The sequence below is a fragment of the Macaca mulatta genome, chromosome 15, assembly GCF_049350105.2.
Source record: "Macaca mulatta isolate MMU2019108-1 chromosome 15, T2T-MMU8v2.0, whole genome shotgun sequence".
NCBI lineage: Eukaryota > Metazoa > Chordata > Mammalia > Primates > Cercopithecidae > Macaca > Macaca mulatta.
Window position 1 is genome coordinate 73,682,756 of NC_133420.1, and position 72,089 is coordinate 73,754,844.

The following is a 72,089-nucleotide window of genomic DNA, read 5'->3' on the forward strand; positions in this document are numbered from 1 at the left end:
TCAAGTTTATGTGGAATATTGATAAAGATAAGAAAGTTACTTAAATGATTAGTTAAGTTTTCTTTTCTCATAATATGTTAGAACAACTTTTATTATTGTGTTTATTATATGTAGAGATGTTAATTGTTGACACATTATTAATTACTGATACATTTAAGAAGGCTGCTGTGGTACAGTCATGTGTCACTTAATGACAGGCAGACATTTGGAGAAATGTGTCCTCAGGCAATTTTATTTTGTGCAAACATCATAGAGTGTACTTACCCAAACGTAGATGGTACAGCCTTCTATCTACCTAGGCTATTTGGTGTATCCTCGTGCCCTTAGGCTAAAAACCTGTCCCCAGCATACAGTACTATAATCTTGTGGGACCACCGTCATATTATGTGGTCCATTGTTGACCAAAATGTCTTTATGTGGTGAATGACTATTTATACAAAGATCTTGAGTTCTGAAAATGGATAGGCCATGGTTTGACTATTGATAAGTAAATAAACCTTTCTGAGCCTGTGCTTTTCCATCTGTAAAAACGATACCTAATACTTCTCACATGCAAGAGTTTTACTGAAGACACACATTAAATGCTACTTGCCCCCCCACCCCATTGTCAAATAAAAGAAAAAGGTGCCCAAAGTTTCAGCCTTTTGACCTGCTAACATTGTCCTGTAACCTTGTAGAAATCACTTACTAGTTTTTATGGCTACTAATTCTTCTCTAAAGAGGGGGAAATAACTGTTTCACCTAACTTAAATTGAAAAAGTGAATCTTTTAAGGGCTTTCAATCTGTGAATTCACCTTACTACTTAGTGGATGGTGTGTATTCTTTTGTCAAAGTTTAATGTAAAGAACTGAGGTGGTGGTGTTTGGCTTTCAAGGTCACTCACATTAACAATAGTGTATTTTTTCCCAAAGTGTGTTTATCTTCCATATAATAAAATTTTACAACTTTCAGTACATTAGCCCGTTTCATGCTTTTGTTTGGTAGGAAATACAGTAGCCAAGGAAAATTAAAGTCCAAACCTGAGACTGCAAAAACCCCGAGGTAATGCATAGACCCTGGGGTCATGTTCTGGTAGTATTTTAAGAGTAAAAAGCAAGAGAAATTCTGAAAGAGAGGTTAGAGTCAAAGGAACCTCGTAGCAAGTAGTTGGGGGTGGTACTTCATGTTAGAATATTACAACTAAAATTGTCTGGTTAAATTATAAGTTTTTTTTGAGAGCTAAATTTGATACAATAAACTATGTAAAATTCCTGCAGAAACTCCAGAACCGAACAATAGATGCTCTGGCAAACGTGTTTGATGCTGAAGGGGTTGGAAGACTCTCAGTTGTGCTCTTAATTTGAAGGAAGATGAGTTTAGCTGAAATACCATAAAACTTCTTACAGTTTTTTTTTTTGATACTAATATTTTATCTTTTTCTCCCCAGTTCTGTTTTAAACAGTGTAATAATCTTATGTGTGTGTTTTCCAAGAGGAGAGACAGTTACCTTGTGAAAGATTTAACTTCCTCATCTATAAAATGGGATAATAATAGTTCACATTGTATAGAATGAGGATTAAACATGGTAATAGGTGTAAAGGGCTTTAACTCTGTAAAAGCTAACTAGAATGAGGATGATTCTGTATGGTGCATGTTGAGGGTTCTTTTGAGGATGAAAATATGCAGCAAAGAAAGAGTAAGAAGATGAAGAAAAGAATTAGGTAACCAGCAGGAGGTGTGGCAGTAGAAATAAAATGAGAACAGGTATGGAACACAGCCCCAGTTCTTTCCTAAGTTCAAAGTATTTTTCTCTCATAAGACCATGTTCTATAGAGATATAAATGTCAGTTTTATCAAACCCCCATATATAGCCACACAGCTGTATAAAGCAATATGATTTACAAGTTATGAGCATGTGGTTTGTAATTGCAAAAGCATTAGTTTAAATCCTCATTTCAAAACGTATCTGTTTTATGACCTGGAGAAATTACTTAAGTACTTTGAATTTTAGTTACATTTGATAAAAGGAGACTATAAATAGCTCCTACTTTGTCAATTGTTGAAAACATTGAACAAGATAAAGACTGGGAACAGGATTAGCATAATTCTTGAGATACAGTACGTGTTGTATAAATAGGGGGTTTGCATTTATATTTATTGTATTGCATTATACTCTCTTAAAAATGTTACTTATACAGAAGCTTTAAAAACTCTTGCATAAATTAATATGCCTTATGTATGTGTGTGTGAATGTGTATATGTAAGAGAGAGAAATAATGAGAGAGAAATAGTAAAGGACGGGGTGAAAGAGCTGGATGTGCAAACACTGAACACACTCCATAAGGCTGTCTTGTTTGTTAACTGATGAATGGGAAATTTGCTACTTTGTCTCCCTGTGATCTTGTTGTGTTTTTGTGTGTACCTGATTGGTGAAAACCATCTGATGGAGAAGTTTCAACTCTTTTATTAGTATGTTGCCTTGACTTGAACTTTTAGCTATGAAATTATTTCTTCTTCTTGAATGTGAATGTGCAATGATTCCTGAATAAAACAGAAACTTTCAGAAAGTAATCAGAGTGGCTCAATTCTTGCAGTAAGTAGAATGAAAGTGATCTGCTAACAGTGATATTTGAGGAACAGCAGGAAACTTTAATTTGTGAATATTTTCGCAAACTTATAACTAGAACAGAAAACTTTCAGCAAATTTGTAGGTAAAATGAGCTAACCTGTGCACTGAACTATTGTGCTGATTTCTACCAATTTATTTCTAATTTATGGGCATTTTAAAATTATATCCAGGGCCTCTTTTTTTATACTGTCTAGCATGAAAAATATTGTTAAGATTAAATGAGCAGCATTTTTCTCAGTTCTGTTCAAACCACAGATGCTACGTTTGATTTTATTTCTAACAGTGAGATTGAAATTCTATTTTAATATGCAGAACTGCAGCCCAGGGAGTAATAAAATACAGAGTGTTTTCATTAGATGATGGCCCTGCACCTCTAGTTAACAGGAAAGCTGATTCATCAAACAGCAACCATCAAGACAGCATTAACTAAGACCTGGAATGAAAACGCGCGATTGGGGTGAAAATTACCTGCTTTGCATCATGTAATTGTAACTTTGGAGAAATTCCTGGTTTGTGGCATAAAACTGTTTCCAGGGATGCAGAAGTGTTTGCTGTGAATTTGCTGCAGATGGTCTAGAGATTGAATGTTTTCTGCATTTAAAAGAGATCTTAAATTTTATACCAGTCACCCCTAATTTAAAGGAATGAACATTCACCTTTATGCTTTCTACTCCCCACCAGAAAAAGAAATAATCAGAACTAATTCTGCTTTTCAATTTACCTCTCAAATATTTACATATGCAAAATAAAGAGTTGGATTTTTAGGCCATTTTATTCTAGTGGAATTCACAGGTGAGGGATTCTATCTCCAGTCAAAATGTCCCCTGTGGACTCTAGGCAATAAATTGACATGATTCTTCTGATCATACAATTGCCGATAGAAAAAGGGATAGCTTTTCTTCTCCTAATGAATTCTAACGCACTTTAAAAGCAAAACAAGTAACAACAATAAAAATAACAAAATGCTCAAGCTTTGTGACAGATGTAGCTATTGCAGTTTGATATAAAATGTTAAAGCTAGAAGAAATTTTAAAGATCATCTAGTTTCACTGGTTTTAAACCGTTCCATGAAGTTGCCATGGGGGTAGCTTTAAGTGGACAGCCAGGGAACTGAGACAAGAGGAGATTTACATGCTTCTTTGGAGGCCCTCACATTTCCTTTCAAGTTTCAGCCAGATCACCTTCACTTTACCTGTTTAATCTGATGGGTTCTATTGAAGGATTTCTTTGGAAAATGTATTCAACTGTTTAGAAGTATTTGAAAACTACATCAACCTAGTCATATTACCAATGATGTAAAACTTTGTCACCAAGTAGAAAAACCAAGACTAGAATCCTGATTCTTAATGTAGGGTTTGCTGTTTTTTAAAGCACATTTTGAAATTTAGTTATTACAGTTAAGTCAGTGTTTGTATCCCCATGATGCACATCCCCTTTGTACATTAATCAGTTGATGTTACATTTAAAGGTCAATACCTAGAGAACATTTATATAATATCTATGACAGGTTTCCTGAACACAATGCCCTATTTAAAATACTCTGATCTTTTTATGGGAAAAACAGCATTAACAAAAATACAAACCAAATTTTATACTGTGGGTAGAACTGAAAATAACACTCTAAATATATAATTGGATGATGAAAAATCAAATGTAAGTACTTAAGGTAACACAGAAGAAAAGGTAAAAGAAACAAAGTAATTATGTTTATTTGTTGTCTAGTCATTTAAATTGAATACTATTTACCAAAATACTATTAAGACCAAGTTATTTGACTAAATGATGGACTTGGCACAGAGAAATCATATTTGTGCATATGTGACACATATACAATTTTAATAATCAGCAAATAAATGAAGGAGACAAAATAATTAATTATTAGAACAACCATTGCCTTAGTCTGTTTTCTGTTGCTATAACAGAATACCTGAGACTAGGTAATTCATACATAACATAATGTACTTCGCACAGTTCTAGAGGCAGGAAAGTCCCAGGTCAGGAGCCTCATCTAAGGGCCTTCTTGCTGTGTCATAACATGTCAGATGCCATCACATGGCCAGAGTGCAGGAGTACATCAGCTCAGGTCTTTTTCTTCTTATAAAGCCACCAGTCCCATGATGGAAGTCCCATTCGGATTACTTTACATAATCCTAATTACCTCTTAAAGACCCCACCTCCAAATACTATGAACACATGAATTGGGTGATGAAGTTTCCAACACATGAAATTTGGGGGACACATTAAGATCGTAACAACTAGTACTACTCTATGTACTAGATTCAGTATGAAACAAGGTTTAGATATATTAATTCCTTTAGGAGTAGGAAAAATGTTCAAGACCAGCACTAAAAAAGGAATGGGAAGGGAATTAGTGATGTGCAAAGGTGTGGAATATAATAAATATATTTCAAAAACTTACTACATATCTATAACTTTTTGGAATCTGGAATAGATAAATAAATTGATATAGATTGTAGTTTAAGGTGTCAACATAATAGGTAAATAAGCAAGCCAATAGGAATATAGAACTGCAAATAGTGATAAATAACATGCACAGGCTGGGCACCGTGTCTCATGCCTGTAATTCCAGCACTTTGGGAAGCCAAGGCGGGCGAATTGCCTGAGCTCAGGAGTTCATGACCATCCTGGGCAACATGGTGACATCTCCTTTCTACTAAAATACAAAAAAATTAGCTCGGTGTGGCGGCATGTGCCTGTGGTCCCAACTGCTCAGGAGACTGAGGCAGGATAATTGCTTGAACGTGGGAGACGGAGGTTGCAGTGAGCCGAGATTGTGCCACTGAACTCCAGCCTGGGAAACAGAGTGAGACTCTGTTTCAAAAAAAAAAAAAAAAAAAAAATACCATGCACAATGTAAGTTAGTTTCAATAAAAATTTGGGGGTGAAGGCAGGTAGTCCATGTGAAAGAAGAACATAGTCTGAAGTTAGAAGATATGATAAAATTCAGCAAACTGAGGAATTGAGCCGTGGTGGAACTATTTATTTTGTTTATACTCAGGATACAAGAATGCATTAATCTTATCTACTCAATTTCATGATTGATACCACTACTTTATTTTTTCTCATTGAAACTGTAGCTTAGTTTTAGTAAAGAGGAAAAACAAATACTCCATTCAATAATATGGAAATATTGCATTCATTTTCACTAAAAATACTACTTACTAATGGTGTTTGTTAAAATATAACTGTGATATTGTGAAATACATATTTGGTCTTTCCTGACATATAGCTCCTAAAATACTTGGAGTAACTGGAATTGAAAGTATCTGTTATATGTTATGAAAGTATCTGTTATATGTTAATGAGATGACTAGTGGCTAGCAGCCCCTAGGTAGCTTCAGGATGGAGGCTGGTTACCAGAAAGACCAAGGCTTGGTTAGAGGGTTGGGATTTTAACCCCTCCCCTCCTACCTCTGGAGAAAGGTAAGGGCTAAAGGTTAAGTTGGTCACCAATGGCCAATGACTTAATCAATCATGGCTACATAATAAGGCTTCCATGAAAACCCAAAAGAATTGGGGTCAGTAGCTTTCAGATAGCTAAACAAGTGGAGGTTCCTGGAGGGTGGTGTGTGCTGAGAGGGTATGGATTCTTGGTGCTCCCTTCTCCCTTGCTTTGCCTTATGTATCTCTTCCATCTGGCTGTTCATCTATATCCTTTGTAATATCCTTTATACTAAATTGGTAAATGTAAGTGAGTGTTCCCCTGAGTTTCTTGAGCTTCTCTAGCAATTAATGCAACACAGGAAGGAGGTCACGGGAACCCAAATTCTTAGCCAGTTGGTCAGAAACACAGGTAAAACAACCTGGTACTTGTGATTGGCATTGGAAGTGTGGAGCAGTCCTGTGGGCCTGAGCCCTCAGTCTGTGGGATCTGATACTGTCTTCTGGTGGATAATGTCAAAACTGAATTGAAATAGAGAACATCTAGCTGGTATTCACTACAGGATCTCCTGCAGAATTGTCTGCAGAATTGCTTGCTTACTTGGTATGTGGGGAAACCCCCCACATACATTTGGTCTCAGAAGTGTTTTTGTTGTGAAAGTATAGTAGGAAAAACTGAGTTTGCTTTTTGTTATATCTACAATACCCATTCTGGCATTAAAAACTGCTGAACGTGGTAAAGATATGATTGAATCTGATGACATTTATGTAGTGTCTTATTTTTAGCCAGCATTATCTTTCCATCAGTGCAAAAAGAAAAAGATACAACTTTTCTCCAGATATCAATTTTGAATCAAATGTGTATATATGTCTTTACTCAGATAAATTAGTATTTATTTGTTCCATATATTCTCATATATTCTACAGAAATAAACAGCTGTCTTAACCACTGTCATATTTGCAATTATTTTCGTTAGCAGTGCTAGACTTACAGAGTCCAGCTTCAGCATTTCCCTGCAGCCATTTATAAGTGATTGTTGCATAATTATTCCCAGAGGATAAGCCAATTTCAGAGAGTAACAGCTACACGACATCATTTCAAGAGCTTTTGCAGTGAAGAAGCAAGGGCTCCTGTCCTTTATTTCTTGGTGAATTTGCTTAGAATGCTGAATAACTAGAATGTTGAATAACTATTATGGTTATTTTCAATTTCAAAACAGCAGTCACTGCAGTCAGACAAACCTTGGTTCATTTCTCCATAGTAGACATGTGACTTCGAACAAATTATTTCTCCTCTATTATTCTCCCTTTCCACTTGTACAAAATAAATATAATTATAGGACCTATTTCAGAGTGTTGCTTTGAAGACCAAGGATAAATTCTTTGGAACATAGTTATAGCATAATAAGTGGAATTATTAATTTATCTTCAAAATCAAAGTCTATCAGTTCAATGAAAGAGTAAAGGATCCCAATAAAAGATATATTGGATTGTGCTCTGGGGAAAAATAAGCTGAAACCATCAGGGGCTTAATGGAATATTTTCTGGTTTTATGTACGCTGGTGGGTATGGCTTAACAAAGATTAAAGAGTTGAGATAGAGAAAGAGAAAAAGTCAGACCTGTCTAAGAGAACTTCTCTTAGTTTCGTAAGTGAGATTATTGCAGCACGGGGCTAATTTCCCAAAAGGTCTTATTCACTTTCTACCTCCATAACCTACATATCCTTCCTGAATTTGCTTTTTTTAAGGTCTACCTTTATGTGTGGCTGAAAAAAAGATGAGGAAACAACTACTATTTATTAAACAATTTCCAGGTTGTAGTATTTTGTATACATGGTCATTTAATCCTCGTAACAAGCCTGTGAAGAAGAAATTTGTGATCTCATGCTACCAGTTCGGGTCTGGGATTTACAGAAATCACATCATTTTCAAGGTCATACAGCTTACATATAGTAGACCAAAGATTCAAATTTAAGTCACAGCTGCTCAAGGAATCACTTTCATTTTATGACTTCAAAAGTCAACTATTTATCTGCTCCTCTCTACTACCATGTCCAATTCAAGATTGAGTATCTTGGTCCTAGCCCATACCTAGTACATAAGAGAAAATACTATATACTTGCTGATTGGATGAATAGATATTCATCAAGCTCTCAAAACCGTTGCAACATGGGCAAATAGGGGAGTAAGGGAGTATCGGATGGTCCCTCTAGGAAGGAGATAAGCCACAAATTTCTTGGCACATTTCACAGTTCCTAAGACACTGGAGAATGTATTAAGTTGGTGCAAAAGTAATCGTGGTTTTTGCCATTAAATGTGTTGGCAAGGCTGGGCGTGGTGGCTCACACCGGTAATCCCAACACTTTGTGAGGCTGAGGTGGGCGGATCACGAGGTCAGGTGATCGAGACCATCCTGGTTAACATGGTGAAACTGTCTCTACTAGAAATACAAAAAGTTAGTCAGACATGGTGGCGGGCACCTGTAGTCCCAGCTACTTGGGAGGCTGAGGCAGAAGAATGGCGTGAACCTGGGAGGTGGAGCTTGCAGTGAGCTGATATGGCTCCACTGCACTCCAGCCTGGGAGCCAGAGAGAGACTCCATCTCAAACAAAACAAAGCAATTACTTTTGCACCAATCTAATATAAAGTCCAATGACTGTTGGCTGAATATACTGAGTACTCAGAATCCAGATCTATTTTTACTTCTATTTCTCTTTGAAATAAAATTTTAGCCAATAGGTTTTGTTTGTTACAACTTAGGCTGAAGAAATTCGTGGTAGGAGAACAACAAACCAAATTCTGGATTCAAAACAATCTGTAACCAAACATCATGTGGTAAAGCAATATGCCTACCAAAAGAAATTAATGAAAGCAAGGCTAAATATTTGAAGGTAATAGTACTTTGAGATTAAATTTTAGGGGTGGGGAAATGGCTGATGAGTGTATATTTATTTATGCCAGCCTTCTTGGAAAGACAGAAAGGAAAAACATTACCTATTAACTTCTTCCTTAGTGGATTAACAGCTCCTTCCCCACCTGCAAATGAATGCTTCAAAATATGAGCACTCTGATTCCTTTTTCTCTTTCTTTCTTTCTTTTTTTTTTTTTTGACAGTCTGGCTTGCCACCCAAGCTGGACTGCAGTGGTGTGATCTCAGCTCATTGTAACTTCCACTTCCAAGGCTCCAGTGATCCTTCTACCTCAGCCTCCTGATTAGCTGGGACAGGCACAAGCCACGACGCCTGGCTAATTTTTGCACTTTTGTAGAGATGGGTTTTCGCCATGTTGCTTAAGCTGGTCTGGAACTCCTGGGCTCAAGCAACCTCTCACCTTGGCCTCGCAAAGTGCTGAGAATACATCTGTGAGCCACTGTGCCTGGCTAGGTGCTGATTTTTATCAGCTGGGAAAAGACCAGTGACATACTGGCCCCTACACACAGAGCCTGGTTACAACATACTGCAAAATCTTGGTAGTCTTGCCCTCACCAGCTTCTTCCCCATGCTGCATCTTGTTCCACAGATGATTATCATCTGCTCATGTGCATGCAAAGGTGACTTCCTTGCAATGTATGAGAGAAAAGAGCTCATTACCCTCTGAATTAGAAATTCCTGCAAAGATTGCATGGCAGAAGGGACAATATTTTGAAATCAGTTATATTTGCTTATATATCCTAAATGCTGTTTTTTTCTAACAGATAATAACAAACATCATACTAATTTCATATAGTAAATTTTTATATTTTGTCAGTAAAAATTCATAAAATAATATGGTTGAATTCTGCATCCTGACTGTTTTCACCCTTGAGCAGACTCTTTAACATCTGTTTTTTTAAGTTTTTTATATCTGTTACATAGGTATAATTTGTTCTCAGACATTGCTGTGAAGATTAAATAAAATACCATATGTGGAGGTCATAATGTAATACCTAACACCAGGTAACCACCTGATAGTTAGATATTTTTATTGGTCTCCTAGATGCTACCTTCCAAATCTAGATGTTCTTGTCCTTCTGAAAAACTATCAATTAATTATTTTTACTCTGCATCCTGGAGCAAATAGAATTGAGAACTAGTCTTTTTGCTATTGGTTCTTTCGAAAGGGAGAGCACTTCTCTAGCTTTCTCCATGTTCCTGCCTCAACTCTTTAAAAGCAGATGCCATTAGTGCAAGATCCCTTTTCTCACTGAGGGCAGTTTTGGAGAAAATGCTGTGGGTGTATTTGTATTCACCTGGTCACATTTCCTAGTGGATAGGGTAAACATATTTTAAAAATGTGAATCTGTACCCGTATGTCCTTTCTAGTTGTGTTGCTCAGGGATTGTAGTCACTCATGCACTTCCTGCTTCCCTATACTAACCACATCTGAGACCTTCTATTCTCAGTGAGGTTCACCGTTCTCTCCCAGTTTTTTCACTTACTTCTGATGGATGCTTCACCGTGAGCCCAAGTGTTTTTGATTAGGGATAAATAGGAAGCAGGAGGGAGTAGAAGGGTCTGTGGTGACACCATGTCTAAGATTACATGTTACTATAAATCTTGGGTCTTGGCGTTTGTAAAGTGCTGGCTCATCTATTATAGTAGTAAAGGCATGCTTTCCCTGTTGGCTTGTGAGCCTTGTTAGCCAAAAGTTGATAAGACTGGGAAATGATAAGGCTGGGATGGGAAACCAGGGGTGAATTGCATCTAAAAAATATTTTAACATGAAGATTACAAAAAAATAGTTAAGTTTGGCCATTCTGCAAAAAGACTTACTCTGTATTATTATTGCTAGTGGCACATAAATGAAGCGAGACCTGGATGTGACTTTTGCATATGTATCTCAATATTTGAATAGGATGTTAAGTGATTCCTACAAACCTCTTGTGAGCCCTCATTTATTTTAGAATTCTTTTGTGCTTGCAAAACATCCATCTGTTCTTAATCACTTCCTCAATATTCTTGCCACATTTTTTTTCCATATAGATTTTTCCCTCATTTACCATGTGCTAAGTATTTTGAGGATGGCATTATGATGAGAAAGAATATACTAAAAAGAATGGGAAAATAGCATATTTCCTAGCATCAACTTGCTAGACTTTCCAGATAATTTGAAGAAGACGCTTGTCTTTTAAAAGAATTTAAGGTTTCCTGCATAACAAATATGTTAAAATGGTAGAACTATAGAAGAATTATAATTTATTTCTTGCTTTGTTTGTTTGTTACCAGGTCCTGGGTCCATTATGCCAGCTCAAATTACCTATGAATCATACACCTACTGGTCTTGGATACCAGCAAGGATTGGGGACAATTAATCACTGAAGACAGTGTAATAGAATGGTTCAGAGCTTCCAGTTGTAGATTTAGACATTCCTGAGTTCAAATACAGAGTCTTCCAACTATTTTCCAGTTGAGTGTCCTTGGGGAAATTATTTTGCTATTACTTATTTTTCCTCCTCTAGAAAATAATTTTAAATATTGTTGAACACACATACAAATTGTTATAAGAATTAACTAAGATAGTTTAGGTAAAAACCTTAGAATACCAGCACAATGTAAGTGCTCAAAAATATTAACTAATTTTTATTATTACTCAAAATCACCATACCCTTTAAAGCCTAATTCCTTATTTGTATCAATCCATTTCTAAGCTCTTGCATTTATTACTCAGTCTTTGATTCCTTCCTCTATCTTGCTTGGTCTTCACATACTTTCTCATAATATAAGAAGATTCTCCCTAACACACACATTCTCTCTCTCAATCTCTGACTTTAACTGCCTCTCAAGCCTAGAATTTCCTTTTATTTCATGTGGTAGCTCAATGTTCAAGTATCAAGCAGTCTAAAACCAATTTTAAGTTAGTCCTTCACCAAAGTCTACTGTGGCAATTAAAAATTTTATTTATGTATTTTTATTACTTAGACACAATAAGGCACTCAGACCATTAATGAAAAACAAATAAAAACAAAAACAAAAAAATTGTCTTCCCTCCACTGACCACACAAGGAAAATGTGGATTTATAGTTCTTATCCATATATCTACACCCAATCTTCATGTTGGTTAAACAGTTTGATCATTAGCTATCAGCAAACTGAAGACATTGCGGCAGCCATCCTCTCACTACAACAGAGGATAGTTATAAATAAAGCTTCTCCTTCCTTTACTTTCTTTCATCAATCATGGGAATTCAAGATATAAATATTCTTTTGAAATGTGAAATAAAATTTGAGCATACATAAACTTGAATAGAATCCTAAAATCGCTTCACTTTTAACACATTTCCAATTCTTCAGCCCATAAATTATAGGCTACATTTCCTATGAATTTTAACAGAGAAAATATGGAAGATAAATAAAATTAAAACCAAAGATATCTTTATCCTGATTTCCAAGATAATGCCTATATGGAATTGTACATTTAAGGAAAGGCTGCTAAATAAAGGGTCAAGGATTTAGATTTCAGCCCCAGCCCAGTCCCCAAGTTGCTAATTCAACTTGGGTTCATCACTTAGCCTTTGTGGACTGCTGCATCTTCCTCTGTACAACAGAGTTATATAAATTATTTATTGAAGGATTTACAACTTGTCTATTCAAGGAACCAAAATACCTAGTAATATTCATACACTTGTGAGTCTTGTGCACTATCATTTGTATAAATAAGCTACAGCTAAATGTATATATAGATACACACACATATATGGTCTTGATTTGGCAAGTCTAAGTGGAAATGATGTTACTGTTTCCTTTCTTTCACATTTCTGCATAAAACAACGGTGGCACGCCCAGCACCATATCCTTTACCACCATGAGGTTAATTTTCCTAAAATAATTTTCAGCACTTCTTTGATTTGTGGTCACAGTTTTTTAAAAAACAACATAGTTCCTTAATTTTTTTTCACTCATTTTTGGTTTCCTTCAGAAAAGGAAAGAATGAAGGAATTAATTTTTAAATCCTCATTAAAAACTTAAAAAATGTAGTCTTGCACAGCAGGAGATATTCTAAGTTACATTATGGCTATTATTTATTGATCTTTCATTATTAATTAACATCTGCAATAGATTATGACAGTAAATTTTTTATAAAACTTCAAAAATATATTAACAGTATAAGATCATCTATTTATTAAATAACTATTGTTACTAAACACTGGACATTTATTTTGAGAATATCTGGAATAGTTTTTTCAAGTGACACTAAATTCTCTTGCATACAGATTTTTTAAATGCCATTTAAAAAGAATAATCCATATTTTCTTGCTTATTAGAGAGCAAATGAAGGAAATTACGAACAAAGTCAAACCAATATAAGCCTTCAATGGGCTTTGTTCAAGGCTTAAACATTAGCTACAATAGTTACTCTTTATTACAAAGATTAGAGGGAGACAGTGGCTTCAAACAATTTGGATGGAAAAAGAACAATCAGAGGAATGGTTGTGTGCCTTGGATCCATATAATCCCAAACTTACAAAGCACCCATAAAAATGCACCCATCAGTAATTTAAAATTTTTAAAAAGTCATCTAAATATAAAGTTGTTGCCTCAAGGGAAAACAACAAGAACCACAGGATGGGAGAGGGGGTAGGGAAGGAGCTAATGAAAAAGAGAAAAAGAAAGTACAACTATTACTGTTCAAACCATGTAAGACTTGGAAGGAGCAAGAGAAGCAGCTATATCAAACACTTAGCTGGAAAGGAGAAACTGAAAGCAAACAAAAAAGAATCCAATTACTTTATGTTTGTTTTTGTAAATGGTTTTCTGTAAGAGGAACAAAAACTATTTTGACTTGTTTTCCTCTGTACTATACTGCTGAGAGCAGCCCGTACCTTATGAGTAAGTCCAAGCAACTGCTGCTACTTCTGCTAATGCTAATTAACCTCCTGCTACAAATATCAACAAACCCACATCTGAGCTTTGTCTGCACATCATTCCACCCTCCCTTTTATAATTCTAATTGCAGTAGTCACCATTGGTTGCTACTTATTGAGCAGAATCACATCAGCAGTTGAAAAACAAGATGACAGCCAGTCTGTTATTTCCCAGACAGAAAAAGAACAAAGGCTTAAAATGGTTTCAAGAAGTCAAAATATAATTTCTATAAGGAAAGATAGATGAGGGATTCATGATTGAGGTGTGAGGGTTGAGAGTTTTTCTGGAGATATTTGGACATGCTTAGAATCCCATTCTGTATCTGGAATATCAAGGTCATTGGAAATCCTTACATCTGGATTATTTCAAGTGCAATGTATATGCAATTTTCAAAAGCATGGTGAGGGCTCTTTCAACGTGTAGTGTCTTTGCATAAATGCACTTTAATTCTTTGTTCAGTTCAGATCCATATGATTGTATAGGCCAAAAGTAAAAGGAGAAATTTTCATTCCTTCCTCCTTTTAACTACTCTCCAAAGTTGAAACAAAATTAGCATCTACAATAGTTGCTTAAAACCAAGGATAATTGGCAGAAATGATCCTGACATTAAACTCTGTTACCTGACCTTGATTTTCTCTCAGATATGCTTCCTCTATTTTGTTTCCTCTATTTTCCTTTAAAGTTTCAATATATTTTTAGGCATATAAATTTTAGTCTAGGATCTAGAAATCATTGCAGTGAGCCAACAAAAAATACACTTTCTATTGGGGAAAATGCTTCAGAGCTCCTGAGCTTGAATTCACATTTGCCTGCCCTCAGTGTCCTATAATATTTTCATCATCACCCTGACTTTAATGTTTTTTTCAAATGATTGAGATTTACCTGTAGAACATGAAGTTTATTTTTAAAGATAGCTGTGTGACATACACCATGTACAACATGTTCTTCTGGCAAATGCTCATTTGAGATTTCAATATTCTCTCTTTTTATACACCCTTCTTTCAGATCATTGAGTTTCTAGTCATAAACATGTGCTGTTACCATTTACAACATCGTAATATGATAGCATGTTTGATGATAATTTAGAAGTTCTTGGTTAAACAGTATAGCTTAAAACACGTATTACAGATAACACCACTCCTAGGAAGATCAAGCCTTGGTCTCAGACTGATAGTTTCCCATTGCCGATATGACATAAATTATTACAGTATCAACAGCATTGATTTTCCAAGGTAAGAGGTGGTTTTCTCTGTTTAATCACCTGCTGTCTCTGCAACCTTGAGAATTTGTGAACCCAGTTTCCTCATCTAACGAATAGGGATAACGATGTCCACTCTGCCTAACATGTAAGGTGCATATGAGGACTCAATAAAAGAAACTCATCAATGGCTTTGCACATTTTAAAGACCACAAAAAACACTTAGATAGCTGCTATTATTTTTAATCTTATAAAGGAATCACAAATCCCAGACTCAGTCCAGATTGGATCCAGCATCAAGTTAATGTAGAAAAAACTTAGAACTGTTTTCCCACTACTCTGTGTCAAAACTCCACTCACTCTTTAAGACATGTCTTTAAAGTTTTTTTTTTCTTTTCTGGAAAGTTTTCTGGTTCCTTCAAATGTACACATGGTCTTCCTCCATTTAACTTCTATTACGGTCTCCCTCTTTGTTAAGCATTTTTGTTTGTTTGTTTTTCATTTCTATTCACTTGGTTAGACTATAAGTCCCTGGAGGGCAGATGAGTTCTTTGTCCCATCTCTGCATCCCAACAACATCTAAAACCATAGTAAAAATGTAATAACACTCACTGAAACTTTGTTTATCTAAATTACCCTGATTCAAGAGAAATCTAATAAAACAGTATTATTAGATGAAAACAAAATTAGAAAATTTATTAATGATAGTGATACAGGGATGAGCTCAAAAAACAGGTAGTTTAGGGCCTAATATGAATTCAAAATACAAAATGAACTCATATTATTATTTCATTTATTCATTCACTTGTTCAACAAATATTCACTAAGCCCTTCAGATGTGAAGGGAATGTTTTAAGAACTGTTACAGAAAATAAAATTTTCAAAAGTGCCTTTATAAAGTCAGGAAACTATACCATATTCTAATTCACAAAATGAAAAGCTGAGATGGAGTTTAACACTAGTTATGTTTGGAAGTTTCCTTTTATTCTAGCTCTGTGGATAATTGCACAAAAACCAGTGCTTCAGCAGACATGAGGTCAAATGAAATGTCAGACTTGATAGGAACCCACAAAAAAGCTGGTTCAGGCCCCTCCTTTTATCCAAGAGGAAAGGATTTCAGTTAAATGCCCAACATGGTCAGTCTTGTTGGTCTCCCCCTTACCCAGAACTTCTCTAATTATAGGCAGCAATTATTATACATATGTAGACCATAAAACTATGTATTGTACAGAATATAGCAATTATCTAATATTTGCCCATGTGTTTGATAAACTTACAACTTTTTCTAAAGGAACTTGATGCAGCAAATAAACATGTGGTTCATCAGAAAGCAGAATCAAGTCAAATGGGATTTTATGCAACAACATTGGACATACTTCATTTAAATGCTTTGATTTAAAAAGGTATTTCTAATATCTATGCCCAAGTAAGAAAGCAGTAACCTGAGCTACAAAGAAAGAGCTACATTAAAAAAAAGCCTGTCATTTCAAAATTCTTTATTATTTTCTTGCATATCCACCATCATTAAAACAATGTGTTTGTGTGTTTGTTTTAGTTTTTTTTTTTTTTTTTTCAGGATCTAATCAGATCTAATTTCATTCTAGCCCAGTGTCCACAAAAAAAAAAAAAAAAGATCATGTCATAAATAAGAATCTATTTCAAGGTTTTAGTGGTCAAAGTTAAAAAACCTGGCCTATATTTTCTGCAATTTCATAGGATTTGTTCTTCTCATGCATGTTGAGAAACTTAAAAATATAGCAAAATTGAAATAAAAATTCGTGCAATTCTTTCAGGAGCTTTGATAACTTGTATTGTTACAATTCTTAACATGAAGAACTGAAAGAAGTGAGACTTACTTTCCCCTCCTACTGTTCCTCTTTCCCAGATTCCCTGTGGTCTGATGCTAATTATTTTGGGGTTGTTTGTATTCTTGTGCCTATAAATGGCAGATCTTTACAGGGAGTAGATTTGCAGCAATTAAGAGCTAGACTTTTGAAAGCTCACTCATTCCATGTCTGTTCGCGTTTCCACTCCCCTCAGTGGGATGAAAATCAGAGGGGTGTAATTAGGGACTTCAGCTCTAACATCAGCCAGTAGTCTGCTTGGGAGTAAGTTTCTCCCTGAGATAAACTTCAGTTTCCTTATCTGTAAAATCAACGTGTTCATACTTACTTTCAAAATTTGGCATGAAGACTAAATGCAATAGTAAACGTAAAAGAGGAACTCAGTGTTTAACAAACGGTAGGCACATAACTGATGGTGAAGTCCTTTTGTTATCTCTATCATACCAGTTTTCAGAGAATGAAGATAAGATTCTGTTAGCAGATAGAGCCAAGCCAGAGGAAGGGAGTGCAGATCTACTCTGAGGTAATAATGTATGCAGTTCAGAACTCTTCCCCAAAATCTGGCAGATGCTGCATTAAGAATGCTGTCTTTGGAGTCATGTTAAAAGGCTCCATAACAGCCATTGAGGAAATCATACCACACCACACTAAGTTCTTGAAGCACTTTTGTATCATCAGGACAATGCTATTTAAGGAATAGAGGGATGTATTAGTCTGTTCTCACACTGCTAATAAAGACATACCTGAGACTGGTATGGTAATTTATAAAGGAAAGAGGTTTAATTGACTCACAGTTCCACATGGCTGGGGAGACCTCACAATCATGGCTGAAGATGAATGAGGAGCAAAGTCACGTCTTGTATGGCAGCAGGCAAGAGATGCTTGTGCAGCGGAACTCCCATTTATAAAACCATCAGATTTCATGAGGCTTGTTCATTACCACGAGAACAGTATGGGGGAAAACAGCCCCATGATTCAATTATCTCCACCTGGTCCTGCCCTTTACACGTGGGGTTTATTACAATTCAAAGTAAGACTTGGGTGGGGACACAGCCAGAGCATATCAAGAGATATACAGATGAATAACAGAGTCCTTGTTGTGTTCATAAAAGTTAAAGAAATCAGCCAGGCACAGTGGCTCATGCCCATAATCCCAGCACTTTGGGAGGCTGAGGTGGGAGGATCACTTGAGACCAGGAGTTTGAGACCAACCTGGCTAACATGGTGAAACCTGTGTCTACTAAAAATACAAAAAACTTAGCCGGGAGTGGTGGCACACGCCTGTAATCCCAGCAACTTGGGTGTCTGAGGCATGGGAATCACTTGAACCCGGGAGGCAGAGGCTGCAGTGAGCCACAGTGATGCCACTGCACTCCAGCCTGGGTGACAGAGTGAGACCCTGTCTCAAAAACAAAACAAAAGTTAAAGAAATCCACAACTGCCCATTTTTGATACCTTTAACATGTGAACTAGGCTGTAGTGTATGGGAGACAGAGAAGAGGAACAGAGGATGAAAGATTAGAATCTAAAGGTTTTCAGCAGACAAGTGCTGATGCTGCCCAAGGAGGCCAGGTGGGCTTCCAGGTCTAGGATGTTCGCTGCGTCCAGCTACTGTAGACTTACTAGGACTTATCCTTTCTCTCTAGAGGTCTCTTCCTGATCTCAATTTTCAGGAACAAACAAACTGGGGGCAAGGGAAAAAACTCATAACATTTTGCAATTCCAAAGGGACCTTCATTAACATATAATCCAAAACTGTGGTTTATCCCTCAATTCTCTTTACAACTGTATGGCAAGATATGTATGCCAATTCTCTTTAAAACTGTATGGCTGGCCGGGCGCGGTGGCTCACGCCTGTAATCCCAGCACTTTGGGAGGCCGAGGCAGGCGGATCACAAGGTCAGGAGATCGAGACCACAGTGAAACCCCGTCTCTACTAAAAATACAAAAAAAAATTAGCCGGGCGCGGTTGTGGGCGCCTGTAGTCCCAGCTACTCGGGAGGCTGAGGCAGGAGAATGGCGTGAACCCGGGAGGCGGAGCTTGCAGTGAGCCGAGATCGCGCCACTGCACTCCAGCCTGGGCGACAGAGCGAGACTCCGTCTCAAAAAAAAAAAAAAAAAAAAAAAAAAAAAACTGTATGGCTTTAAATCTTGTGCTTAGGGATTCACTGATTTCTGAGTTGGCAGGTCTAGATTTTTGAAAACATTGTCTTATGTTGATCAAAAATGCATCTTCCTGTGGCTTCCATTCTGTTCCCCTAGTTTTACTCTTAAGAGAATTGAATAACTTTCTAATTGCTCTTTTCAAAAAAGTATTGTAGACACAATTTTTTTTCAAGCCAAATATCTGTACCTTCTTCAAGCATTCTCATAAAATATGGGATTCTTCACCAAACTGTTTACCTTTCCCTAACAATATGTCTGTGGTGTTTATATTGCCCTTCAAAACTACAATTATGAATAAACATTAAAAACTTGTGGTTTGACAAAAGTAGAATAGAATGGGGCTATATTTTTCTTCATTGTAGATACTGTCTGATTTTCTCTCTACCACCTGTGCAAGGATCATCTTTAGTGATGGCCACAGCCAAATGATGATTCACAGAGACCTGATTGTTGATGCAATGTCTCTAAAGCATTCCCACAGATGTTGCTTTTCTTCCACATCTATAATGTGAGGATTTAAGGAAAGTTCAGGATGTTTTATTATTGTTGTTGTTGTTCTCATTTCATGTCATCTTTTGATATTCAGCTCTTTCCTGCAGTTTATCAAGATATTTTTGGTTCAGGCATTCAAAGCATTTGCTGTCTTTTCCAGTTTCATCTTATCTTTAAGTCTGATGATTGTGCTTTGCAGATATAAATATAGTCAGTAATAAACATGTTTAACTGTTGAGAATAGCCTCATGGACAACAACACATTTCCCTCCAGGTTAGCATGGATCCTTAAATCTTGAGACTGGGAACAAATCTACGTGATTTAATGAGTATTCAGGATACACTTTTCCATCTCAATAACAGATAAAAACATCTCGGCCAGGCACGGTGACTCATGCCTGTAATCACAGCACTTTAGGAGGCCGAGGCAGGCGGATCACGAGGTCGGGAGATCAAGACCATTCTGGCTAACACAGTGAAACCCTGTCTGTACTAAAAATACAAAAAAATTGGCCAAGCATGATGGCAGGCGCCTGTAGTCCCAGCTACTCGGGAGGCTGGGGCAGGAGAATGGCGTGAACCTGGGAGGCTCACAGTGAGCCGAGATCGCGCCGCTGCACTCCAGCCTGGGCAACAAAGCAAGACTCCATCTTAAATAAATAAATAAATAAATAAATAAATAATCTCATAACATATCTCACTAAATTCTCTACAGAAATGTAGACATACTACCATATTTTCTGAATTACTAGGTTGGCAACCCTATCAAAAGTAAAACTGAAGAACAAGTGAAATGTAGCGGCTAAGAGTTTAGACTCAGAAGTCAAGTCACTTAGATTTGAATCGTGACTCTGCCACTTTCTCACTATGAGATCTTGTGGGACATCTATGAACTCTCGATGCCTTAGTGTCCTATTTGATAAAAAGAAACAATTGCACTGACCTTAAATGGTTGTTGTAAGGTTTAAACAAACATAAACACATTTGGAGTGCCTAGCATACTTAGTAACAAATATAATTATTAATGATACTATTAATACATTGGCATTAATAGAGATGCATAAAGATGTTCCATAACTCAAAGCTTGTTTGCTAGTTATAAATTTGCTTGATCCACAACTAAGTTATCAAAGAATGAAAACATTTTTAACCATTAAAAAAAAAGGTACATAGAGTAGATCTACCCCATAGAGCTATTCTACTAAACAGAAGAGGCCTGGTGTCCAAGCAGTCTGGAAATCTCCACTGACTATTGTAATTGGAGATCTAGTGCAAGAAACTAATCCGGGGAACCACAGGCCTCAGTCAGCAGTCACTGGTCATATGAGCGGTCCATGCATAAACAATGAATTCCCAGTTATCACGCTGAGGTTCAGGTAGAGAGATTCAGTCCTTCAGACCAAATGACAACCAAGGGCAGCCTATGGATGACAAAAACTCCAAATATTTGTTAGTCTAATGGGCATCATTGGTCTCTGTATGGATTGGCTCTCCAAGGGAACTTTTACATGTGAAGCATAGATAATTGCTAATAGCCATGCTATATACTGCAAGAAGATTTTGCTCTTTGAAACGTGTGCCTATTGCAGACAGATGCTTCCTCAGAATGTCAGTCCTATTACTCACATAGTGATTATTCAGTGTTTGAGGAGAGCTAGTCAAAGACTACTCAAAGGAGCTATCATGTAAAATAAGTGATTATCTGTTATTTATTGTAATAAATGGAATTTCACATTTTTCTTTAAATTGCAGATGATTTTGTTGCCCTCCACCAAATATTTTAATGTTACTTATTTATGACTATTATTTTACTTATTTGATAATAAAGGTAAAAAGTGATCCTGACTCCTATATTAATGATATGTTTATTGTTTTATGCCACATTTATAGACAGATCAAGATATCCTGACATTCTGATTATTTCATCAAATATATTTCAAGTTTTTGGTCAAGATCTAGATTGAGTGTTTGCAGGTAAAAACATGAATTCCTTTATGTCCATTTACCTGGGTATATTATTATATATTATCATTGCCTGTAATCTAAACTCATATGGGTTCTTATTGATTGTAATATGTTATATCAAGAAACACCAATCATAGCTAATTCAAATACGACAAAGTTAAAGACCTCTATTAATTTATCTGTCCTTATTTAAAGTGTCTTTCTTCACAATTTTTAAGGACAGAGAGAACTTTCTGTTAACTAGAATTTTCCAGGTAAGTGTATAGAATTCTGTTTATGGCTAGAAACCAAAAAATAAAACACCTAGTATTAACTGGAACTATTTATTTATTTATTTATTTATTTATTTATCTCTATTAAATCTCTAGTGTTTTAAAATACTGAAATAAAATAGTCACAGTGTTCTGGGAACAGTTTACTCTCTTTAAGTTAGATAACATAAATTTGAGATGGGAAAACTTTGAACTGGAAATTTCAATCTCCCTTAAGCAACTTTCAACAGCTTACATCAAGTACAATAAACTAAGAGCATGTAAAGTCAATTTCTTAAATCAATCCATGCTATTCATCCGCAAAAGTGTGTTCAATGATTGGGTCTGTTCCACAAAAGAATGAAAGTAAGTGAATTATGGAGAAGTTTAACATTTCTATAAAGGACTTGAGTTTGTAAAATTTATACCTACTTAAATGGCTTTCATTACAAGATGCTCAAGGAAATCTGACAGAGATTGGATGATGGGTGGATCTATTTTTTTCTTCGCTTTCCTCCTTTTCTCTTTTTTGACAGTGTCTCAATCTGTTGCAGAGGCTGAAGTGCAGTGGTATGATCATAGCTCACTACAGCCTCTGCCTCCTGGGCTCAAGGGATTCTCTCGCAGTAGCCTTGCAGTAGCTGAAACTACAGGAGCCACCATGCCTGGCTATTTTTTTTTTTTTTTTTTTTTTTTTACTTTTTGTAGATATGGGGTCTGACTATGTTCACAGGCTATTCTTGAGCATCTGGTTTTCAGCTATCCTCCTGTGTCAGCCACCCAAAGTGCTGGGATTACTATAGGCAAGTCACTGTGCCTAGCGGATCTATTTTATTCTAGGCTAAATTGCCCAATCTGGAAGGTAAAGACAATTCTTCCCCACAGGGCATGAAAGTAGAATGAAACAGTAGGAAAAGTGGACAATTTAAAGAGATAATGCCGGCTTAATGTGCTGCAGTTGAACTCATTAATTTGGATTATAAATGCAGACTCAATTCCAGAAATGGCCCATGAACTGGAAATTTCAGGTTCCTACAGAGTATTATGATCAAATACAGAAAGGGATAGTATAATTCCTTTAGTTGGACCCTCAGATGAGCTGAGATCCTAAGAGCCAATGAAATTTAGCGGTTAAGATTTTGGGCTTTAGATTGACAGATTTGGTCTTGTCTACGCTTTGTCACTGGCTAACAGTTATTGCTGGTCAAGTTATTGAACCTCTCTAGGAACCTGTTTTCTTATCTATAAAAGGAGGCTAGTACTGGAATGTAGGAAATGGTGAATGAACATTTGTTAAGTGAAAAAAAATCTTTTAGAATCATCTATTTTCTTTAGCTTTCTCTTTTGTGGGAAATGCAACACAAGTTAGAGAAAAACAGATAATTGTGCCCCTCCCACCAATTTAATCACTCTCCTCCTCAAGTCATGAAAGCAAGTGTAGGGGTTGCCTTTACCTCTTCTTTCTTTCTTTTTATTTGTTTATTTTTTTTTTAATGTAGTTCATGATATTTTCTCATGGGTGCAGGAATTAGAAAGATGGTATTTAAAAGTATCAGCAATGAGATTCAAAATCTCAAATTGCATAAGCATTTGAGCTTTGAATATATAATTATAGTCTGAAAGTGTTGGGTTTGAATTTTTCTCTGATATCATTTTTATATCTCTGGCAATATCTGACAATAGCCTATTTAAAAAAATTATTTTTCTGTAAATGTATAAGTGATTATGTTTGACTACCTAACCTAAAAATTTAAGGTAAATATTTGGAAGGAAACAACTGTTCTAAAACTGAAAGACAGAAATGTATAAGCCGAGATAGCCATAAATATTATAGGAAATAGCAATTTCAGTAAGCCAGATGGAATAGTGTGATCTGAAAAAGCCAAAACTAAAATACCTATTAAGAGTAATGGCCCAAGCCATGCTTGTTTCAATCTTTTCCTTTGTTTCTGATTTTAAAATATTAGCCAACTATATGATATGCATTGTGGAGAAAGGAGTACAATCCTTTAAAATGCAAAACAGGTTTATATTTTGGGCCAATATAAAAAAAAATGCATGCTAAAATTTGAAGTCTAATGAGGCTTTTTTTTTTTCTCAATCTGAAAATAAAAAGGAGAAAAGAAATTTGATCCAAAACATTATCAGCAGTTCACCTCACCAGAATGAGAGTACACTCAAGGACTGATTTGTTAGGTATATTCATCTCTTCTTTTACCAACAATCAGCTAATTTTTCATGAAATGACTTACTGGTCTATCATAATACAATGGTTGATTTTGCTTAATTTTTAAAAATAGAGAAATAAACTTACTTTTCTGTATCTTTTTCAAAATCTAAAGGAGTCATTTTTATATTGAAGACAGTTTTCTTCCACCTGAAGTCAATGAAGCTGATAAAACTTTCACTTATTGCTTTGTACCCCAACTCTCCAATATACAGTACCTGTCAGTAGTTGCCAAGCAACTGTGACAAATATGTGCCTTCTATACATTGGCATTCACTGCCATTATGCTGTATTGTACGGTGAGTGTTTAAATAAGAATACAACTGTAGATCAGAATGAGACTGTTACAGTAAACAAGGATAAGTGAAGACAAATGAACCCTTTACTAACCATCTGTCTCTGACATTAGGCAATTTACAGGCCTTTTTACTCTTATCCTTTATGTGTAAAGATTCCAAGAGCAATTGATCTTTTTATGAAACTTAGAAAAATGTATATTCATATTCATATTCAACTTAATGGGTATATGCATACATATATTTGAGTGGCTTGAGGATGAAGGATTTTGAAGGATAGTGAATATGCAGGTAGGTGTTCTGAGAGAGGGTTGTCAAGTTGTAGGTATACAGATAAGGATCTGTAGATTCCCTTTTCCCTGACACTCATTTTGTTTCAAGTTTGTTCACTAGCTCTTCAGTAGCCATTCTCATTGTAAATTTAGGAAGAAAACAGTTACAGTGTAAACATGCTGAAAGTCGATCTGTTTGGAATCAACAATGTGGGCCAGGACTCATTGTTCTATGTGCCATTTTTTTAAAAAGGGATATTTTGAAATATGGAGAAAAATATATCTGAGAAACAGAAATGTTTTGTTTGTTTATGAGAACAGTAATTTGAGTATCATAATACAAAAAAACACGGTCTTTTCACATAAAGCTGTAAAAGTTATCAAAAAGGCTTTCCCACTGGAGTATGATACCAAATTAGTTAGCCACGACTGAACCAGGAAGAAATTGAATCCCTGAACAGACCAGTACTGAGCTCTGAAACTGAGGCATTAATAAATAGCCTACTAATCAAAAAACAACAACAACAACAAAAAAGCTCGGGGCCAGACAGATTGACAGCTGAATTCTACCAGATGTACAAATAAGAGTTGGTGCCATTCCTACTGAAACTATTCTAAAAAATTGAAAAGGAGGAACTCCTCCCTAATTTATTCTATAAGGCCAGCATCATCCTGACAGTAAAACCTGGCAAAGACACAACAAAAAAAGAAAACTTCAGGCCAATATCCTTGATGATCATTGATATAAAAATCCTCAACAAAATACTGGCAAACGGAATTCATCAGGACATCAAAAAGCTGATCCACCATGATGAAGCATCCTTGGGATGCAAGGTTAGTTCAACGTATGTTTTATATGATTCATCACATAAACAGAACTGAAGACAAAAACCACACGATTATCTCAATAACTGCAGAAAAGGCTTTTGATAAAATTCAACATCTTTTCATGCTAAAAAATCTCAATAAACTAGGTTTTGAAAGAACATACTTCAAAAGATTAAGAGCCATATACGACAAACCCACAGCCAACATAATCCTAAATGGGCAAAATCTGGAAGCATTCCACTTGAAAACTGGCACAAGAAAAGGACGCCCTCTCTCACCACTCCTATTCGACATAAAATTGGAAGTCCTAGTCAGGGCAGTCAGGCAAGACAAAGAAATAAAGGGCATCTAAATAGGAAGACAGGAAGTGAAACGATCCCTGTTTCCAGATGACATGATTCTATATCTAGACAACTTCATAGTCTCAGCCCAAAAGCTTCTTAATCTGATAAACAACTTCAACAAAGTCTCAGCATACAAAATCAATGTGCAAAAATCACTAGAATTTTTATACACCATCAACAGTCAAGCCAAGAGCAAAATCAAGAACATACTCCCATTCATGATTGCCACAAAAATAATAAAATACATAGGAATACAGCTAACTAGGGAGATGAAATATCTCTACAAAACACTTTAGAACTACAAAGGAAAACTACAAAACACTGCTCAAAGAAATCAGAGATGACACAAACAAATGGAAAAACATTCCGTGTTCATGGACAGGAAGAATTGATACCATTTAAATGGCCATGAGGCCCAAAGCAATTTATAGAATCAATCTTATTCCTATTAAACTACCATTGAGATTCTTCACAGAACTAGAAAAAAAAAACTATTTTAAAATTCATGCAGAAACAAAAAAGAGCCTGAATAGCCAAGGCAATCTTAAGCAAAAAGAGCATAGCTGGAGATATCCTGCCACCTGACTTCAACTATGCTACAGGGCTACAGGGCTATAGGCTACAGGGCTTCAGTAACAAAAACAGCGAGGCACTGGTAGACACATAGACAAATGGAACAGAATAGAGACCCCAAAAATAAGTCCACACACTTACAACTCTCTGATCTTTGAAAAACATAACAAAAACAAGCAACAGGGAAAGGACTCCCTATTCAATAAATGCTGCTGAGAGAACTGGCTAGCCATATACAAAAGATTAAAAGTGGACCCCTTCCTTACACCATTCACAAACATCAACTCAAGATGGAATAAACACTTAAATGTAAAACCTAAAAGTTTTAAAACCCTGGAAGACAACCTAGGAAATAGCATTCAGGACAAAGATTTCATAATGAAGATGCCAAAAGCAATTGCAACAAAAGCAAAATTTGACAAATGGGATGTAATTAAATAAAACAGCTTCTGCACAGCAAGAAAACTATCAACAGAGTAAACAGACAACCTCCAGAATGGGAGAAAATTTTTGCAAACTATGCATCTGACAAAGGTTCCATATCCAGCATCTATAAGGAACTTAAACAAATTTACAAGAAAAGAAACAAACAATTCCATTAAAAAGTGGGCAAAGAACATGAACAGACACTTCTCAAAATATATGCAGCCAACAAACATGTGAAAAAAATCTCAAAATCACTGATCATTAGAAAAATGTGAATCAAAACCATAATGAGATACCATCTCACACCAACCAGAATGGCTACGATTAAAAAGCCAAAAAATAACTGATGCTGGCAAAGTTGTGGAGAGCAAGAAATTCATATACAACATTGGTGGCAGGGTAAATTAGTTCAATCATTGTGGCAGACAGTATGGCAATTCCTCAAAGACCTAAAGCCAGAAATACCATTTGACCAGTAATCCCATTACTGGGTAAAATACTCAAAGAAATATAAATCATTTTATTATAAAGACACATGTATAAGCATGTTCATTGCAGCAATGTTCACAATAGCAAAGACATGGAATCAACCCAAGTGCCCATCAGTGATAGACTGAATAAAGAAAATGTGGTACATATACATCATGGAATACTATGCAACCATATAAAAGAATGTGATCATGTGCTTCGCAGGGACATGGGTGGAGCTGGAGGTCATTATCCTTAGCAAACTAATGCAGGAACAGAAAACCAAGTCCTTCACGTTCTCACTTATAAGTGGAAACTAATCATCAGAACACATAGAGAGGAACAACACACACTGGGGTCTGTCAGAGGGTGGAGGGTGGGAGTAAGGAGAGGATCAGGAAAAATACCTATAATGAGTACTAGGCTTAATACTTGGGTGACTAAATAATCTGTACAGCAACCCCATGACACAAGTTTACCTATGTAACAAACCTGCACTTGTACCCTTCAACTTAAAGATGCCAAAAGCAATTGCAACAAAAGCAAAATTTGACAAATGGGATGTAATTAAATAAAACAGCTTCTGCACAGCAAGAAAACTATCAACAGAGTAAACAGACAACCTCCAGAATGGGAGAAAATTAAAAGTAAAAAAAGTAAAAGTAAAAGTAAAAAAAAAAAAAAAAAGCCACTCACACCAAAACCTGTGACAATGTGTGACCACTGGAGTCACTCAGTTTGATCTTTGTAATCCCATAACTGGAGAGAACTCTTCTATACTCACTTATTTTGATGAGTATATCTTTTCATGGTTTATCTGTTAAGTTTATTTGTATTAAATAATCTGATAGTTTCTGAAACTTCATTTAAATCTATTTTAAAAGCTATTACAACACTTGGAAGAAATATTTACACTCTAAGTATACAACTATGTTCAGTGAGCAAACACTACAGGAATAAAGATATTTGCTCATACTTGTCTAATAGATATCCTATTATGGAGGACAGTAAGATAAACACAATGAGTGCTTTTTAAGATTATTATTTACAGTATATATCTATCCTACTACTATAATAGAGATGACTTAGAGAGTCTATGTTTATGTGTGTATGTATTTAACATAAAATTTATTTTAATTATAATCTATTTTCTTTATACACATAGACCTATACAATTTACTTTCTTTGTATACATAGACCTATATAATTTATTTTAACATTAATTTATCTTTATATGAGTTAATATTCTATTAAAACTTTGATATAGGTTGTTTTAAAATATCTGTCCTTCATGTATTCATTTTGTAAAAAAGCAATTTTTTGAAAAAATTAGGTAGATAGTGGTACAGATCATAAAAAGATAAGAGGAAAATCCCCAATTGCTATGCAAATGATTAGAGACTGTCACATTAATGGACAAAAGGATCTTGATAGTTCCTTCCACATTTTAAATTCTGTAATTCTCTGAATGGCATTTAAATCTTACATAAACTGGGCCTTTGAACCAACTCATCATCAGAAATTTTAATGTCAGAGGAAACGTAAAAGGGATTAAGACAATTTTTCTGAGACTTGGCACTTTTTAGAGTCATGGTATCCACTTCAGGATATGTACCAAAAAGGATGCACATATACTAATTTTATCAACCTGAACCTCAAAGTACTGGACAGATGTCTAAGTATACAAGGAAAATTGGTACCTTTTCTTCACATTAACAAAATGAAATATGAAACATCTGGAATATTCCAAAAGGGAAATAGTTCTCAAATAAATAGTTATAGATGCTGTATTTGCATCAATAAATGTATAGTAATCATATTTGTTATTTTGTTTTGTGATTAGTAATAATTTTTAAATATGAGTCTGTGTATAGTTTTATATGGCAGGCATTACTTGAGATTTCATATATGTCAGATACTGCTTACTAAAACTCTACATTTTCTTTTGCAATTTAGTTTATTTAACCATCGCATTAAACTCCATGAAAAGCCTCATTAGGAAAATATATTGTACTAGAGAACAATAAATCGATATTTTAATAACCATATGCTTAATCTTCCATCTGTTTACAGATTGTAAGTGCATTTTGTTGCTATCAAATATTAAAGTTTAGTGCCTGAATAAACAATACAAATGTATAGTTATTTAAAATATGTCCACAAATATTTTTTCTTATTTTTAAATACAAGGGTCTAACTTTATTTGTAAGAGTCAAGATTAAAGTTATAAATGTAACTACTTTAAAATAGATTGTTCATGAGGGTAAAAATTATATCAATTGTCCAAACTATGACATTTTTGAGGAACTTATATCTACCAATTGGTGTGTGAAAGAAAAGGATGAGTCAACAGGGAGGGCAATAATAAATTTCAAAGAAAGAAAAAAGAATAAATCCCTTCCTCTTAAATTCTGAAACGAGAGAGAAAAGGACTTAGGCATATAAAAATCACATTTTAAAAGCTTTACTGCTAGTGTTAGCAAAGTAAGATTGAGTGGCTTCATATGTGTTAAATGGAGACAAGGAAGCAGAGATAGGCCAAGAATAGTAATGCAATGGCCCTTCTTCTATTATAATTACTGTAAATCAGCTGTGAGTGCAAAGTAACCTGCATTTCATAGTGCTTCTTCTTGATAAAAATACATTTAAAGGTTATCTAATTTTATCATCAAAATAACTCTTAAAAACACCTAAATCAATGGTATTAACCAAATACAACAGAAGAGGAAACGAAAGCATAGATTATGGGAATGTAATTCACAAAAGTTCATACAGCTCATTAGCAGCAGCAGGAGGGACAGAGTTTGGAGGCTGGTATAAAACATGTCTGCAACAAAATGGCTAGTTTCCATCACCTCTCTGAACCTATTTCCCATCTTTGAAAGTGAACTACAACTTTGTCTCTAGGATGTTGGAGGGATTAAATTGAATTAGATAATATTTGTAAAAGTGCTTCTCATGTGGTCCATTATTGAAAAAATGTTAGTCCCTATTCCCTCTTCCTACCCCTATGTCTTTATTCCAAATCCTGAACTTTTCTATTGTTCTGTAGTGTCTTTTTCAAAACTATTTTAACTTGTAATGGATTAGAAAAGTAATGTGTAATAGATACAAAGAGAAATATAAATATTGGCTCAGGGAGAGAATTCAGTTTTCTAACTAATAGTAGCAGGTGTGGTATGGTGCAACATAGTTTCGTACAAATGATTTTAGTCCTGCCCTGCAACACCTGCTGCCTCAGTTATCCATCACAACACGTGTTCTCTTTCTGCCTATGGCATGTTTTGTAAATATGTTTCAAAACCAGGGCCTTTGTGGAATTTTTATAGAAGAAATAGCAATATACTCTTTTACTTATGTTTTCATTAAAAATTTCCAACTTCCAAAAGTGATTTTCTTTTCCTTGGAAATGACAAATGTTTTGTCCTGGAAACTAACAATAAACAGGATATTGGAATCCACTTTTGTTCTGCCATGCAAAGTTTTATGACACCAAATTACTCAGGCTGGCATTGCCAATTGGTATTATTATGCTCTTGGGGCAGTAGTGTTAAATAAACACTTCACAAGAGTTCATCATAATCCTCCCATATTTCTACTGTATGAATTTCAAGAGTGGCCACAATTTCACTATTTGAGCCCAAATAAAAACTTATTCGTAGAAATAAAATAGATTAAGTCAATACTTTAACATTCACTCACTACTATAAAACTCAATGTTTCATTAACAAAGAAAGAATAGCAAAGATGTTTCCATGTGCATAGTCCATGCATGGTACTTACAGGAGAAAATGGTTCAGCTTTAGCTTAAGTTCATCAATTTGATTATTCAGCATTTACTGTATGTAATTATAGGTAAGCATCTCTTCTGCTGTAGGCATCGTGCTATATCTTGGCTTATTTAAAAAAATGACAGTCTCTGGCTGGACCTATTATCATGGTCTAATAGGGAGAAAGAGGTTAAAACATAGTACTTTAATATGTTGTTTGGGAATGGCCAGTTCTTATTAAACTATCAACTTTGAAAAGTTAATATGACACATATAATTCAATTCTTACAAGTATTAAAAAGACACATTTTCTGTTACTAGGTTTGTAAAGTTGTGATGAAAATTCAAGAGGTAACCTTTGAGCTCCTTTTTTTTTTTTTTCCGCCACAACTAGGAAACTGGGATGATCAGTGTCCATACAGTAGAAGAATAACAATTTTAAGGATTGTCATGTTTTTTGTTTTTTTGTCTATATTTCTTAACATTGACCTAAATCAGCAGGCTTTATTCAAAAAACTCTCAGCGACTCCATGACATTTATACAGTATCTCAGCATGCTACCAATGTCTATTGACTTTTCTTACTTAGAACTCATATTAACAATTTGCAATTTACTTTAAAAATGTTATTGTTGCCTCTTAGAATACTATGCTTGATTACTTCTCCTCAATCCTTTCAGAAAATTACTTCCATTCTGATACTTTACTCTTCCTGTGCGACATAAAAAAGATTATTAGCTCTAAGAGTGTGGACTTGATATCTTAGCTTTGTCCTGAACTCTCAAGCACCTCAGAGAAGCCTTAGCAGACATTTATTCATCTGGATTCCCTGCCATGTGTTACCCAGGAAATAAGAAATATTAGTAAACACTGACTATTCCCTACAGTAGTTTATAATCTGGAAATATGTGAAAGCTCGTGATTCATGGATTAACATAGGTATCAGTGATAAAAGGTTATAAACTATTTCTACTACTGACAAAAAGCCAAACTAATTAAGTACAATACTTAATGAGGTTTATTCTGAGACTCATATTTGAGTGACTAAGGCCTGTGACACAGCTTCAGGAGGTCCTGAGAACAGGTGCTCAAAGCGGTTGGGTTACAGCTTGGTTTTATTAGGAAGACAGAAGTTACAGGTGAAGACATAAATTAATACAGGCAAGGTAGACATTGGTTCAGCCTTGAAAGATGGGACATCTCAAAAGAGAGGGGGTGCTTCCAGGTCATAGGTGGAGACAAAGATTTCTTGATTCACTATGGTTAAAAGAGTTAAGCTTTGCCTGAAGAGTTGACGTCAGCATAAAGAAATGCTTGAGTTAAGATTAGGGGGATTGTGGAAGCTAAGTTTCTTATTAGGTAGCTGAAACCTCTAAGTAAAAAGCTTCAGAGAGAATAGATGGCAAATGTCTCTTATTTAACCTTAAAACGTGTCAGGCTCTTGGGGAAAGACCTAGTAAGGGAAGGAGATTCTTTACAGAATGCAAATTTCTCCCATAAGAGAGGGCTTTGCAGGGTCACTTCAAGTTGTGTAAAAGGTAGTATTATTTTGAGATAAAATGCTTTGATTTCCTTAAGGGCTTGCTATCTGTTGTGTGATGCTATACCAGAGTTGAGTTGGAGTTGAGTATCTTATTTCTACAAAGAGTCTGTTTTGTCAGTCGTATGATTTCTACTGTAATGTTAAGGCTAGTTATAACAAGGTATGTCTGACTTCTTCCTTCATAGTCTGAACTAGTTTTTCAGGTTTCTTTTAGATTGCCTTGGGCAAGAGATGGTTACATTCAGTTGGCTGGGGGGGGTTAGAATTTCATTTTTGGTTTACACTACTCATAACACTTCTGATACCAATAACATAGGATTTTTTTTTACACCAAGAACAAATTCTCTAACTCTCCAAACACCAATTTACTTCAATTCAATTCAAATACTACCTCCTTCAGACCCCACAGGTTAAGGGCTCAATGCCTCAAGATTTCTCCCACTTCCCAAACCAATTGCAAGTCCTGGGCTTCCTGTACCTCCAGGCAACTAGCTATAATTTGGAGGTTCCCATAAATCCTTCCTTGGGTTCATTAATTTTGCTAGAATGGCTCATAAAACTTAGAGAAAGTAGTTTACCTACTATTATCAGTTTATTGTAAATGATATTATGAAGAATACAAATAAAGAAGGGCAAGATCTGGATGGGTCCTGAGCATAGGAGCTCCTGTCCTGGGAGCTAGGGGTTGAGGTGTCCTGCTTTCGAGCACATGGGTGCATTTACCAACCCAGAAGCTCTCAGAATCCTGTAGGTTAATGGTTTCTATGGAGATTTCACTACACGGGCATGAGTGACTACATTAGTTGTTGGTGATTATGACATTTTGATTTAAAATAAGATATATATTTATATTGCCAGTAGAAGAGATCTGAGTTACCCCGAGTTACCAGCAGCTTATCTATACAGGCCTGCAGCAAATTCAGTCCTTGCTTCTTCAGAAGAAAGAATTCGACTGAGGGGCGTAAAGCAGAAAATGAGACTTAGGCAAGTTCCAGAGCAGGAACACAAGTTTATTTAAAAAGGCTTTAGAACAGGAAATAAAGGAAAATTTACTTTGAAGAGATCCAAGTGGGCACCTGAAGGTCAAAGAAAGAAAAAGAGAAGAAAGAAAAGCCCCTTTAACCTCGATTCTAGGACTTTACAAACTCTCCTCTCTTGCATGATTCTTCCCTTAGGGTGGACTTCCTGCATGCACAGTGTTCTCCTTACCCTTTGGAATTGAGCATGGGCAGTGTGTTTAGGGAGTTATACACATGCCCATTTGAGGCTTTCTTTCCTTTTCTGGTGGTGTGTACCCTGCGAAGATCATACTTTGCCATTTTTGTTTATAAACGTGCATGATCAAGAGGCTGCTTCTCCTTGGGGCCTGCATTCAGTGAACACTTTTAATGTTTACAGGTGTAGACCATCAGGAGATTTTTCTCTCCCTGGCTGCTGAATTATCATTTTTAGAGAAGCAATGTGATAATTGCCAAACTATCACCATCTAGTGGGTTGGGGAGGAGCTCTTTCCTGCCCCTCTCCTGTTTAACTACCTGTAACATTTATATATATGTATATGTATATATACGTGTGTGTGTATATACATGTACATATATATTTAGGAGTTTTATTTATATGTACATATATGTACATATATATTTAGGAGTTTTATGCCAGGAATCAGCGATGAAAACCAAATATATATTTCTTATTATAACAAAGGTGCTATATATCATTGTATAGTATTTAAATTATTAGACTTTCTAACTCTGGACTAACATGGTGATAATTATATTTCATTTGTCAGCTCTGATTTGGGGTCTTTTTGTATTCTGGCATCCAGCTGAGGGATCTTTCAAACAACTCTTACTTGGGATATTATTCTGAAGAAACAGAGTAAAATGAAAAATAACTAGAAGGATCACTACACGATTTTTTTTTTTTTTTTTTAGACAGAGTCTTGCTCTGTCACCCAGGTTGGAGTGCAGTGGCATGATCTTGGCTCACTGCAAGCTCCAACTCCCGGGTTCATGCCATTCTCCTGCCTCAGCCTCCCGAGTAGCTGGGACTACAGGCGCTCACCACCACACTCGGCTAATTTTTTGTATTTTTTTCTAGTAGAGACAGGGTTTCACCGTGTTAGCCAGGGTGGTCTTGATCTCCTGACCTGGTGATCCGCTCGCCTTGGACTCCCAAAGTGCTGGGATTACAGGCGTGAGCCACCGTGCCCAGATGATCTTAAAGCTTCTATTCAGAATAGCCTGTGATAACTCTATTATTCCACTAGCCAAAGCGAGTTATGTGGCTGAATGGCATGCCAATTGCATGTGGGGAAGGCAAGGGGAAGAATATCTTTCTTAAGAAAGGCATTACAAGTCACATGACAATGGATAGAGACGTATGCTCCTATTAATCCTATTACAGGAGGGGCAGCAAATAATTGGAAATAATAATACAATTTATTATAAACTAACCTTTGGTTATACTTTTTGTTTCCTTCCCTTTAAAGCATGAAACATATTTAGTCTTTCACATCTATTTCAATATGATTCCTTTTGATCTGGGGTTCATGAAATAGAATATCAGATTATTTTTCCTCCCTCTCTCCTTCTCCCCCCATCAAAAACCACACACATAGTAGTAAGACAAGAACAAAATAATCACAGTGAATGCTTCCATTTATAAAGGGAAAGAGGAGGCATACAGGGCAGGGCACAGTGGTTCACACCTGTAATCCCAGCACTTTGCAAGGCCGATTCAGGTGGATCACGAGGTCAGGAGTTCAAGACCAGTCGGGACAAGATGGTGAAACCCTGTCTCTACTAAAAATACAAAAATTAGCTGGGCATGGTAGTGGGCACCATAATCCCAGCTACTCGGGAGGCTGAGGCGGAGAATTGCTTGAACCCGGGTGGAGGAGGTTGCAGTGAGCCAAGATAGCACCATTGCACTCCATCCTGGGTGATAGAGCGAGACTCCATCTCAAAAAAGAAAAAAAAAAAAAAAAAAAAGGACGCATGCAACATTCACTGGTCCATAGACACTCTACAAACATGTTGCTAATTCTCCCCACCATGGTGGTTCTTCCGTCCATTAGTCACTAAGTTCCTGGCTCCACCTCCTGCATGGCCTTCCCTTGCAATTTCTTTGGTGGAATAGAGACATAGAATATGGAGAGAGCTGCTTCATGCTTGTAGAAATGGAGATCTCAGTAAAAGTCTGAGTATAAGTTTTTGGTTTTTGTTTTTTGTTTTTCGCTCTTCAACAGTAACAAACTTTTTTTTGTTCATTTGTTTTTGTTTGTTTGAGACAAAGTCTCCCTCTGTCACCCAGGCTGGAGTGCAGTGACAGGATCACAGCTCACTTAGCTTTGAACTCCTGGGCTCAAGCCATCCTCCCACTTCAGCCTTCTGAGTAGCACAGTCTACAGTCATGTGCCACCACGGCCAGCTAAATTTTTATTTTTTTATAGAGATGAAGTATCACTATGTTACCCAGGTTGGTCTCAGATTCCTGGGCTCAAGTGATTCTTCCTCCTCAGCCTCCCAAAGTGCTGGGATTACAGACATGAACCACTGTGCCCCAATGTAACAATCATTTTTAATCCCCATGAAGCTCTTTGAGTAGTGCCACTTTCTCAAAATCTGAGTCAGCTTTCTATATATTTGATTGTAGTAAACTCTATATGGCTGGGCATAACTTAATCAATTAAAAATTTTCTAAGAATTTTTTTGAAGCCTGTGTTCTTGATTCAGACCAGAAATAGACTCTAATGAGTTTATCAAATATTACAAATTTTCTGTCTTCTCTATTCTGATTACCTTACCTTGAATTATGACTTTTTTGCATTTCTATCACTGATATTTGGCAAGGGAAAGACATGGTAACAACCTACCAGATTGTAAACTTTCTTCTGTCCCTGCTTAACGCTTTCTCCCTTCCAACAGTACAGGAAAGCTTTACCTAGTTTCACAAGTTTGAAGTAATATTAATGAGGAACACTGATTCTGAATAGTCACATCATCTTCTAAAATTTATTATTTTATGACTGATACAGAAGTTAAAAAGCGAATTTTTGTGTGTTCTGTGCTATTATCCTCTTCTTGAAAGAAGTATGGTGGATTTCTTACTCTTCCAAATATGACAGGAAGGAGAAAACGGCATAAAAAGCTAAGAAAAAATACAATGGTTGCTATTTCTATGTATTATTCTCCTGCAGATGATCTGATTAAATTTTCTTTCTTTCCTCTGTTACTACTGCACATTTCCTTTGCCAGAGAGCTAAGTCAGAAACTATTCAGATAAAGTTAGGTATACCATAACTATGACATTCTCTACAAAGAACATTTTTGTGAAAGATCTAAATATTAAAAGTTTTTTGCAGTGGAAAGCAAGAGGCTGTATAAGCACACTAAAGTTTGGCTTTTTATCCACTTGGATGTTCTTCTAAAGTCATAGTTTGGAGTGTTGTAAGATTAGCTTCATTGATGGAACACATGTAACAAGTTCCTTTATCTTTGTATACAACTTTTTTACTACCATGTTTGTCTATTATACCAACTGATTAATTTTGGTTAATTTATTTAAACATGGAAAAAACCATACGCTTATATTTGAACAGGAGAATGTATTTATGAGCTTCTTAGATATTTTAGGGAGCGATGTTTTTCAATTGTGTATAATATAGATAAATGTTAGGCAATGTTTTGTTTATCACTCATTGTTTTGCTTAATATATGTTTATTAATTACTTATTATGAACCAGCCAGAGAAATATGGGGAAGATAGGCCTTGAAACGAGCTTATAATACAAAATGATGTGTGAATTGAAAGAATAAAAAAGTGTCTTATGGTAAGTTATTAAATTATTAGATGTGAATGAGCCTGGGTCCAATTGGGAAAGAAAAAAATGTACGGTAATATGAACAGGAAAACCTGACTAATAAACAGGCGTTACTTTAAGGATTGCTGATAATGTTTGCCAAAAGTAGAAAACCAAGAGTTTTAGATTTTATGGACTGCTTATGAAAAGTGACAATGCAAGTAAGAGGTGCAAATCAGACTGTCACATTTAGCTTTGACTCTCAAGGAAAAAATATAAACCAGAAAAAGATCTGTCCTAACACAGGGATGTGAAAATAGATTTAGGGCTTAAATTTGTTTTAGTGAGGTATATTGGTCAGGATTATCCAGAGGAAAAATAAAAAAAACAGGTATATATATAGCTATAAAGTAGAGATTTATTATAAGAACTGACTCACATGATTATGGAGGCTGAGAAATCCCATGATAGGCCATCTGCAAGTTAGAGAACCAGAAAAGCTGGTGGTGTAGGTCTCAGAGTATAGAATCTCAACAATCAGAGGCTTTACGTCCAAAGTGGAGATGATAAATGTCCCAGTCCAGAAAAGGAGGAAGTATGAACTCTTCCTTCACCTTTTTGTTCTATTTGGGCCCTCAATAGATTAGATGATTCTCATCCACATTGGCAAAAGCGAATCTTCTTTACTCAGTCTAACAATTCAAATGCAATAAAATTCAAATATAATATTATCGGGAAACAACCTCACAGCCACGCACAGAAATAATGCTGCCTGAGCATTGCTCAGCCCAGTGAAACTGACACATAAAATTAAGCAACACTCAATGAATATCAAAAAAACTAAATCCAGTAATATACTAAGATATTATGAAGATACTAACTCCTTGGGCACATGATATGAAGAAATGTACATATTCTTTGGAGGGACTGATCATCAACATGATCCTGAGCATTTTCTCAAAATTAAAAATTAAAAAACATACAAGAAAGTCATGTTTATAAGAGATAATCATCAGACAAATATAAACTAATCTTTCTTAAAGCCCAAAGACATAGACAATGTGTAAAATATTTAAAGAGATAAAAGAGACAATTGAAAATATAGATAACAAGGAATAAAAAATTGAAAAACAACAAAAGATGAAGCATAAAAAGAAACTTCTAAAATAAAATGTCTGGTCACTAAAATTAAAAATTTAGTGGACAATTAAAAAGCATCTGAGGCATGCTTGATGAGCAAACCAATAAACTGATATATAAATATGAAGAAGTTATTACCTATAGCATACAAAAACAAATCAATCTAAATATAAATGATAAAGACATGGAATCAACCTAGGTGTCCATCAGTGGTGAATTGGATAACAAAAATGTGGTACATATACACCATGGAATACTATGCAGCCCTAAAAAGAATAAAATCACGCCCTTTTCAGCAACAAAGATGCAGCTGAAGACCATTATCCTAAGCGAATTAATGAAGGAACAGTAAACCAAATACAAAGATTAGAAGATGTAAATTAAGTCTATAGTTACAGATGATAAATTGGAGACTGCGGACAAAGAAATATTGAAAAAATAAGGGAGGAGAGATTAGGCAAAAGACAGGTTAGAGTTGGGGTTGGCGTGGGAGATGGTTGTAAGAAAACATCCTAGGAAAATAAAATGTTATGTGCAAAATTTCAGAGAATATGTTAACTGAAAGTTTAGTCTTGGTTATATCATAGAGTCAGAGAATGTCAGGGAAGCAATGAATCTAGAATTCTATGCAGTGACCAAAATCATGAAGAGCCTTGTCGTCTATACTACCATGAATTTTGTCCAAAGGGCAAGAGGGGACTTTAAAGTATTTTTAGATATAGACACCAGTTTAGGTAAAGTTGAATTGAAGTTTTCGGACAAATAGTACATTAAAACTGGTTAGCAATGGTTTAAAAAATTTGCTGGATGTCAGCAGGGTCATAGACTAGAAAGCTCCAGGCCCTCTTTCCCCACAGAGATAATATGTTAACAATAAATGGACCAGAATGTCTCTGTGAAAACTTTAGTGACCAGTTGAGAAGCCACAGCACCCAAACCGATGTAAAATCAAGAAGAGTTTCCAGTGAAAGGGGAAGAAAAATTGTGGCATCTTGTACGCATCCTTGACCCTTCTTCTGTGTGATATAACATGTATAACAAGAAAAAATTTCCTATATTTGACATTCTTTTTTTAAAAACAGAAACAAAGAGTGGTTCATGATTCCACATTCTAGCTCATCTGGTAGCTGCCTGAGGGAAAGAATTTGGTCTTACCTAACTCAGAGCATAGGCAGACTAGTGCTAATATGGTCTGTTTTCAACAGCAGAGTTTGGAAGCCTGTTGAAAACAGGTTAACACTGTGACACATTAGAGTTCCTATTCCATGAACAGAAACTAAGAAGAGAAAGATATCAGAAAAGATATGAGAGATCCCAGAATATCTAGCTGAACTGAAAGTGAAAACTGAAGGTGAAAGTCTTCTCCTGCAAGAAGCCAATACACAAAGCCAGAGGAAAAAGACTGTTTCTGGAATGCTCACATCCCAGCAAAAGATTACAAGGCATAAAAGACAAGAAAATATAGCCCAATAAAAAACATCATGGAAAAGACCTTAAATAAATGTAGATCTGTGGATTGCCTAACAAAAATTTAGAAAACTGTCATAAAGATGTTCAATGATATATCTGTCATAAAGATGCACAATGAGCTGAAAGGTAACACAATTAAGCAAAATCAAGAAAACACAATCAGGAAAAACAAAACAAAAATGTCAACAAAAGGAAACTATAAAAAGAAGCAAACAGAAATTTTGAAATTCAAGGGTATAGTAGCTGAATACAATAGAATGAAATAATTATGATTCATGAAAAAGGTTCAACAGCAGACCTGATCATGCAGAAAGACAAATATGTGAACTTGAAGACAAGTCATTTGAAATCATCAAGTCAGAGGAATGAAAAGAAAAAAAAAAAACTAAAGAAAAATGAAGAAAACCAAAGGGACTTGTGGAATACTGTAAGTGAGCCAATATATGCATTTTGGAAATTTTAGGAAGAGAAGAGATAAGAAAGGAGCAGAGAGGAGAACTTATTTGAAGAAATAATGACCCCAAACTTCTCAAATCTGATGAAAGAAACAGATATGCAAATTCAAGAAGCTCAAAAAAGAACTAGGAAAAAGCTAAAGAAAATCACACTGATTTATTAACAAAACTGACTGAAGTCAAAGACAAAGAATCTTGAAAGAAGCAAGAGTAAAGTAAGTTGTTTCATACAAGGAACCTTTCATAAGACTATTCTCAGCAGAAATCTTGCAAGTCAGAAGAGTGGAATTATATGTTCAAAATCCTAAAAAGAACAGCCATCAACCAAGATACTGTATTTGGGAAAAATTTTCTTAAAAAATCAAGGAGAAATTAAGACTTTCCTGGATAAACGAAAGTTGAGGAAGTTCATTACCACTAAGGCTGCTGAAGGAAGTCTTCCAGGTAGAAACAAAAGTATAACATAAATGAAAATATAAGGTTCTTCAGTAAAGGTAGATACATGAACAACTAGAGTAGCCTGCATTACTGTAATTATGGTGCATATACATTAAACATATGGCATAAAACTATGTTAATGGGTATATAATATTTAAAAGTGTAATTTTTGACTTCAATAATTAAAAAGGGTGGGAGTGGCACTATAAAGAGTAGAATATTTATATACAATCAAACTTATCTTGTTATCACTTTAAAGTGGAACGTTATAATTTTATGATGTTTTATGTAATTGCAATAGTAACTACAAAGAAAATATGTACAGGATATACTCATAAGGAAATGAGAAGGGAATCAAAAATTGCTACTACAACAAAACACAAGTAAAGGCAGTAATAGAGGAACAAAGGTACAAAAAAAGCTACAAAGAATACGGTAAATAAATAAAAAAATTGGCAATAGTAACTCTTTCCTGATCAGCAAGTACCTTAAATGATAATGGCTTAAATTCCTCAATCAAAAGCCATAGATTGAGACTAAACTGATTTTTTAAAAATAGTTACCTATATTCTGTGTACAAGAGACTCAATTTAGATGACACAAATAGACTGAAAGTTGAAAAGACAGAAAAATCTATTTCATGCAAATGGTAAACAAAAGAGATCAGGGTAGCTATATTAACACCGGAGAAAATAGACTAAGTCAAAAACTGTCACAAGAGACAGAAGACATTATAATGATAAAAGGATCAATTCTTCAAGAAGATATAACAATTATAAATATTTATGCCCCAAACCTCACGGTTCCTAAATATAGGAAGAAAACATTGACAGAATTGAAGGGCAAAATAAAGAGCAACATAATAGTAATAGGAGACTTTAATACCCCACTTTCAATAATGGATAGAACAATCAGAACATGAGATCACTAAGAACAAAGGAATTAATGCTATGTATAAACTGGACCTAACAGACATATACAGAACATTCCACCCAGTTAAGGCAGAATATACATTTTTCTTAAGCACACTTGGAACATTCTTCAGGAGAGACTATATATTAAGACACAAAACACATCTTTTTTTTAAAAAAATTTATTTATTATTATTATACTTTAAGTTGTAGGGTACATGTGCATAATGTGCAGGTTTGTTACATATGTATACTTGTGCCATGTTGGTGTGCTGCACCCATCAACTCGTCATTTACATCAGGTATAACTCCCAATGCAATCCCTCCCCCCTCCCCCCTCCCCATGATAGGCCCCGGTGTGTGATGTTCCCCTTCCCAAGTCCAAGTGATCTCATTGTTCAGTTCCCACCTATGAGTGAGAACATGCGGTGTTTGGTTTTCTGTTCTTGTGATAGTTTGCTAAGAATGATGGTTTCCAGCTGCATCCATGTCCCTACAAAGGACACAAACTCATCCTTTTTTATCGCTGCATAGTATTCCATGGTGTATATGTGCCACATTTTCTTAATCCAATCTGTCACTGATGGACATTTGGGTTGATTCCAAGTCTTTGCTATTGTGAATAGTGCTGCAATAAACATACGTGTGCATGTGTCTTTATAGCAGCATAATTTATAATCCTTTGGGTATATACCCAGTAATGGGATGGCTGGGTCATATGGTACATCTAGTTCTAGATCCTTGAGGAATCGCCATACTGTTTTCCATAATGGTTGAACTAGTTTACAATCCCACCAACAGTGTAAAAGCGTTCCTATTTCTCCACATCCTCTCCAGCACCTGTTGTTTCCTGACTTTTTAATGATCGCCATTCTAACTGGTGTGAGATGGTATCTCATTGTAGTTTTGATTTGCATTTCTCTGATGGCCAGTGATGATGAGCATTTTTTCATGTGTCTGTTGGCTGTATGAATGTCTTCTTTTGAGAAATGTCTGTTCATATCCTTTGCCCACTTTTTGATGGGGTTGTTTTTTTCTTGTAAATTTGTTTGAGTTCTTTGTAGGTTCTGGATATTAGCCCTTTGTCAGATGAGTAGATTGCAAAAATTTTCTCCCATTCTGTAGGTTGCCTGTTCACTCTGATGGTAGTTTCTTTTGCTGTGCAGAAGCTCTTTAATTTAATGAGATCCCATTTGTCAATTTTGGCTTTTGCTGCCGTTGCTTTTGGTGTTTTAGACATGAAGTCTTTGCCCATGCCTATGTCCTGAATGGTACTACCTAGGTTTTCCTCTAGGATTTTTATGGTATTAGGTCTAACATTTAAGTCTCTAATCCATCTTGAATTAATTTTCGTATAAGGAGTAAGGAAACGATCCAGTTTCAGCTTTCTACTTATGGCTAGCCAATTTTCCCAGCACCATTTATTAAATAGGGAATCCTTTCCCCATTTCTTGTTTCTCTCAGGTTTGTCAAAGATCAGATGGCTGTAGATGTGTGGTATTATTTCTGAGGACTCTGTTCTGTTCCATTGGTCTATATCTCTGTTTTGGTACCAGTACCATGCTGTTTTGGTTACTGTAGCCTTGTAGTATAGTTTGAAGTCAGGTAGCGTGATGCCTCCAGCTTTGTTCTTTTGACTTAGGATTGTCTTGGAGATGCGGGCTCTTTTTTGGTTCCATATGAACTTTAAAGCAGTTTTTTCCAATTCTGTGAAGAAAGTCATTGGTAGCTTGATGGGGATGGCATTGAATCTATAAATTACCTTGGGCAGTATGGCCATTTTCACGATATTGATTCTTCCTATCCATGAGCATGGTATGTTCTTCCATTTGTTTGTGTCCTCTTTTATTTCACTGAGCAGTGGTTTGTAGTTCTCCTTGAAGAGGTCCTTTACATCCCTTGTAAGTTGGATTCCTAGGTATTTTATTGTCTTTGAAGCAATTGTGAATGGAAGTTCATTCCTGATTTGGCTCTCTGTTTGTCTGTTACTGGTGTATAAGAATGCTTGTGATTTTTGCACATTAATTTTGTATCCTGAGACTTTGCTGAAGTTGCTTATCAGCTTAAGGAGATTTTGGGCTGAGACAATGGGGTTTTCTAAATATACAATCATGTCATCTGCAAACAGGGACAGTTTGACTTCTTCTTTTCCTAACTGAATACCCTTGATTTCTTTCTACAAAACACATCTTAATAAAAGTAAAGAATATTGAAATTATACAAAATGTCTGTTATTATCAGAATGAAATGAAAGTAGAAATCAATAGCATATTTGTTACGAATATGTAGAAAATTAAACGATACACACTTAAATCATGAATGGGTTAAAGAAGAAGTAAAAAAGGAAATTATTAAATATCTTCAGGCAAATAAAAATAAAAGCAAAATATCCCAAAACCTGTGAGGTCTGAAAAAAAAAAGCAGTGCAAAGAGGAAAGTTTATAGCTATAAATGTGAACATTAAAAAAATAAAAAATCTTAAATCAACAACCTAACTTTATACCACAAGAAATAGGAAAAAGAACAAGCTAAGTTCAAAGTTAGTAGAAGGACTGAAATAATAAATATTAGAACAAATTTTTTTTAAATAGACAATATAGAAAGATTGAAAAAATCAGCAAAACTAAGTAAGTAGACAAAATTGACCAAACTTTAGTTGGAATAATTAAACAACAGAAAGAGAGAAGAATCAAATAACTAAATTTTGAAATGAAAAATGGGACATTTCAAGTGACACCACAGAAGTAAAAAGGATTATAAAAGAATACTATGAACAATTTTACACAAGCAATTTGGATAGCTTATAGTAAATGGACAAACTCATAGAAAGGAGCAGGCTGCCAAGACTGAGCCATGGGAAAATAAAAAATCTGAACAGACTAATGATGAGTAAGGAGAGTGAATCAGTACTCAAAAACATCAACCCCCCTCCAAAAAGCCCAGAACCAGATGCTACACTGGATAATTCTACAACATTTATAGTAGAATTAACACCAATCCTCCTTCAACTCATCCAAAAAAAAAACTGAGGTGGAAATAATACTTTTAAATTCATTCCTGGAATATTTAACTATATGAGAAACTAGGATCTATTGTTCAAAATGTGTCCCAAAAGGAATGTTTATGAGCTCATTTGTATGATATGATTTTCTCACATTTAGCTATTAATGAAACTGTTATTTTAAGGGGAATAAACTTAATTCAAAAATGCATATGTTTAAGAGAAATATTTTTTTTCCAAGAAAAAAAACAGTTTCCATTTTGGCAGAATAATTTTTGATTTTGTTACAGTGTTCACACTGCAAACCTCTCAGGTCAAATACCTCCACTATCCCAACAGTTATGTGAACACAAATATAAACAAACATTAAATAATGAGGAATATACTCTAAGATGTAGCATTTATACTGGAGCATGTAAAAGCTTCATTCTTGAACAAGGTTTCACTTTGATTTCTTCATCTTCTTTGTTATAATTCAGAATGCCTTTATTCATTGCTTAGAATAAAATTCTGGCACCTCATTTTCCTTACTGCCTTTGGTTGTCCAATGCCCGTCTACTCGCCTGTGGCTGTCTGAACTTTCTAAAGCACTGATGAGGAAATCAGCCCTTCGAAAATCAAAGAATCTTCCTGTCATATATTTTAACAATTAAACTAACAAAAAGGTCCTTAAAGTTTCACTCTCTAGGAAAAACACTCGGAAGTCTTTAGACACCTTTGTTTTTCTGTTGGACAAACACTGTGGAAGTTTCAAATGGATGTCAACTCAGTTTCCCGTCTCAAATGCTCTTATTCTGTTTTCTAACTTATGTCAAGATTCATCACAGCCTTTCCTACTGAGTGGCGCTAGGTTTCATCTACCATATCTGAAGTCAACTTGGCCCGTCCTCTATTGCTGACCACCAAGCAATTCTTTGGGGAGTGCTGGGTTCTACACATTTGTATTCAAGCCAATAAAACTCATATTGTGATTTGTTGAGGAAACTGGGTTATGCTAATGCCAGTCTTTGGCTTAGGTTGCTGCACTATCATCCTTCCTTTCTGCAATGTCACTATGCTGTCCTTTTAAAATAATTGTCTTTCTTCTCTTTCATTTTTAAAATTCTAAGTCTACAGTCTTTATTTCAACAACCACGTTCCTCAGAGCTTACTACTTCTCAGTTTAAGAGCTTTGAATAATTTTAAACATCTAATAGATCAAATCTAAATTCCTTGAAAAGATGTTTTAGGGCTTTCATAATAAACCAAGAATAACATTTCTAGACTCATTACTACAGGTTCCCAAATATCTTAGATCTCATGTTCCAGAACAATTTATCAAATTTTATGTTATCATTCATTTGCAGTATTGTTACCTAAATTAAAAGTGTGTATTCAAAAGTAAAATTGCCTATGTTCAAAGTCCACCTTTTTCCATTCACCAGCTGTGTGTTCTGGACATGTTTCTTACCTCTCTGGTTGTCAGTTTTTGACATGGGTAAAATATCTATTGGGAGCTCAATAAATATTAGTTACTATGTTTCTTAAATTGGCTTTTTCCTCATTCTCTGTTTAATTTTCCAACACTCAATTTAAATATCACTTTCTCTATGAAACTTTCTTGGATTTCCTCCAGATAAAAATCATCACTTTTTCCTTTGTATTTCAAAAGCATTTTCTATAAAGCTTTGCTAAACAGTTTTTACTATCTATTATCTACCCCTGTTCCTTTATCTATTTTCACCCGTTTATAAGTCATCTCAAGTAGAACAAAGACCAGCTTGAAAGGAGCACCATGTGTTATTCCTTTTTGTACTTCTCATATCTAGAGCACAACTAGCAGCTTAATAAGTATGTGTTGAATAAATAGATGCAGAAAATAGAAATGGATTAAATTATCAAATTAGATGATGTAAATGATTATGTATACTTACTAAATTTTAAAACAATTAGTCCCAGAAACATAGAGCATTGACAAAAGTGAGTAATCTTTGAGTATTCTAATTTTTAATGTTTTAGTTTATATTACCCCGAGAAAAAAATGTAGACACATCAGCTATATTAATAAAATGTAAGTGTTAGCAAACCAAAAGGATAACAGCAGACTAAAAACTCTCACTGCTTAATTATAAAGATGCAATACAATTAGCTCTGGTTTCTTCCAAGTTTAATTTAGTTTATCCCCTTAGGAGCGATCCATTTACTATGCTTAATTTAGTTGTAACTTATTATAATAAATAGTTTCCAAAAATCAAATTGTAATGAGCTGAAGACATGCATCAGAAATTTTACATTTCTCTGTAAAAATGCTTTGTTTTATTGTGTTAATAATATTAAGAGATAAATTTAACTTCCTAAAGCAATTCTACTTAAGAATGTCATTAAAAATACTTCAAAGTTTGGATGCCAACAAACCAAATTGAGATAGGATTTAGAATTCTGTTGGAAATTTAATTTTTTCCCAATCTGAATAAAAGAAAAAAAATGTAATGACAGAGAAGGAAGAAAAGAAGAAGGGAGGGAGGGAGGAAAAGGAATGAAGGGGAAGAGGAGGAAAGTGAAGAAAAGGAAAGAATCCCACACTTTTATATGCTTGATCAAAATGGGAGAGTAAGTAGAACATTGGGTAATTATTATTCAACATAAGTCATAAAGTCTTTTTTGATTGAAGTGCCCCAATTTTAAATCTGTTTTATATAATTACAATTTTCCAGTTAACATTTAAATTTTATTTTTAGCCTATATCCAAAGAGGAAAATGTGTAAGCATAATCTCTGAAAAAGTATTAGTGAAATAAATATTTAAGAAAAATTCCGACTCAGGTTACAGCCATATGTTACTGTCACCAATGTATCAGCCATGTGGTGGAGCCTGCCCCTAAAACTGGATATTAAATACACTCCTTAACTGGGAGTGTGCTCATTGCCTTAAGATAGCTTGTAATATCTTTGAAAACTGAGCAGAGTTATTTATTTTTACTCTTCAAAAAAATTCAACCATTTTGGAAAGCTTCGGAAATAATTGTACAGCCATGAAGCTTCATCATTGTCTATGGATCTATGATTTCAAACCCATACTGACTATAATCCTAATCTGAAGGAACCCTACCAAAGAATGTTGTGTGAATTTTAATATTCATTCTTTTTTTCCTGTCTCCCACATGATTTACGTCTAGTTAAGCTGCTGTTTTTCCATGTTCTGGTGATATCTACACTGGAGATCTCGAAATCCTGCTATGATATTTTCCCTTCTTCTTTATTATTATTAATGCCTTTTTTACAATGAAAGCAAGGTTGACAACTTACAAGATGGCAAAACAGAATCCTTCTCTCTAGTATGGATGATGAAATAGGATGATGAAATATTCATACTATTGCTTTAGCAGTGTTTAAAGCAGTACAAACTTCATTTTGAGAAGAAACTAAAACAATAAGACATTGTGATTTTAAAACACTTAGGAGGCCAGGTGCAGTGGCTCACACTTGCAGTCCCAGCATTTTGGGAGGCCGATGTGGGCAGATCACAAGGTCAGGAGTTCGAGACCAGCCTGGCCAATATGGTGAAACCCCGTCTCTACTAAACACACAAAAACTAGCCAGGCATGATGGCATACGCCTGCAGTCCCAGCTACTCAGAAGGCTGAGGCAGAAGAATTGCTTGAACCTGGGAGGCAGAGGTTGCAGTGAGCTGAGATCGAGCCACTGTACTCCAGCCTGGGTGACAAAGCAAGACTCCATCTCAAAAAAAAAAGACACCTAGGAAGCAGACAGCTTAAAAGGAAAAGTCACTTTTCTGGTCTTATATATGTGAAGTGAAAGGTTGATACAGTGTGGGTCTGTGTTCCTGCCCAAATCTCATGTTGAATTGTAATCTCCAAGGTTGGAAGAGGGGCCTGGTGGGGAGTAAGTGGATAATGGAGGAAGATTTCCCCTTGCTATTTTCCTAATAGTGAGTCAGTTCTCACAAGATCTGGTTGTTTAAAAGTGTGTAGCACCTCCCTACCCTTTCCCTTTCTCCTTCTCCATCCAAGTAAGCTTTGCCTGCTTCCTCCTTGCCTTCTGCCATAATTGTTAGTTATCTGAGGTCTCTTCAGTCATGCTTCCTGTACAGCCTATGGAACTGTGAGACAACTAGACCACTTTTTAAAAATAAATTACCCAGTCTTGGGTAGTTCTCTGTAGGAATGTGAGAACAGACTAATACAGAAAATTGGCATCAGGAGTGGGGCAACTCTATAAAGGTATCTGAAAAAGTGAAAACAACTTTGGAACTGAGTAACAGAGGTTGGAACAGTTTGAAAGGCTCAGAAGAAGATAGAAAGATGAGAGAAAGTCTGGAACTTTCTAGGGACTTGTTAAATTGTAGTGCCCAAAATGCTAATAGGGATATGGACAATGCATTACAGGCTGAGATGATCTCGGATAGAGATGAGGAATTTATTGAGAATTGGAGTAATTACTCTTGCTATGCTTTAGCAAAGAGACTGGCAGCATTGTGCCTCTGCTCGAGGGATCTGTGGAACTTTGAATTTGAGTGATGATTTGGAGTATCTGGCAGAACAAATTTCTAAGCAGCAAAGCATTCAAGATGTAGCCTGGCTGCTTCTAATAGCATATGGTCATATGTGTGAGCAAAGAGATTATCTGAAACTGGAGCTTTTATATAAAGGGAAGCAGAACATAAAAGTTTAGAATATTTGCAGCCTGACTATGTGGTAAAAAAGAAAAACTCACTTTCTGGGGAGAGATTCAAGCCAGCTGTAGGAATTTGCATAAGTAAAGAGGAGCTGAATGTTTATAGCAATGACAATGGGGACAATACCTCAAAGGCATTTCAGAGACCTTCACAGTAGCTCCTCCCCTCATAGGTCCAGAGGCCTAGGAGGGAAGAATGGTTTCATGGATCAGGCATAGGAACCCACTGCCTTGCACAACCTCAGGGCATTAGTCCCTGCATCCCAGCCACTCTACCTCCAGCTGTGGCCAAAAGGTCCCCAGATATGTCTCAGGTCACCACTCCAGAGTGTACAAGTCACAATCCTTGGTGGCTTCCACGTGGTGTTAAGTCTATGGGTGCACAGAGGACAAGAGTTTAGGCTTGGGAGCCTCTGGCTAGATTTCAGAGGATGTACAAAAATACTTGAATGTCCAAACAGAACCCTTCTGCAGGGGCAGAGCCCTCATGGAGAACCTCTACTAGGCAGTGGAGAGAGAAAATGTGGGGTTGGAGCCACTACACAGATTCCCCACTGATGCACTGCCTAGTGGAGCTGTGAGAAGATGCCACCATCTTCAAGACCCCAGAATGATAGATCCACTGACAGCTTGCACTGTGCACCTGGCAAAGCTGAAGACACTCAATGCCAGCCCTTGAGAGCAGTCATAGGAACCTAGCCCTGCAGAACCACAGGGGTGGAGCTGCCCAGGGCCTTGCGAGCGTATCCCTTGCATCACTGTGGCTTGGATGTGAGACATAGAGTCAAAGGATATTATTTTTGAGATTTAAGATTTAACAAGTGCCCTGCTGGGTTTTGGACTTGCATGGGGTCTGCAGCCCTCTTGTTTTGGTTGATTTCTCCCTTTTGAAAAGGCAGTATTTATCCATTGCCTAAACCACCATTGTATTTTGGAAATAACTAACTTGTTTTTAATTTTAATGGCTCATAGGTGGAAGGAAGTAACTTTGTCTCAGATGAGACTTTGGACTTTGAGTTATTGCTGGAATGAATTAAGACTTTGAGGGACTGTTGGGAATGCATGATTGTGTTTTGAAATGTGAGAAGGACATGAGATCTGGGAGAGGTCAGGGGCAGAATGATGTGGTTTTGGTCTGTGTTCTTGTACAAATCTTGTGTCAAATTATAATCCCCAGTGTTAGATGAAGAACCTGGTAGGATGTGATTGGATCACGGGGGTGGATTTTCTCCTTTTTCTTGTAATAGTGAGTTCTCACAAGATCTGCTTTTTCAAACGTATGTAGTACCTCACCCCTCTTTCTCTTCCTCCTTCTCTGCCCATGTAAGATGTGCCTGCTTCCTCTTCATCTTTTGCCATGATTGCCAATTTCCCAAGGCCTTCATAGCCATGCTTCCTATACAGGCTGTGGAATCATGAGCCAATTAAAACATTTGGTTTTTAAAATAAATTAACCAGTCTCGGGTAGTTCTTTACAGTAATGCAAGAATGGACTAATACAAGGGTAAATATTGATATGATTGACTCTGACATTCAGATTCCAGAATGAGAGTGATTAGTACTTGTTTTGAAAAGTGAAACAGGACAAAAGATGTATAAGTGCTTTCATTATGATTACAGGTCAGCAAGAAAAAAATAGAAGAAAGAGTATGATAGAGACAAAAATATACTTTAAAAATGTTAGTACTGAAGCACTAATTTGGCAAGTATCAAAGCAACGATAAAGTATGAAACCCAGTCGATTCTAAACAAACAGACAAAAACTCTGAGGTTTTAATTTTTTAACCATTTTATGTATTCCTTGGAAAACAGCACTTGTCACTTGCAAAGGTAAGTGTCAGTGGTTTTTCTTTGACAGTGTCTTGTCATGTGAAACTAGATTGTTGGCTGCTCATAATATTTAAGTGCAGTAAAAGAGCAGAATAAACCTCAACAGAATAAAGAAATCATAGTAAATCTGATGGGGATTGTAACTATCTCTAGCAAAAAATTTGAACACTGGGTAGTATGAGGGGAAATGCACAAATTTTTGAAGGTAGATACATGGGGCTTTGAATTTGGACTCTGTTACTGATTACACAGCCTTCAGAAACAGTAATTAATATTAAAACACCTATTATGGGTTAGAACATTAAGACGGCATCCTTGATACTTTTGATAACCCTTAAGGTTTTCATTAACCTTAGCCACATTTTTCCATAGAGGAAGCACTTGATATGCATTATTATTTTTCTTTTCCCTTGTAGCAAACTAAACAGGCCACACGCTTAGCAACTAAATCTATATCTGCACAACTGGAAATAAAAATGAAAAAGTCAGCATAGATGTGTATATATTGGTACAATTCTACAAATAAACAGGCTGTAACTCATGTAAAATAATTGTCTTTGCCTCACCTTTTCTTCCTAATCACTGAAATTATTTTCTCAGCTAAAACAAGTGTTTTAGTTTTAAGGTTCCATATCATACTTTATGACTTTAAGTATTGCATGCACCACCTTTGTTATTTCAAATTCTAAAATCTAAACTAGAATATTTGTAATGATAGTCACTTCTGTGGGGAATGAGATACAAAGTCAACATGAAACCCGAGTTTACAGCTAACCTCAAAGACAGAACTAAAGTACATGATGGAATTATGAGAAAATAAATGACTTGGTTTCTGAGTCAAATGCAGTAAGGTTTCATAATAAAAATAGTTGAAAGTGTAATATTGTAGTTTATAAAAAAAATACTAATTCTATAAATAGGGGTTAGCATTGTATGAGGCACATCAGCTTGGCATGATATTTCTTAGCCCAAGTCTTTTGTTGGACCTTGCTGCAAAGACTAAACAGCATAACACATGCAAAACAGTGAATACAGTGTTTTGCACATTACTGATCCTCAATATATGCAGCATTATTATTTTGTTATCTATTTGAAGTATAAAAATAGGAAAAATCCTGATATAAAATGTATTAGTCCATTTTCATAGTGCTATAAATAACTCCTTGAGATTGGGTAATTTATAAAGGAAGGTTAATTGACCCACAGTTTAACATGGCTGGGGAGGCCTCAGGAAGCTTACAATTATGGCAGAAGGTGAAAGGGAAGCAATGCACTTTCTTTACAAAGCAGCAGGAAGGAGGAGTTTCAGGAAAAGCAGGGAAGACTCCTTTATAAAACCATCAGATATTGTGAGAACTCACTATCATGAGAACAGCAAGGGGGAAACCACCCTTATGATTCAATTACCTTCACCTGGTACCTCCCTTGACACATAAGGATTATGGGGATTATAATTCTGGATGAAATTCGGGTGGGAACACAAAGCATAACCATGTCATTTTGCCACTAGACCATCCCAAATCTCATGTCCCTTTCACATTTCAAAGTCAATCATGTCTTCCCAACAGTCTCCCAAAGTCTTAATTTATTCCAGGATTAACAAAAGTCAAAGTCCAAAGACTCATCTGAAAGTTATTATTTCAAATTCTAAAATCTAAACTAGAAGTGCCTTCCACCTATGAACCTGTAAAATCAAAAGCAAGTTAGTTGCTTCCGAAATACAATGGGGGTTCAGGCATTGGTAAATACACTCATTCCAAATGGGAGAAATTGGCCAAAATGAAGGGGCTTCAAGCCCTATGCAAGTTCAAAATCCAGCAGTGCCATCAAATATTAAAACTCCAAAATAATCTCCTTGACTCCTTGTCTTACATCCAGGTCATGCTGATGCAAGATGGGGGCTCCCATGGCATTGGACAGACCCCTGCCAGCTGCTTTCATGAACTGGCATTGAGTGTCTGTGGCTTTTCCAGGTGTACAGTGCAAGCTATTGGTGGATCTACCATTCTGGGGTCTGGAGGACAGTGGCCCCCTTATCACAACTCCACTAGGCAGTACCCTAGTGGGGACTCTCCGTGGAGCCTCCAACCCCACATTTTCCTTCTGCACTGCCCTAGCAGAGATCTCCATGAAGGCTCCACCCCTGCAGCAAACTTTTGCCTGGACATCCAGGTGTTTCCATAAATCCTCTGAAATCTAGGCTAAGTTCCCAAACCTCAATTCTTGACTTCTGTGCATCTGCAGGCCAACATCACAAGTAAGCTGCCAAGGCTTTGGGCTTGCTGGCTCCCTCTGAAGCAACAACCTGAACTGTATGTTGGTTCCTTTTGGCCATGGCTGGGATACACAACACAAAATCCTGAGAGTGCACAAAGCAGCAATGTCCTTGGCCCAGCCCATAAAACCATTTTTTTTCCCTCTAAGGCCTCTAAACCTGTGATGGGAGGGGCTGCCGTGAAAACCTCTCACATGCCCTGGAGACATTTGCCCTATTGTCTTGGTGATTAACATTTAGCTTCCCATTACTCATGCAAATTTCTGCAGCTGGCTTGAATTTCTCCTCAGATAATGGGGTTTTCTTTTCTATTGCATCATGAGGTGGCAAATTTTCTGAACTTTTATGCTCTGCTTCACTTTTAAACATAAGTTTCAATTCCAAACCATATCTTTGTGAATACATAAAACTGAATGCTTTTAGGAGCATCCAAGTCACATTTCGAATGCTTTGCTGCTTAGAAAGTTCTTCCACCAGATATCCTAAATTGTCACTCTCAAGTTCAAAGTTTCATAGATCTCTATAGCAGGGGCAAAATGCTGCCAGTATATTTGCTAAAGCATAGAAAGGATCACCTTTGCTTCAGGTGCCAAGAAGTTGCTCATTTCCATCCGAGACAACCTCAGCCTGGACTTCATTGTCCATATCACTGTCAGTGTTGTGGTCAAAATCATTCAAAAATTATCTAGGAATTTCCAAATATTCCCACATCTTCCTATCTTCTTCTGAGCCCTCCACACTGTTCCAACCTCTGTCCATTACCCAGTTCCAAAGTTGCTTTCACATGTTCAGGCATCTTTATAGCAGTGCCCCACGACCTCAATACCAATTTACTGTATTAGTCTGTTTTTATACTGCTATAATGAACTGCCTGAGACTGGGTAATTTATAACGGCATGAGGTTTAATTGACTCAAGTTCAGCATGGCTGTGGAGGCCTCAGGAAACTTACAATCATGGCAGAAGGTGAAAGAGAAGCAAGACACCTTCTTCACAAGGCAGCAGGAAGGAGAATTGCAGAGAGGAGGAGGAAGAGCCCATTATAAAATCATCAGATCTTGTGAGAACTCACTCACTATTGTGAGAACAGCATAGAAGAAACCACCCTTATGATTCAAGTACCTCCACCTGGTCTCTCCCTAGACATGTGAGGATTACGGGGATTACAACTCAAGATGAGATTTGGGCGGGACACTGAGCCTAACCATATCAATAAAATATGACTTGAATTGGATCACTGAAGATTTGATAAGATTTTAAGATGTAATCCAAGTATGGTAAATTGAAGAAGTATTCCAAATGGAAAGAGAAGAAAAAAGTATTGGAAGCAGGAATGCAAATTGCTTCTTTAGGAGATAACAGAGAAAAACTGTGCAATTAGAGCGAAAGTTTCTGGGAGAGAATCACAAATTTCACAATTAATTCAGATTTTAAATAGACCACCTAGTAATGTTCATGTAAAATAATTTTTAAAAAATTTCAAATTATAGAAATATTTTGTTAAACACAACTATTCATGGAGTGAATAATCCTAGATAAAAGCCCTGCAATAAATTATACTTTTACTATCATCCATTATAATTCTTACGTTGAAATAACAAATTACCCCAAATCTCATTGGCTTAACACAAGTTTACTTCTACTAGCAGTTCCAGTCTAACTTGAACTAGAAGAGGTTTTGGAATATCATGGTCACTCAGGGACATAAAATCCATGAAGACTCAGTCTTTACACGCACTTCCATTAATGCTAAGGCAGAAAAAATGGGCCTGGTAGATAACACACTGGCGCATAGTTTTATCCTGAAGCCGAGGCATGTTATTTCTGCTACATTATATTGGTCAAATTAAGACACATGGCTTCTGGATTCAAAGGGAGCAGGTAAGTATAATCCTAATAAAAGAGAGAACAGAATATTTTAGAACAAACATTAGTAACTCCATAATAGTCAGAATTCATTTTGAGCCCAGACATGGTGGCTCACACTTATAATCCCAGCATTTTAAGAGGCTGAGATGGGAGGATTATTTGAGCCCAGGAGTCTGAGACCAGCCTGGGCAACACAAGTAGACCCTGTATCTACAAAAGATAAAAAATTAGCTAGGTGTGGTGGCATGCACCTGTGGTCCTAGCTACTTTGGTGGTTGGGGTAGAATGATTGCTTGAGCCCTGAAGTTCCAGGTTGCAGTCAGTCACTACACTACTGCATTCCAGCCCAAGCAACAGAGAACCTCTCAAAAAAAAAGAAATCATTTTGAATCACCAATGCCTGATACATTAAAAGCAAATACAGAATTTTAACAACATATTCTTACCTGAAACAACATTTGCTATCTACTCATATTGGATGTTATCTACATTCCTTTTGAAACATTTTTTTTAGTGGTTTCTTTGGGTATAACAATTTTTAAAAGTCTAGTTCAGATTAATACCACCGTAATTAGAATATTATACAAAATATTGCTTTTATGTGGCTCTCTTTCTTCCTCAGTCCTTTGTGATATTATAATCACAAATTACATATTTGTACATTATACGCACCTTAGCACAGTTTTATATTTATTGCCTTCTGCAGGTTTTAAAAAAATCATTCAGCACAAAGAAAAAGTATAAACAAAAATGCATGTATACCTTATATCTTCATGTGGAACCAAATTATTATTTAGTAGACCTTCACGTCACCCTGAAGGGTTCTGTTTAGTATTTCAGGACGGGCAAGTTTGCTACTAAAAAATTTGCTTAGTCTCTGTTTACCTGGGTACATTTTAATTTCTCCTTCATTTTGGAAGGATGATTTTGCTAGACATAAAATTCCTGGTTGATATTATTTTTCTTTCAGCACTTTAAATATGTAATTCTACTTCCTTCTGATCTCCATGGTTTCTAATGATAAATCGCCTGATCATCTGTTAGCCTTATTGAGGGTCATAGGTATGTGAATTGTCACATATCTCCTACCTATCTCTTAGTGCTTTCAAGATTTTCTCTTTGTCTTTTCATAGTGTGGATCGCTGAGCTTTTTAAATGTAGATAAATATTTTTCCTATTACTTAAAATTTTATTTCTGCCTCTTCTCTCCCTGTGCCTCCACCCCACCTCCATTTCTCTTTTCTGAGTATGTTGGTATATATGCTTGATGATGTCCCACATTTTTCTGAGGCTCTATTTTTATTTTATTTTATTTTTATTTTCTCAGACTGGATAATCTCAACTGACCTATCTTCAGGTTCTCTGATTCTTTCTTCAGCCAGCTCAAATCTGCTATTGAGCCCCTTTAACAATTTCCTATTTCAGCCTTTCTAATCTGTTACTCCAGAATTTCTATTTGCTTCTTTTTTTAAATAAAATTTTTGTCTCTTTACTGTTATTCTCTATTTAGTGAGTAGAATTCTCATGCTTTTCTTTATTTCTTTACATATTGGAGTTTTTTTTGTTGTTGTTTTTTGTTTTTGCTTCTTTGAATATATTTATAATAAAGTCTTTATTGAGTGAATCTAAGCCTGGGTTACCTCAGGGACAGTTTTTATTAACTTTTTTTTCTGGTTTATACTTTCATGTGTCTCTACACATCTCACTTTTGTTGAAAACAAGATATTTTAAATAAAATAATCTGGTAGTTCTAGAAAGTGGATGCTTTCTCTTCTATTCCTTTGTGTTTGTTTTTGTTGCTGTTTTCGGGTTGTTGGTTTCCTACTGACTTTCCTGAACTAATTTTGTCAAGTCCATATTCTTTGTCAATTATAATTACTGAAATGTCCACTTGATGAGCTAATATTTGAACAGAAATTTCCTCAAATGCCTTGAACTAATACATTTTCTAGTTTTTACTGAGAGACTGCACATGCATGTTGTGCTGTGCCTCTAACACTCCAGCATTTACAACATTGCCTTAGCCTTCACTTCCTGAGTGCAAAGAAACTCAAAGTAAGCTAGAAAGATGAGATTAGAGTATTAATTATTTTCTGAAAATGCAAACAGGCTTGTACATTTATGTGACAAGAAATATGTCAGAGGTTTTCAAAATCCCCTATCTACTTCTAATTCTCATTTTTAGGCATTTTCTTTCTAACTTCTTTAGTTAAACTAATTGGTCCCAACTATTGTTCTCTTCTTTGGTAGCTCTGACGTTAAGAAAGTAAAGATCATTGTTTTCAACCAAAAGACTGTTTTTACTGAATGAACCTTGAGTCAGGTCAAATAAAGAGAAGTCCTAAAGAGGAGGATTCCTAGGAGCTGACAAACAAGTCAAATAATGACAAATATCTGACAAATGGTCCTTTGAGGAGCTAAAAACATGTTCTACTCCCTCAGTGGCTGCTAGGCTGTTTATTTTCCAGCTACCGTGATTTTGCGCCTTTTGGCTTACAAGATTACCACAGAGCTAAAAAGATAGGACTGATATAAGGGCAAATTATAATGCCACAAAGCTTGCTTTTCTTAAGCAGATGTAGTCATTTTACTGAATAAATGCTTCTCAGATTGTTGTAAGACTTTTATTAATTTTCAAAGTCCTGAAAAAGTTGATTTTGACAGTGTTTGCAAATCTCATTGTTTTTATGGAGATTTCTGGTGGTCTTTATTATGACATTCTGAAAGTACTCTTCCTATGTGTATTCTTAAATTTTCCAATTATTTAAATATATTTGTTTCATTTTTTTAATCAGAATTTTTAAGACATTGTAATTTCTACATATTTAAACATGATTTAAATCCAATTTTTATGTTATCTACAGAGCCTAGTAAACTCCTTAGCACATAGTAGAAATCTGTATGTCTAATGCTAAATCCAGCACTTAGTAGAGTGGAAGTTCCTTAATAGTTGTCCAGTATTTCTTGCAAGAATCAATGCACAAATGAATGTTTTCTGAGTGACTTGTGACTTTCTTCTAGCTCCCTGTATGTCTTATGTACCCTCTTTTATTCTAAACTCTTGACCTGACATCATAATTTTCTGTAAACCATTCCAAAGATGAGATAAGAAGAAAATTATTCAAGAGAAAAAAAAAACGTTTCTGAGCCAGAGGTTACACAGCCTCAGTTCCAATCCCAAATCTACCCTCCTCTGTCCCATGACACCGAGAAGTCACTTTTAGTTCTCTAAGCCTATTTTCTCTACTTACTTAAAATAAACTAGCAAACAATTCTTGGGTCACAAAACTGCAATAAGGCTAAATGACATTATGGATAAGAACTTTGTAAAATATAAAATGGACACAATTGAAGTATGTTACTGACCCTGATACTACTAGTTTTGCAGTTTCTGGTGAAACTTCGATTAATTTACAGCAAGCATTAACTGTTAGGTTACCTACTCAAGTACTTTTGTGGATAGGCAAACAGCATTTTCACATTGGACCACTGGTAAATTAAATTCTATATAGATAATGCTGATACTCATGAAGAATTTAGGCTTGCTGAAGTGTGGTGTTATATAAAATAAAATTGCATTAATAAAATTATTTCTATGCTTTAATCTTCAAAAGCAGCTCCTAGGAGAACTGCTTTGTACTGTGCAATTGGAATAAAATTGGACTGTGATAGCTCATCACAGCCACAAAGGAAGGCTATATGTAATACAATAAAATGCCTTCAATGTGCAGACTAAAGGAGGTGACTTTCTTTAACAATATGACTCACATTAGATGAAATTTTATATGGATTTTACTGGTAATGCTAAGCATTTCAAAATTTCATCCATATTAATAAGTTTTTTTTTTTTTTAAAAAGAATCCACTAATTGTAAGGGTTAATTCAGATCAACTAATGACACATTTTTATGTTTTTAAATCATGATTCCCTTTGAGGTATTTTGGCACTCAGTCTTTTTATTAGTCTTACTCATCTGTTTTCATTCTTAAATTTTCACCCCTTCTACTGTTAGCTCTAAGCCAATTTATTGTGTATCTGACACTCACAAAGTGTCTATTTATAATGGGCTAGGAACTGAGAATGTAGAATTGAACAAGATACAGTCTCCATCTTCTCAGTGCATTGGGGCTAATAAGCATATGAGAAATTATCAGAAGGGTTTTGAGAGATGCTATTATGCTATTATACAAATTGGTTTAAAACACTAACGGTACACATAAACTAGGTGACCAACATATTCTTTAGCCCTAGAGAAGTCTTCAGAGAGTGAGAAACACTAAATTGGTCTTAAAGGTTTCATGACATTTCACCAAGAAAAAGAGATTGAAGCTGGCTCTCCACGCAAAAAGTTCAAAAGCAAAGAGGTGCAAGAAGATGACATTGAGAGAAATGGAGAGACAGTCTGGGTAACCAGATCACACTGCACATGAAAGAACAGTGAAGATTTTACTTAAAAAGAGGGTGATGCAGCCAGACGCGGTGGCTCATGCCTGTAATCCCAGCACATTGGGAGGCCGAGGTGGGCAGATCAAGAGATCAAGAGATCAAGAGATCGAGGCCATCCTGGTCAACATGGTGAAACCCCTCTCTACTAAAAATACAAAAATAAGGGGGGCGTGGTGGCGTGCTGGCATGCGCCTGTTGTCCCAGCTACTCAGGAGGCTGAGGCAGGAGAATCACTTGAACCCAGGAGGCGGAGGTTGCAGTGAGCCCAGATCACAGTGCACCAGGTGTTCCAGCCTGGCGAGAGAGCAAGACTCTGTCAAAAAAAAAAAAAAAAAAGAGGATGACACCGTGTTGTAAGGAGTTGTTTATGTCATGTAATAGAATTTGAGGAAAGTTTGAGTTTTTAAATGGAGAATTTTTTCCTGAATTGTGTAAAAATAACAGTAATAAGTTTTTAAACTAAGTCAAGCCTCTTTTTATTCCTTTCTCTGACAACTTTCAAATTGTATGTGGGGAAGGGGGTCCATGTGACATGTGGTTGAGATGCTACCTTTCCTTCTGGGTTTATTTTATATTTTAATTGTCTGTATATGATTTCTTCCAGATCTTTCATTTATTTGTTTTTATAATGTGGTATGCATGCATCTTTGTAAGTTACCTTAATTCCTATTTTAAAGGAGGTTTAATATGAATGAACAAACAAAATGGATTATACATTGTAGCAAGAAGATAATGCTATGGATTAATTTTACATAAAGGAAAACAAGGTTATAGCAAATAGAATTTGTCTGTATCTATGGTTATGTGTCTCACAAATTCACATGACTCTGAACAAAATGGAAAAATACAGAGAACTCAGTGGAACCTACTGTTACTATAAGAGACATAGCCTGCAATTAATTTAATTTGTATGTGTTTTTCTGTGGCCATAATATACTATATTTAACATGCATGAATTTGGGGCATTATTCTTGCATTCCAAGTTTCATTTTATCTATATCATCAGCAGTCTTATAAAACGTTACACATAACACAGAAATAGTGTCTTTTAGAAGTAAGGGTATAAAAATAACCCTTTAGGGTGATTTGCACTGTGGCTAAAACCCCTTAGATATTTGCATGAACAATGGGTGGTCTTAATTTGAAAATGTATTGTAAGTTTGAAGTCTATTCCTTAGTAGTCAATTTCTTCATACTTTGAATATTCAAAATATTTGAATTGTTGATAACTAGGCTGCAACAAAGCATCTGAATACCTAGAAAATCATATTGACTATTCGGTCCTCATAAACTTGCTGCTCCCCTAGTGTTAAATCAACTTGACTATTTAGAGGAAATTAAATGTTAGCCTTCAAAGAGGTTTATTCAAAATACATATGAATTATCAGAGTAAAATTTGAAAAGAATATCTATGAATATTCTTCCTTGTACAGATGAAATAAATGTGTTCATAAGTGCTGATGGGCAACTTAGTGTGATTCATCACTACTGGTCTTAGTTGTTATAGTCTCCTTTTACACTTTCTGTATATATGATGTTTATTTCAACCTTCCTGTTTTTAAGTGCCTGCTGTGACAAAAACTAAGTGCCTTAAATACTTCAGTTAGAACAAAGATGGCATTTTAGAAATATTTTATTTTTCTGGTCTTTATTCATAGCATGGATTACTTTGTGTTCAACTATCTTAGTTGAGTCAGGCAAGAGCTGACATTCTTTGAATGATAAAAATCTTGGTCAATTTATTGTTGAAAAACTTAAATAGTCCTTTTAAAGGATTTTCATTAAGAGAGAAGGCTGTGTGGTACAAAGGAAAGAGTCTTGGACTGACAGTCAGTAGGGAAATAACTACTTGAAACTACTTGTTTCACTCACTATTTTAAAGCTGAACTCCCAAAATCTCTTTTCCACTGCCCATCAAAGTCCTAACTTCTTTTTTTCCTTAATTTTTCTCTCATTACATTCATTTCCTAATTATCATTCTCCCTCTTTCAATAACTGACTATATGCCAGGTGCAGTGACATTTTTATACTTTTAATAAAATTTAATTATGAATCTAACTCTAATAATCAAGCATCTCAGGCTTTTTAAATTGAAAGTTAAACAATCCAATAATGTATACATCTAGAAAGAATGGCACAAGTTTTATTTCTAAAAGGAGCCATGTAAAATTAGCTTTAAAAGAGACATATATTATTTAATCACTGTTTTATTTATAACATTTAAAAGAGTTTTGCTGTTTTTGAACATGTTTCATGTGGGGTAAAAACACAAGTTGTCACCCTAATACACTACACAAAACAAGTTGTCATGCTAACACACTGTACAAAACATGTTTAGGTTCCAGGCATTATGAATCAACAGGGACAAGATTTACCTCCCACTTTATAAAACAGAAAAACAGACACTATATAAGGAATACTAGTTTTCAGAAATGGGATAGCAAACAGAACAGGACATTTGTTCCTGAGAAGAGGGACAGAAACAAGATGAGCTCTACCACTGCCCTAACTGACTGCTTGGAGGCAGTTTATAGGCAGTGTCATGGTGGAGAAACAGAGTCCAGATTTCTCATGAAGTTAAGGAGACAGAGCTAAGCAGTCCAAGAACCTAGAATTTGTAAAGCTAAATACTAGAGAGGAGGCGACTTTATAAGGAGAAAGTCTTCAGATCTTGAGATGGAAGAGAGGTCTCTTTAACCCCGTAGTTAGGCACTAATCTGTTCATATGTGATAGGGAACTATCTGAGGCCACGGAAAGAACCACTGAAAAGAAGGAGGTCAGAGAATTTCCGAAGCTCAAAGAGGGCTGGTGTTCCCATCTGATAGTTACTTGGAATCAGTTTGATTCTTTTGAAGTTTGTTTTAATGCTCTTTTAAGAGCAGGTTTAGAATAGCCTTTAGTAGAACTGTTTTAGTCCTACTACTGAGGTGATATCCTTCTGAAGAGTCTACATGGTGCCTGTATTACAAGCTTGTTCTACTCACTAGAAAGACTGCAAAAATAAACTTTGACTTCTGTCTCATATCATATATAAACATTTACATGAAATAGATCATTGATTTAAATATAAGATCTAAAACTATAAAACTATTTTTAAAAAATCATAAAAGAAAATACTCGTGAACTTAGTTTAGGTAAACATTTTTTGAATAAGGCACAAAAAGCATGAACCATTAAAAAGTTGTTAAACTTGACTTTATTAAATTTAAAAATGTTTGTGCTTCACAACCAGTATGAAGAAAATGAAAATTAAGATACAAATTGGATTAAAATATTTGCAAACATACACCTAATATAAAACTTATATTTAGAGTAAAGAACTGTTATCACATAATAATAATAGGACAAATAACTTTATATTAAAATAGGACAAACCAGAAAGGAAGGAAGTATGCAAAAACAAAAGATTTTGGCCATATCAAAAGGACACAGGAAACAACCTGAAAGAGTTCTCATCAGCCAAAAGCTGGAACAATTCAACTAACGAAATAAATAAAGTACAATGTAACTATAACCAAAGTATAAAACATTAATCCTGACATTAATTATCAAGTAAATAAATGTGGGGAAAAGGACAACTCTTCATTACAGAACAATTTCAAATCTTACATGGAAATACTCCTTCCACTAGGAGGTAAGTCCCAAATTTCATGTTATGTTTACTAAACTTTTTGTGAAGGGAAGATGAGGAAGCAGTAAGCGTATGCTAAGCTTTATGCTAGTTAGGTTGAGATTTTCCATTCTTGACTTACTAAAGTTTAAGATTTGCTTTAGAAAACCACAATGGTAAAAACATGTAAGTAGAAGCAGAATACTATCCTCTAAATAACCTGAGATAATGAAAACAAGCAAACCATCATTGATAGAGCAAAAGAAACATCGAGGAATATAAGTAACAGAAACATTAACAAGGATAAAATTAACATGTCTTCTTAAATACATATTAATAAAGATAAAGTGATAATGTGAAGCAACGTGGAATTCAAAACAGAGAGGCATCATAAATAAGGGATAGATTATAATGAATATATGATAGTTTATAAACGTACATGCCAAATATTGTAGCAAAATACTTGGAGAAAAGTGATTAGAACCACAAGGAAAATAATTGAACATAAGTAAAATTAGAATGACAACACTGAATGTACTTTACGGCCTTTCACAGAAAAAATAAACATCAAAAAAGATATAAATAACTTAAATAATATAATTAATCAGATTAAGTGAACAGGCACAATGGACACAACTTTTTAAGTGTGCCTAGAAGGCAAAAATTTATAGCATGCTAATTTGTTGAACACATCCACAGAATTTAGATATATGCAGCCAATTTATGTACCAATTTATTTGATCATTTAAAATACAATTGTTACCAGAAACTAAAATACTCTTTCCTTTTTTAAAAAACAAAAATCTCTCCTAAATGAATTCTATGTAACAGACGAAATAAAAACTTGAAATAAAATAATTTTTCTTTTTTTTTTTTTTTTTTTTGAGACGGAGTCTTGCTCTGTCACCCAGGCTGGAGTGCAGTGGCCGGATCTCAGCTCACTGCAAGCTCCTCCTCTCGGGTTCATGCCATTCTCCTGCCTCAGCCTCCCGAGTAGCTGGGACTACAGGCACCCGCCACTTTACCCAGCTAGTTTTTTGTATTTTTTAGTAGAGACGGGGTTTCACCGTATTAGCCAGGATGGTCTCGATCTCCTGACCTCATGATCCGCCCGTCTCGGCCTCCCAAAGTGCTGGGATTACAGGCTTGAGCCACCGCGCCCGGCCAAAATAATTTTTCATAATGAAAATATTTTTTATCAACTCTTGTAAGACATGAATAAACTAACACAAAATGATAAATGTAAATAAAACATAGTCTATATTTTTTTTGGAAAAAATTATCTTTCCCATCACAAGGCTCATGGCTGAGGTACCTGTAACAGAAGACAGATTAACGAGTAAAAAGCTAGCAAATGTGTGGGTGTGGTGACTCATACCTGTAATCCCAGCACTTTGGGAGGCCAAGGTGGGCGGATCATGAGGTCAGGAGTTCAAGACCAGCCTGGCCAACATGGTGGAACCCTGTCTTTACTAATAATACAAAAAGTAGCTGGGGATGGTGGCAGACACCTGTAATCACAGCGACTGGAGAGGCTGAGGCAGGAGAATCATTTGAACCTGACTGGTGGAGGTTGCAGTGAGCCGAGATCATGCCATTGTACTCCAGCCTAGGCAACAGGGTGAGATCCTATCTCAAAAAAAAAAAAAAAAGAAAAGAAAAGAAAAGGAAAAAAAAAGAAAAAAAAGAAAAAGAAAACTAGCAAATTTACTTAATATGAAGTATATGTGATGCAGGTGACTTCAGAAATGAAGATGGAAAGAAACAGGGAAATCTGTATATTTATATACTTAGGTTTGATAGAGTGGACAGTTGTGGGGAAGTATCATTAGACAAAATAGGGTAACAAACTGGAGGGAATTAGCAAGGTCTGTTTATTCAGATTCTTCTGTATGTCCCTGAATCTACAGAGATAGGAACACTTCTTTCCTATGAGGATAGGGTGGGCACCCCTGGAATGAAGTCTGTCATATTTTTGGGTAGCTTTTCCTGACCCACATCAATATAAAAACAAAAAACAAACAAACAAACAAACAAACAAAACATAAAGGAGGCACACAAAAAATGTGAAAAAATACAACAGAAGATAGATAAAGCATCAACAATAATAGTGTTGAACACCCCTGTTAAAATAAAATAAATATTTTCAGATTTTATTTAAAAAATCCAACCATGTGCTGTTAGCAAATGATAAAATCCAGGTCTGATGAGACCCAAAACTTGTAAAAGTGTGTGACTCTCTTTAAGAAACTGAAAATATCATTATAAATACAATCTGACACACAACTTTGGAAGGTTCCTAAGATGGATATCTTATTAGTTTGATGTTCAAGCTGCCTGCAGTTGCACAATTTGCATATAAAACAAAATAAATAGGAAAGCTAAAAATAAAGATTACCGAAGGTAAGCCAAAACAAAAAGAATAATGTTAATAGATGAATAAAATTTAATACAAAAATAGGAAATAAGAAATAGAGGATCAGTGTATGTTTATAAAATTTCCCAAAATATATAACAATTACAAAGAGTTCTGTAATGAATGAAAGAAAATGCATTTAGTTAAATATTTTTTAAATAAAGAGGTTTGTGAGAAAAAAATTTAATAAAGAAGCATATATTTATTGAAATTTAAGTAGATTACATATAATTAAGAGCTTATAAGTGGATTATGATATAATTTGGTTGGTATATATTATGGGATGATATATGAAATATAGATATTAAAATTTTAAAATTTGAATATAATTTTAAGTATACATAAATCAAATATATCATAAAACAAAATGGAATTGCATTGTGAAGCATTATTTATAGTTTTATTTTATATACAATTATATTTTAATTCTCCATAGAACATTTACTGGGCAAAATTTAATGCTAGGAATGTTTCAGAAGAAGTATCGCTAAGACCTCATTTAAAAATTTTCACAAGGACTTATTCTCAAAAATATTTAAAGAGCCATTTATTTTATCTATAGATAGTGGTTATCTACTCTGTTATTCTTTTATTTGACTCTCTTTTACACTTTTAGTTTCCTTCAAACTTTGTAGGAAACATTTTTCAGTGTCCTTTTGGGATGGATTGTAGATGACTTCTGCCCCTTTTCCATTTTGGATTACTACAGAGTGACTTTCCCTACACCAGTTACTGGCTATAAATGGAGTTCTTTATTTAGCAGAGGTCTGGAGATGTATGGCCTTGGGTGTCTGCAAATTGAATGCAATAGTACCTGTACAGACTAACACAAAAACACTTAAGAGGCTATACTGTGAGTGTTTGAGAATTTTATCCATTCAGAAGTCCTATTCAAAGTTAATCTATAACCGTAATTGTTTCTATTTCATTCATTGCTATCATACTCATCTTTTCTTCATATACATTACATAGAAAAGTTCTTTATTTTTTTTTCCTGATTAGTACATAAGACCATACCTGTCTAACCAGTATAACCCATGACATCTGCTTGGCCTAAAAATGAAGTCACATCTGATTTCAAAATTTAAATCACGTTATTAAACATTCACTGGCTTCCAAAATCTCTCTCTCAGTCCCATTTTCCCATCAAAAATTGTTCTGGAAATATGGGGAGTTATCCATTACAAAGAGGTATTCTTATTTCCAAATACCTCCTTTTTGGAAAAATTGGAACAACTTGAACAGTTCAAAAGAGAAACCCACATTTTCTGCTATAGTTACCTCAATTTGTGCGAAATATTGTCCCTCTTGAAAACAGATATACTAACAGGAACATACATTGACTGCTGAGATGATTCTAATACTGATCTAGATTTTTAGAAAGTTATGGTGGAAAATCATTTTAAGACAGAATTATCTGAATCCTTCTGAGTTATATTCCTAGGCTCCTTGCAATTGCTCTCATTGCCTGCCCAGGGCCTAGCCCAGTGAACTAATTGATATTGAGAAGGACAAAACTCCTCAATACACAGAAAAGATTTTGTTTCACCCTGACTTTAGGGACACAAGTGTGAATTTGCCCTAAAGTTGCAAAACTAAAGATGCCAAAAAGGTGCATTTCTTAAAATAAAGAAGCTGAAATGATATTTGGCAGCTTCTTTCCCTGAAATGTTAATTTCTATGTAACAACACAGTACCATTTCAGATTCTGTGTAACTAGGCATTGAACTAGTTAATCTCCTTTGAAAGACACCTGGATTATTTGGCTCCACTATTTATCTGGACAAAATAGCAAAACTATTCAAGAATGTGTAGATTTATCAAGTCATAAATAATCTATTGCATTAAGTTTCCTTTTGCTTTCATTAATCATAGAAGAATCACATATAATAGTACTCAACATTTAAATAAATGAACTAACAACCACAGATCTTTTGATTAGTGATATATACAGCTTTCAGTTATTTTTTATACCTCCAGTAAGGGTAATGATCTAAATAAAACATCCAGTCCAGGACTGGTACAGATATTTAATTTGATAATTAATATAGGGATAATTTTTCAGATCCTAGTATAGTCAGAAGCTTAGCTGTACATAACATATACATGGAACTTCAAAACAGTTCCATGAGGTAGTTGTAGTTATTCATAAGTTGGGAAATTAAAGCTGAAAAAATTAGATTAACAACTCAAAGTCAAAAAGTTAAAAGGTAGTCAATATAGGATTTTAACTTGGGCCTCTTGACTCCAAGTCTAACACACTTTACCCCATGTGTACCTAAGCCAACATGACAGGAAATGATGAGATGTTCCATATGTTTCCATCTGGTGGATTAAGAGAATATATTGAAACAAAAAAAACCAAAAACATCACATAAACGTTACCTTGGTAAGCCATCTTGGATATATATCAGTAATGTGGCTACTTTATCTGTAAAGACGTTTGAAATATTCATTCTTGGCCTATATCACAAAAATACACTTCTTTTATTGAAACTTCTAGCCTAGGTACTAAAGAGAATGTAAAGGTGAGTAAAAACGTAATTCCTGACTTTAAGCTACTTGTTTGAGGACCTAGGGTTCCCAAACACATTTTAGGTATTTTGGCATCATCACGCTTAATCCTCAAAACTACTTAATTGGTTTGGTGACTCCTTTGGCCTAGTTTTCCCAGGCTAACTACCGCATAGTAAAAATTTAATATTATAGTAAAAGTTTGTGTGGGATCATACTGGGCAGAGGGAATAAGAGGGCATTATGTTGAATGATGAATATTCAGCATGTAACTGCAAAATACGCAAATTATCCAACCTTCTTCAGAGTCTCTCTCAGACAGGTGCCGTGACTCACGCCTGTAATCCCACCACTTTGGGAGACCAAGCGGGGTAGATCACAAGGTCAGGAGATCAAGACCATCCTGGCCAACATGGTGAAACCCCATCTCTACTGAAAATACAAAAATTAGCTGGACGTGGTGGCACATGCCTGTAATCTCAGCTACTTGGGAGGCTGAGGCAGGAGAACTGCTTGAACCCAGGATGCAGAGGTTACAGTGAGCCCAAATCGCGCCACTGCACTCCACCCTGGGTGACAAAGAGAGGCTCCATCTCCAAAAAAAAAAAAAAAAAAGGTCTCCCTCATCAACTTCCTCTTCTCCCTTTTTCTATCACATCTTGAGGAAACTCCACATCTCCCTTTCTGAGTACAGTATTTTTTCTTAAAAAGTGAAAAAAAGATGATTTGTTTGCACTCAGGAAACAAACAAACAAAAACTACAAACTCTAGAAGCAAATACCAGGCTCAGAATACGACGCTCCCAGATACGGCACTTTGGCATAAGAGAAAGGTCACTCTCTGATCTTTTCCCACATTTCCCTCTTAAAGTCATAAAAAGAATTCACTCTTTCTTCTCCTCTGGAAATCCACATGTGGCAGGTATCCTCTCCTATACCCAGAAGAAAATAATGCAAAGAAACACAGAGAAACATCTGAACAAACAGGCCTAAGTTTTCCTCAATTGGCTACCATTAGATGATACTCCTTTAGCCCAAACCTACTTCCATATGACTGTTTATGCTTCATCAAACCTAAGCGTAAAAATAGTTTTCCCTGGGCCTTTGTGTTTTCATTCCTAAAGGCTCTGTGCCACATAAAACTTGAATAAATACATTTGCTATGTTTTTTTCTTCTAATCTGTCTTTTGTTATAGGGGTGTCAGTCATTAACAGTGTGATGAGCAAGGAAAAGATATTACTTTTTCTCCCCTACATGAGCAAGAGTCGTTACCCTCCTCAGAAGGAGTAGGGGTGGAGATAGGCTAGTTTATAAATGACACTTTTCATGAGAATCAGAATACTTGCTGGCTTACTTAGAAATAGAACCAGGATTCAGATGGTGACTAGCTAGAATCTAAACTAGCATTTTTCCATGAAATCATTCTACCTTTCCCATAAACCACTATAAAATATCATCATGTGTAAAGAACTAAAAGACCACCAGAATTATCTTTTCCACTTAATTTAAATAAAACGTATTTATTCAGAAAAAAAAAAATGAAGGTTTGTTGTCCAAGGCTGACTAGAATTTCCCACCTAGCTCATTTTTTTTTTTCCAATATTCTACATTCTAAGAATGGTTTTAGCCTGCTAATTAACACTTAGTTCAGACTTCACTCATATAACCAAAGGGGAACTTCTTTCTATGTTAAATTTTCAGTAGAAACAAACTAACAAACAAACACCCAAATGAGCAAATACAGTCTTATCCTTGAGGCTTTAGGTTGTTAACTATTATTTGGGGCAGTAGAGTCCTATTATGTTTTTTAAATAGCATTAATATTTTTAAATACTGTTAATTCTTAATATGAGTTGAGAACTAAAATGTGTACGACATATCCCCCAGTACATTGTTAATATTATTTTATTAAATTCCCTCAAAAATTGATAAAGCTATTTTATTCCATTTATACATTTAGCAACAAATACAAGGTATGAAGCTGTGATAATGCAGCAGTTAAAATTTATGGGTATCTAATGTCAGCAGCCAGTTTTGAACACTTAAAACAGAAGTCTCAAGTTCAAAATCTTACCAAGAAACAGGCAGATGATATTAACAAGTGGAACAGTTAGAAAGGAGTAAGTTAGGTAGTGGTGGAGACCATGAGATGCTATAAAGCACAAGCATTGTTCTCTAAAGCATTCATTCTAAACCCAGCTTTATCGACACCAAGGGATAAATATTAGTCCTTGGAGGGTACGAGGAAGAAAATCTTACTATATTAACATATAAAGTCTTGATATACATACAACAAATATACATCTATATGTAGTATTACAATTTCATGGGATAAGGAGGGGTCATGATGAAAAATAATGTTAAGAAAAACAACAAAGACCACTGTTCTTGCCAGATTTTGCCATGATAGAATGTTAGACCATTATTGCTAGAACTTTCACATTTTTCAAGAAAATCGTATATTCTATTTTTTTAACGTGACATTTTCTAATTTCAAAAATACTATATAAGTCAAACTAAATATATCTGTATGGCAGATTTGGTCCAGGGAGAGGGTCAAAGCAAAAATTGCACTGGAACAAATATACGTGGGCGAGGAAGACTCATTCAAGGCTATTGCATTACGGGAATAAAACCGGAACTCAGTCAAAACTCAGCTTTGCTGAAACAAAATTCTGTGTTAAGTTTGCAGTATGTAAACTAGAAATTCAACCTGAATATTGGACTTCAAATAGGTACAAATTTTAAAAAAATTATCTCTCTTTAATTCCCTTAACATTGCCATTGATATTTATTTTGTTTTTAGGTATATTTAACCCAAACATGTACTTAGGAATTGCCAAAAAAGGAAAAATGCTCACAAAGAACCGTATATTCTGCTTGTCTAACAGCTAAAACCTTTTGCAAACTTATAAATCAGTGTTGTTAATGAACAAACAATAGCCCTTAAAAATGCCGGGTTTTATTTACAAAATTTCAGTTGGGCCAAAAATTAGATTGTAATAAAGGTAAATTTAATCAGATTTATTAGGATAGCAAGCAGAACTATTTTCAAGGAAAGGTTATTAATGATTGTTGAAAATATATAAAAAGCAAAACATTTTACCACCATTTAATATGTGTAGTGATCTAAAACATCCAAACAGTGAATTCAAAGAAAACAATAATAAAATATAATTAGAAAGAATATGGTTGATTTTTTTTTACAGTGAGCCATACTTTAGTTTTATATGAATCATAACTAAGCTTTATATATTTCTATGTACAAATAAGCATGAATGACCTCAACTTTGCTTTTGTGAAAACTGGTTGAACTTGGTCCAAACTGTTTACCTGGAAATATTTGCAGTGAATTTCAAGCCTTTATAAAAATAATTTGGATCCAAGGAATTAAAAACTAAACTTCATCAACAATATAGAGCTTAAAGCTATTATTCTAGTAGACAAAAGTGGGTTTCAGTCCCACTTTGCCACTTACTTGCTATGTGACCTTGGAGAACATGAGGACACAGCCTTGAAACTTTCCAATCACTGTGGCCTTCCTCTTCCTCTGCACTCCCTCTCTTATTCCCTTCCCCTCTCATCTCTCCATTGATCTACATATTCTTTTCTTTCTCTTAATCTTTTCTTCTTCCTTATTTTTATTATATGGAATTAATTTAGTAGCCATCTCCATTTGAAATAAAAATTTTGAACTCAGTGCAAGTAGGATGGTTCATATAT